At 36.4% G+C, this 72,089-nt stretch overlaps 5 protein-coding genes and 1 long non-coding RNA gene across 7 annotated transcripts; 4 read left to right on the forward strand and 2 right to left on the reverse strand.

The window, feature by feature from the left end:
• Positions 1–13,827: 13,827 nt before the first annotated feature.
• LOC133795705 (uncharacterized) lies at positions 13,828–16,119 on the forward strand. Its single transcript, XM_062233161.1, has one exon. It carries the CDS (start codon positions 13,828–13,830, stop codon positions 16,117–16,119), a length of 2,292 nt encoding a protein of 763 aa, XP_062089145.1.
• A 109-nt stretch (positions 16,120–16,228) lies between these two features.
• LOC133793923 (uncharacterized) lies at positions 16,229–16,794 on the forward strand. The gene is made up of 3 exons (XR_009875032.1): positions 16,229–16,317; positions 16,403–16,571; positions 16,659–16,794. It is a non-coding gene; the product is annotated as an uncharacterized LOC133793923 (long non-coding RNA).
• A 5,501-nt stretch (positions 16,795–22,295) lies between these two features.
• LOC133797944 (uncharacterized) lies at positions 22,296–25,630 on the forward strand. Of its 2 annotated transcripts, none has more exons than XM_062236079.1 (9): positions 22,296–22,458; positions 22,544–22,684; positions 23,085–23,130; positions 23,256–23,307; positions 23,806–23,901; positions 24,214–24,267; positions 24,330–24,395; positions 25,114–25,192; positions 25,275–25,630. In XM_062236079.1, exons 1-9 carry the CDS (start codon positions 22,405–22,407, stop codon positions 25,350–25,352), a joined length of 666 nt encoding a protein of 221 aa, XP_062092063.1. In that variant the 5' UTR covers positions 22,296–22,404; the 3' UTR covers positions 25,353–25,630. The 2 variants fall into 2 exon arrangements, with proteins under 2 accessions (XP_062092063.1, XP_062092064.1); XM_062236080.1 differs by having other exon boundaries at positions 22,298–22,458; positions 22,547–22,684.
• Positions 25,631–26,041: 411 nt separating this feature from the next.
• Positions 26,042–29,609, reverse strand: LOC133797945 (SAC3 family protein C). Its single transcript, XM_062236081.1, has 8 exons — positions 29,320–29,609; positions 29,122–29,222; positions 28,206–28,427; positions 27,609–27,830; positions 27,422–27,507; positions 27,150–27,246; positions 26,753–26,845; positions 26,042–26,655 (listed from the first exon to the last, which is right to left on the reverse strand). The coding sequence occupies exons 1-8, from the start codon at positions 29,561–29,563 to the stop codon at positions 26,491–26,493; spliced, it is 1,230 nt and encodes a 409-aa protein (XP_062092065.1). The 5' UTR covers positions 29,564–29,609; the 3' UTR covers positions 26,042–26,490.
• Positions 29,610–46,447: 16,838 nt separating this feature from the next.
• On the reverse strand, positions 46,448–56,651 carry LOC133797946 (protein ZINC INDUCED FACILITATOR-LIKE 1-like). Its single transcript, XM_062236082.1, has 17 exons — positions 56,339–56,651; positions 52,937–52,977; positions 52,005–52,065; positions 51,802–51,904; positions 51,594–51,696; positions 50,421–50,474; positions 50,024–50,086; positions 49,647–49,696; positions 49,170–49,245; positions 48,855–49,076; positions 48,672–48,759; positions 48,509–48,594; positions 48,310–48,417; positions 47,962–48,006; positions 47,742–47,830; positions 46,835–46,878; positions 46,448–46,699 (listed from the first exon to the last, which is right to left on the reverse strand). The coding sequence occupies exons 1-17, from the start codon at positions 56,502–56,504 to the stop codon at positions 46,605–46,607; spliced, it is 1,494 nt and encodes a 497-aa protein (XP_062092066.1). The 5' UTR covers positions 56,505–56,651; the 3' UTR covers positions 46,448–46,604.
• Positions 56,652–62,061: 5,410 nt separating this feature from the next.
• Positions 62,062–63,363, forward strand: LOC133793924 (uncharacterized). Its single transcript, XM_062231153.1, has 2 exons — positions 62,062–62,369; positions 62,821–63,363. Exons 1-2 carry the CDS (start codon positions 62,169–62,171, stop codon positions 63,343–63,345), a joined length of 726 nt encoding a protein of 241 aa, XP_062087137.1. The 5' UTR covers positions 62,062–62,168; the 3' UTR covers positions 63,346–63,363.
• The last annotated feature ends 8,726 nt before the right edge of the window (positions 63,364–72,089 follow it).

Raw genomic sequence — 72,089 nt, forward strand, 5'->3', positions numbered from 1 at the left:
CAGAGATTTTTGGCTGATGGTCAGGCAATGCCGCGGCGCTTGGGAGGCAATGCCACGGCATAGGGTGCAGGAGCTTGAGGCTGGCGCCTCTGTTTGGGAGGTGGGCCGCGGCATGGTGGATGTAGGGCCGCGACCCTTAAGAGCATTTTTGGCCAAAATTGAGTTTTTGGCTTGGGGACTCAAACCTTAGGCCTCGGGATTGTTTCTACTACCCGGTTTAGTAGGATTCGATGTCCCGGAGGCTAGGTCTTGGTCCAAGGAACCTTTTATTGATTGACTTTATTGATGGAATCCCATATTTGGTTAGGATAGGTGACCGTTAAAGAATCAAATGATCGATCGTTCTCAAGGGTCGCTCATTTGCTATTTCTCGCTCGAACTAGAGGTAAGAAAACTTCACCTAGTATGTGATGCATGTGATGCACGAGAAACATGTGAATAGGGTATGCCATGAATGTTGAATATGAGATTGATCAGAGCTTGAGTCTCTATGTTTATGCATGATCATAATTATGCTAGCAACTGTTAAGTAAGCATGTTGAATGCCCTACATTTGGATATTTGACATATGATATATGCTTGGTAGCATTGCTTACTTGTGAGTGGCACTGACTGAATAGTCAAAATTGGTAATGGTGTCAGTATTAACTGTGAAGCTGTGACTCACTAGTCAAGTTCGGCAGTAGTACTGAGCACTGGTCACCTGGTATTGACTAATAAATCAAGAACGATCATAGTGTGTCTAACGCAAGCCGACAAAGATTAGATCTAATCGACATCTGCATTGAATGACTCAAATGAGCATTAATGCCGGACCGACCTCAAGTTCGATGAAAACTAAAAGCGCTTGTCTAGCCTATGTCTAGTCACTTAGAGCCAGGGCTAGATAGCCCAAGTGACTGCTTCGTCACATGGCTATGGGTGCTGGGCCCGTAGTGACTTACCCATCAGTCACTCATCTGATTAGAGCCAGAGCCAGAAGGCTCATGTGACTTTTTCGTCACATGGCTATGGGTGCTGAGCCCGTAGTGACTACCCATCAGTCATTCACTGCGTCGTCACATGGTTGTGGGTGCTGAGCCCCGTAGTGACTCGCTCGTCAGTCACTCATTATGGTTAAACAGAACCTCGAAGTAATATTCACTCATCTGTTCAGGGCTATAAGCTCTGTATGATTATAATGATCATCAGTCACATGGTTGTGGGTGCTGAGCCCCGTAGTGACTTGCTCGTCAGTCACTTGTTATGGTTAATGGAACCAAAAAGTGTTAAATCACCCATCTGATTACCATTGACTTGATAGTCATCCATTCAGGAGGGCAGGATTCCCCATCATGAATCCCCCGTCATTATCTAAATTGTTAGGAGTATGTCCTAAAAGCATGTAAAAGACATTTGTTATTTTTGTGAATAAATAAATACAATGGTTTATTATTATTGTTATATTTAGATTGTTAAATTATTGTTTGAATAAGTTTGTAAATATCAGAAAAATTTCATATTCATTATTGAGGATGTGATCTTGTATTAGTACGAGAGAATTAAGATCACATGAATGAATAAAAATAGTCAAGAACAACAAATTAAAGTTAATGAATTCTTTAATTGGGGTTGTAAGTACGGTTTGCTGAGTATCATGATGATACAAATAATCTAGATTCTGATTATTGATGTGGTAAGACATCTCGGAAAAGGTGCTTTATATAATATGATTATATATGACATGGACCGATATGCATAAAAGTCTTTATCCAAAAATCATTTAACAATAAAGACTTGTAATTCATATCATAACTGATGATCATTTATAGATCAACCTAAATCCTGAGTGTTCATGTACTCATGTTCATGTTTATTAAATCTTTTGATTCATTCGTTAAGGTCTCTTCATAGAATGAGGCTAATGACTTTTGTTTTGGAGATTTAATATCATGGATGGCTGGGAACATGTATCAACAATACGGATTCTAATCTTTCCTAATATATCGTATATTAGTTCCCTTAAGGGTTAATTCTAGAACTGAATGATTTTGAGCTCAAATCTATAATTAGATTATAGATTAATTATTCATTAGTGAATTAATGGTACTTAAGGAATAAGAAGTAAATTAGAAAGGTAAAATGGTAATTCTTCAATTCTAATTTATGAACTAATTAATTAGAGGGTTGAACTATTGTAAGATTGTTATATCAATGGACGACTTAAAATAAGATTTTTGTAAAAGTATATCTATAACATAAAGAGTGCAATTCTGAATTTATAGTGGAGAAATATCAGAATTAATAAATTAACTATTATAATTAAAGAGTTTAATTATTTAGTTTCACTTTATTGGAGCTTAATTTTATAGGTCCATGGTCCCCGAAATGGCTCAAATAAACACTGATAAAGGTAAATACAAAAATGGGCAAAATGACTTATTTTTCTATGCATCAAACATAATTATTGTATAATTATGTGTAATTAATTAATTATTTGATTTAACAAAAATATAATTAATTTTGAATTAATTTATTTTTGGGATTTTTGGTATTTAAATAATAATAAAAATTTGGAAAGATCACATGCCATCCCTGGCATGTGGTACACGTGTAGCACAGTGCACAGTCACTATGCTACACGCATAAGAGACTCTGAGTAGTTTCTTGGTTCCACAATTTTAGTTATTTAAATATTAAATAAATAATGAGATATTGTAATATGATTAAAATATTATTATTTAAACATAATCTGATAACTGATTAGTTATTTTCAAATTGTTTAAAATAACTAATATTTTATTTTTAATATATTGGATATATTAAATATAGGATATCAGTTTTTCATAACGTAACTTTTCAGGGATAGAAAAATATCGTGAATCTCTCTGAGAGAAAGAGAATAGTGATACAAGCAAAGGTCATTGTTCTTCACAAACTTAGGTCCAAACTTTATCAGATCTCATGTGTTGAGAACATCTGATAAATAGATTTTGCCTATTATTTTGTATAGCGAGCCGACACTCGCTCTTTGTGTGCTGAGAACATTTTGGAAGATCTTGGTGTGAGATCTCAAGGATTTTTGCCATACAAAAAGATAGCAACAAGGAAGGACCTGAGGTAATTTTCTATTCATGTCTTTGATTCAATATATATTTATGCATGTGAAGAAGTAGATCTAGAAATCTTGTGGGATTAAATTAACAATTTTGATTGTTGTCCTGCTGCGTATAATCTCTTATTTGATCTATAAAAACCATCATAAACTTGTTTGCATGCTTGAATAGGGCTATAATTGCTAGGCATGCACATTATGACTTGATGACATGTTATTATTGTTCATGAGCATATTGAGTTTTCTTGCTGGGCTTCGGCTCACGGGTGCTACGTGGTGCAGGTAAAGGCAAAAGAAAGCTGGATCATCCTTGAGTTGAAGAGCTTAGGTGACGATGTGTACATATGCGGCTGCTCGACCGCCACAGCCGAGGGTTGAAAGAGGAACTAGGGTTAAACCCTATTTTTCCGCTTAGATCGGCTGGTTGTAAATATTTTCTTGTAATTAACCTTTAAATTATATTTTTGGGACCCCAATGTATACAGTAAACATTTTAGTGAAACGTTATATCTTAACCAAAAAATTTAACCCTAAACCGCTAATCATACTTAGATACACGATTATGGCCAAATGACTCAATTAGCGAGTTTAACACTGTTTAAAATGCAAACTATAACGGTCCCTAGAGTTTAGGGTGTTACAACTTGGTATCAAAGTGAGTCAAGGTTAAGGGTTCCTGAAGAAAAGCTGGGCATGTACACTCGTCACTGAAGATATCTTCACTCAGGGAATGGTAACTGTTTCTGTAGTTATGTGTTTAATTGCTTAAATAGAATGTAAATGCTTTACCTGCATATTGTATTAGGGAGCATGATATTCTGATAGAGCCTGACTCTTGACTATATGATTACCTGCTCCATGAATATATGTATATATAATTGTGATATTTGCATGCTGAAGTTGGAGGCATGGTAGGTATGTTGGAAGAGCAGGGCTCATGAGTAATGAATGAATGCCATGGGCATGTTTTTAGCACTGCAGTGATTTGTGCATGTGGTGTGGTAAGATTGATCTCGTGGGGAAAGCTCTTGATATGCTCATCATGTTTAATGGGTCAAGTTATTGATTGCAGATTCAATGTATGTATCCAAGGCAGATAATGAGGCCTGATGGTGGTTATACTGAGGCTGGGAGTTTCAGCCAGGGGTTGAGTTCTTCATGTGCCCCTCAGAATTTGCAGTAGGTGGTTACAGATGTGCAATTAAGATTGCAGAGGCATGAGGAAGAGATTAGGTGTTTGAAGCAATAGCGGAGTTTGTCGGGGAGCACCTCTTTTTTTGCTATGCCAGGAGTGGCACCAATTTCGGCTCAGCCTAGGGTTGAGAACAGATGGAAATTTCTCTGTGGAAGATTCCAGGAGTATTACCCTCCAGTCTTTGAGGGAGGCCTAGATCCATTCAGATCTAAGCAATGGATGGGCATGATCAGTTCCATTCTTGACAATATGGGACTGGTAGGTCACGATAGGGTGATTTGTGCTACATATGTATTGCGGGATGATGCCCGAACATGGTGTGAAGTAATATCCCAGACGCGAGATACAGCTGTGATGGATTGGAAAGAATTTAGGCAACTGTTCTATGAGAGATATTACTGTGATGCGGCCTAGACTGCTAAGATGAATGAGTTTCTGAATCTCGTTTAGGGAAATGCATCAGTAACGGAGTATATTAAGAGATTTGATGGGTTGGCCAAGTTCGTTGTTGACTTGGTACCCACAAATGCAGCTCGAAAGAAAAAGTTTATTCAAGGATTGAATCTCGGAATAGCTCATGGCATTAGAGTTGCCCCAGTGCATGAAATCTCTACCTACGCTCAGGTGGTGGGGAAGGCTCTTGCAGTTGAGAGCATAAGAAATCAAATTGAGCAAGGAAGTGTTGGAGAGCACGTAACTCACACAGTGATGCCTCCACTTGTTAGATCAAGCAAGAAGAAGGAGTGGAAGACTGCTATAGAATGCACTCGGTGTAAGAGGCGTCATCTGGGTGAATGTCGAGCAAGGGCATGTTTCTTATGTGACATGGTTGGGCATTTCAAGAAGAATTGCCCAAGGCTAAAAAATGATGAGCAAAAGGAGATGGACAGCTCGACTCCAGCCCGAGTGTTCATTCCGATGCAGCCAGAGACTGAGACTGAGACTAGTTCCTCAGGGGTGGCAGGTCAGCTTTTCAGTTTTGATTTTTGTATTGTGCTGACTGGTTTTGGTGCCATGTTGTTTCCTTGTTTGTTGCATATAGAGAAGCATAAATATGATTTGCAGATCACATGGTTATGTTGTGATGGGAATGCAATACTGTATTGGTGATTTAAGAGATGAGATTGGTTATTGTTGACCATGATTTTGGCCAACGACGAGTAGACGTCAAAACTACAATGAACCTTCAAGAGAAAAATACGACACCCATAATTTTATAGTGGTTCAGCCCCAATTTATTAGTAATAGCCTAATCCACTTGGAGTTGTGATATATATCCTACACTTAAGATTAGATAAACTTGAGCCAACTGAGTTTCTTAAGTGTAAGTAGAAAAATACATAGATTTTCTCTCTAAACTCTCTTAGAAAATGCCCCAAGAATACCCCAAGTAACAATCCCAAAGTCTCCAAACTAGAGAGTTTTTCTTCGTCTAAAAAGATCATATCCCCCCCCCCCCCCCCAAAATGATGCCATGAGCCATTTATTTATAGGCTCATGGATCGTACATAAGATATTCCCTTTGACCGGGTCATTTCTGTTACTCTCACAATATTTAATTAATAATAACATTTAAAATACAACAATATGCGAATTCTTTGGGATAAACTGAGAGATTCCCACGTAGGTACGACTAATTCTAGTCGAAGCCGTTACTGGAACTTCGCTTGCATAACGATGATCTGTCTTGTCGGCCAACTTCACTCCTTGAAGAAAGACTGGTCAGCCAAAACACTCAACTGGTCGGCCAAAACAGCTGACTGGTCGGCCATGCACTCCACCGGTCGGCCAAATACTTCACTGGTCGGCCATGCACTCCACCAGTCGGCCAAACACCTCACCGGTCGGCCATGCACTCCACCGGTCGGCCAAACACATGCACTCCACCGGTCTAGCATGACACATCTCTGGTCTAACATGGCATATCTCTGGTCTAATATGACACATCTCTGGTCTAACATGGCACATCTCTCGTCTAGCATGACACATCTCTGGTCTAGCAAAACACTTGACTGGTCAGTCAAATCTTCACCGGTCGGACAAAAATTCTATCAGATCGGCCAGAACTCCGAAGAGCCAACACATTTATTGACTATTAATGTGCCATTTACTGACCGTGCATTGCCAGTTGTCACTTCTGATTGCCACGTCATCGAACTAAAATTTTGGGGATAACAGTTATGATAAAAAGGACTCATCAGTGGTTTTGATAAGGTTGGTTATGATTGGCTTCAGTTTAATCCTGGATATGGATTGGTTAGCTAAGTGTGAGGCAATGTTAGATTGCAAGGAAAGGATAGTAACTCTCGAGCTTGAGAGTGGAGAAGCCTTGTGGTAGTTGGCACTTTGCATGAATCTTGTATGCTGATGACATCTGTATTGAGAGCTAGAAATCTATTATAGGAGGATGCATAAAACCCTTAGCTAGTGTGGTGGATACCACTTAGATTGTGCCAGTGGGATCAGGACAGACTGGATTAGTCTGTGAGTTTTTGGATGTGCTTCTAGGGGATTTGCTCGGGTTACCTTTATACGAAGAGATAGAATGGTAATTGGATTGGTGCCAGGAATGGAATCAGATGTAGGGCACTGTTTTAAATGGCTCAGCAGAGTTGTAAGAATTAAAAGACTCAGTTATTAGATAAGAGGATATTTTCCAAGGTGTATCTTTGATCTGGTTAGTACCAGTTAGAGATCAGGGAGAAGGATATACAGAAGATTGGTTGTTGTATTAGATATGGGCACTGGGAGTGCTAAGCTATGTTATGAGGATTTGGTTAATGCCAAGTTGTTTTATGAATCAGATGAACAAAGTATTCAAGGATTATTTGAATTGGATTTGTGAAAGTCTTGATTGGCGGTATTATAGTATATTCTCAGTTGAATATTTGCCAAGGTCAAGGAACGCCTTAGAGGGCAGGAGTTTCCTTGGAGGGGCAGGATATTACATGTACTTTGTGGATGAGTTCTGAGTCTTCTTACAGATCAGAATCAGTAAGCAGGTTGTTATGACACCTCAGTGATTGGGAAAATGATTGTTTATGCATCATGTTGGTTAAAGGATCTGACCAGAACTAAAGTAGAGTTACTGGTGGGCCAGGTGGCCATTTTTACATTTGAGATTATTATTTTGGAAAGGATCAAAGGAAAGACATTTAAGTGAACCGCAGATGGCAGAATTGAGGGGAATGTCTTAGCTGGATTAGTTAAGGATTATACAGTGTCAGATATGAGTTTATTATGGTATAAGGATCGGACCATGGATCCGATGGACACTGAGATTAAATAGGGAGATTCTGGATGAATCTCATGCTACTCTCGTATTCTCTTCATTTAGGCATCATGACAATGTATAAGCGTTTGAAAGTTTTATATTGATGGCCTGAGATGGAGAGGGACATAATGGTATACGTGGCAAAGTTCTTAACATGTTAGCAGGTCAAGATAGAGTATCAGAAACTAGTAAGGCTATTGTAGCCTTTGAGTATTTTATAATGGAAATAAGGAGACATCACAATGGGTTTCGCGGTGGGGCTACCCAGGATAGTGGGCCAGTATGAGTTGGAATTGGGTCATTATGGACCAGTATTCCAAATGAGTTCATTTCTATTAGTAAGGACAAGTAACACAGTGATCAATATTCATATCTCTATGTGAGAGAGATAGTGCACCTTCATGGAATTTAAGATCTATCTTATCAGATGAGGACTCAGTTTTTACTTCCAAGTCTTGAGGAAGGTTGCAGAAGGCCGTGAATATATAGTTGGAACTTAGTACAGTTGATTATCCTCTGACTGATGGTAAATCAGAGAGAGTTATGCAGTATGAGAGGGGCACTCTATGAGATGAGGTATGATAGAGAATGCTTATCACCCATTCATTAGAATGAGATGGGTGAGATGTTATGTCTGGATCCTGAGGTAGTTCATGGGCCATTGAGATTATTGGAGGTTAGAGCTTGGATGCTCACTTCTCAGAGTAAATGAAAAAGTTTTATTGAATTAAGAAGCAGGAACATGGAGTTCTAAGTAGAAGATTGTATCTTCCTTAAAGTATCACCACGGAAAGGGGTGAGGAGATAAGGGCAAGTTGAGCCCTAGATTGTTATGACCGTTTGAGTTCTGAATAGGATCAGTCAGGTTGACTTTGGATTGGCCTTATCATTGGCATTGTTAGTTGTATACAGTGTATTTTATATTTTCATGTTGAGGACATGGGTTAAAAGAAACTCATATGTTAAGTTATGAGAATTTGGGGATTGAGGCTAAGTTATCTTGTAAGGAGTAGCCAATTCAGATTTTGACAGAAAGAACAGGGTCCTGAGAAACAAAGTTGTACCTTGAGTCAAGGTAATGTTACAGAAACAGTGAGGTCGAGGGGACGACCTGGGAAACTAGAATCAGTTGTGCGGAATTCTTATTCCGAGCAGTTCAGATAAATTTCGAGGACGAAATTTTTGTAAGGAGGGGATAGTTGTAATGCCCCAAAATTCCTAATAAGGTTTAGGACCTTGATTAGGAGGCCGGGCGGGCCATAATTGATTTATTATGCTATTAAATGATTATATGCATGTTTATGTGAATTATATTATAATATGATGATAAATGCATGCATATGGGTTCATTTTTAATTATAAGGGCATTTTGGTAATTTGGCCTGTTAAGGGCATAATTGTTTCATGCATGTGGGTGAATTATGAATAATACCACCTTATATGTAGATTTGTTCGAGTCATTCGGTATGAGATGATCTTTGAATGCAAGTTATCGATCTAGCATAACGGGGTTAGTTTCGGGGCTCGGGGTGAGTCTTGGGGTAATTTAGTGATTAGAACATTGCCGGGAATTAAAGGGTAATGGGATGTGATTTATTAGTATTTGAGAATATTGGGAATAATGGGAATTGGAGGACGTTAATTATGATTAGCGGGATAAGTGGGGAAAGGACTATTTTTCCCTTAATGGGTTTTGGGAGAGTGTTTTGACCCTAGGGGCATAATGGTCATTTTGGACCAAAATCAGTGACTTAGTCACCTTTTCCCTCAGCTGAAGGTAACCTTAGAAACAGAGCATCATCCTCTCTCTCTCTTCTCGATCATCTCTTCCTCTTCCTTCCCTTTGGAATTTTGAAGCTAAGTTTAAGGATTCAAGTGTGGGAATCAAGGCTTAAGGTTCTAGACTTTAGTTCAACCATTGAAGAGGACTCAATTCAAGCTTGAGGTAAGAATTCAGCCATGAAATTCTGGTTATACCCTGTTTTTCTATTAGTTTTCAGTTGTGAGTTTTGAAGTGATTAGTTGAGAATTCATGGAGGTTTTTGAGAAAGTTAGCTTGGGTTTTGTTGTGGGAATGTTGATTGTGTTGTGGGGATGCTTGGAATGGATTTGGAGATGTTTGAGTAAGTTTTGGAAAAAAATGAGGTTTTGATGGGAGAAAACAGGGGTTTTTGGCTGATGGCCAGGCAATGTTCGCTGGAGTGGGGACCTCCCACTCGTGCTTCAAGAATAAATATCTCAACCCCACCAATAATCGATAGGAGTTGGGGGGAGCTGAAATGGTGCCAACCTCACATAATTGAGGAAGTCCGCGAAATACTGGTCCAGCGGGAGGAATGCCCCCGCCTTGAAATGCTCGCCGCTCCAGGCCGCGAATACCTTGTCGAGTGGCGCACAGCTCCGCTCGCCTTCCGCGGGAGGTCGAGCCACCACAGATGTTCTCCCCAGGGCGATGTTGTGGGAGAGAAAGATTTTGTTGATCTTCGCCTGGTCGGTGACCTTTGAGACGATCCTCTCCGCCTCAAAGAAGGCATCGGGGGCGACCTCGACCTCCTGCTCCACCGCCGGCCCAAAGTTGGGGATTGGGGAGTCCGGCATCACCGCCTTTCCTTTGTCCTGCTGTGAGGCCGAGCTGCTGACGGTCTTATTGGGAGCGTTCCTTTTCGGTGCCATCTGGTTGCCTAACGAACAAAAGAAAACATTTCAAAAAAGGCGACCCAAGTATGAGAAAAAAGCAAAGTGTTATTTGCACGAGCTGAGGTATGCCCAGCCCGTGGAGAGTGGGACCACGCGGTTCAATGAACACGCGCCTATGCTCCCAACAGATCCCCGATTACTCGGAATTCGTGTGTCAGGAGGGTCAGGATAGAATTTTCCTTGGGGGGGAAAGTTTCAGTAGGCAAAAGTTGCAAAACCGCTTGCGAAGCGTGCTCCCTAAGCTACCCGGTTTTGAACCCAAAAGTTCTGAAACTCCTACCCATAAATTTTCCCCAGAAAAAGAATCCTGTGAACCATACTCTTAAGTGATTTCCTACAGCGAAAATACCCTAACCTAAAAAGGCTTTCACCCTCCGTACCCACAAAACCCTTGCATGCGGCCACAGTAAAATATTTACCTAAGCTACAGTGAAATATATTTTCAAAACACACATGGTCAAGAGACTTACAGTGTTTGGCTGGGAGGTGAGTGAAGGTATCGCCTAGGTGAAAGCTTCATTGGGGTATTGGCTTCCAAAGCTTTGAAGAAATCCTTACGTCTGAGCTTCTTGAACGCTGAGTGTAGCAGTCACGGAGAAGAGGGTTTTTTTTTTTTTGTCTTCTGAGATGACACTACAAGAAATTCATCTTTTACCTACCAATATTTATGGGTAGATAAATTATTATTTACCTGCAATTAAATTTTTGTAGCAAATATTCGTAGGAAATTCTCGGTTAAAGTAGGTGGGGTTATAAATTTTATTTTTACCTACCATTACTAATCGTATGTAAAGGCTTTACCTACCATTATGTTTGGAGGGAAATTTTATGTTGATTCCCGCCAATATTTCCCTCCAATAAAGCTGATGTGGACGCTGACCAGACCGCTGACTCACCCCTTAATTAACATGTGGACCATTTATTGTGTCACACGTGTATCATTTTTTTTATTTATATTTTTTTTAAATAAAGGATTTATAAAATCCTTTTTTATATCCTTCACCCTTACCCTAATATAGCCTAACCCTAATTCTCTTCCTCACACCCGATTGAGTTCCTCTCTCCTCTTCCCTCGACCGCCTCTCTGCTTCTCTTTACCCCGACTGTCTCTCTGCTTCTCTCCCCGACCGACTCGCTGCTTCTCTCCTCTTCTTCTTTACCCCGAGCGTCTCTCTGTTTATCTCCTCTTCGTTCGACCGATTGGTTATATGAGCCCTCGCCCTCTGTAATCGATGAGCTGCCGCCCCTCTGTAATCAAAGAGCCGCCGCCCCTCTGTATTTGACGAGCCGCCGACCTCTGTTTGAACTGTGGCCTCCCTTTCTAAACTGTGGCCTTCCTTTCTGAAGTCATTTGATTGTTTAGGTATTGGGTTTTATTTTGTGATAATTTTTTCTGTGAGTTATTTTTGTTGGTTTTTTTGTGATATTCCTGGCTTATGGTTTTTGCTATGTCAGTGGGTTTGTGGGTTTTGGGTCGATCATCAGATTAAGGGCTTTGGATGTTTGAGATTCAAAGAGGCTTGGTGGCTTTGAGATTCACACGGCTTGGGTGACGGCTTTGAGGTATAACATTGTGATTTATTTTGGCTAAATCCCCACTAATCTGAAAGATTAATGATGATCATTATTCTGAGGCCTTCAATATTTTTTTGTGATGTATATTTAATATAATGTGTTTAGTTTAATCTATGATGTATATTTTATAGAATATGTTCACTGTGGTCTGTCTTACCGATTAGGATTCTATACTGTTTTGGGGTTTTTGTTCATGTTTAGTTTTAATCTTGGTTTGAGTTTTAATCTTGTTGGGGTTTTAATATGTTCATGTTCATTGAAATTTGGTTTGGGTTTTAATCTTGTTGAGGTTTTACTGATTTTGTTCACTGTTATAATTTGGTTGTCACTAGTTTGGGGTTTTAATCTTGGTTTAGGTTTTAATCTTGTTGGGGTTTTAATATGTTCATGTTCATTGAAATTTGGTTTGAGTTTTAATCTTGTTGGGGTTTTACTGATTTTGTTCACTATTATAATTTGGTTGTCACTGGTTTGGGGTTTTAATCTTGGTTTAGGTTTTAATCTTGTTGGGGTTTTAATATGTTCATGTTCATTGAAATTTGGTTTGAGTTTTAATCTTGTTGGGGTTTTATTGATTTTGTTCACTGTTATAATATGGTTGTCATTGGTTTGGGGTTTTGTTCTATATAGAAAAGGGACATTTTGGTTGTCACATATAATATGTTTTGTCTTAGTTTTATATATTTTTTTTAGTTTCTTGATTTATATATATAGTTGTTATTTATCTTGTTTTATATATTTTTTTGGCCTATGATGTTCACAAATAATTATGATTGTTATGTTTGGTGATTATGTGGCTTCTTGTGCCCATTTGTTGGTATACCTAGTCATATAAATGCCCATAATAATTCATATTATATAAATTTCTGAAATCTTTATGATGATTAAAGTGGGGATATCTTATTTGTAATCTTCATGTAATATTGTATCAAGTTTGAACAATGACAAGTTTAAATAGGAATTTTTTGTATATTATATTTAGTTTATCATTGTATTAAGTTTGAACAATGAAAAAAAAATTCAATTATTAAGGATAATTTGTGCCACCAACATTATGTATATATATATATATATATTGCTTTTATAGATTTAATTGAGAAAAATATCAATAATCAACTTTTTTCTTTTCAATGAGTATTTTTTTTTTATCAATAATCAACTTAAAAATGATTTTTTTTAATAATGACATTTTATGAATAAATTTAACCAAAAATAGTTTGCCTATAAGAGTAAATTTTAAATAAAGAGATTATACAATAAAATTTTGAAATTGACAGTATTCATAAATTAATTTGGTGATAAAATTTAGAAATTAACAAAAAATAAAATAATGACATTTTATGAATAAATTTAACCAAAAATAGTTTGCCTATAAGAGTAAATGTTAAATAAAGAGATTATACAATAAAATTTTGAAATTGACAGTATTCATAAATTAATTTGGTGATAAAATTTAGAAATTAACAAAAAATAAAATAATGACATTTTATGAATAAATTTAACCAAAAATAGTTTGCCTATAAGAGTAAATTTTAAATAAAGAGATTATACGATGAATTAATTTGGTCATAAAATTTAGAAATTAATAGTTGTCAAATCATTAATTAATTTTAAATTAAACTTAATTTATGATAAAATTTGAATCTATTCATAAGATTTACAAAACTTCATAATTAGTTTATGAAAAGGTGTAATTCATAAGATTAAGAAATTTTTATAATTTCTTAAATAAAACACAAATCATAAATTTGTACTAGTTATATAAATTTTTCATAAAATTTAAACTTAGTAATTTTTTTGTTTCTTGCTAGTTTTTGTTACTAGGAGGAGTGTCAAAATACCAGCAGAGGTTGATTTCTTATGGATCGTAGGTGGATTCACATACTTGATAAGTTATCACCAGAATACGCTGCTAGTATAAACAATTTCATAAGTGTTGCAAGTGAGTTCAAAAACTCTAGTGGAATGGTATTATGCCCGTGTCGGCGATGCATGAATAAACAATCACAATCTTTGAATGTGATCAAGTTACACTTGCTCACTCATGGATTTCTTAGTACTTATACTACTTGGACCCACCATGGTGAGGAAATAGAGGGTGTTGAAGATGAAGTGCTAGCCGATGTTGAGGATGCTGAAGCAACCGATGATTTGTCTGCAGGCTTACAAGATGCTTTTGGTGGTCCATATTTTGATATCGGTCCAACGAGTGATTTCATTGACAATGAATTCCCTCGCAATTCTAATGACAAGTATGATGCCTTGTTAGATTCGGTTCATAATCCTCTGTATGAGAATTGTACAAAGTTTTTTGTCCTAAGTGCTGTCGTAAAGTTAATGAATTTAAAGGTGATTAACAAATGGACAGATAAAGGCTTTGATGACCTTTTGAAGTGTCTTAAAGAAATGTTACCCGATGGTAATCATTGCCTGATAAGTTATTATCAAACGAGGAGGCATCTATCTGAAGTTGGCTTGGGGTACGAGCAAATTGACGTGTGCCAATATGATTGTGCATTGTTTTATGGTGAGAATGCAAATGCTACAATGTGCCCTATATGCAAATCTAGTCGTTATGTGCGAAATAAAATTCCACATAAACGACTTAGATGGTTTCCAATCAAGGCTCGACTGAAACGCTTGTTTAGCTCAAAGCATACTGCCAAGGTTATGCGATGGCATAAAGAGGTGCGCAAAGATGAACCCGGTATATTACGTCATCCAGCTGATGGGGATGCTTGGAAGCACTTTGACAAGACATACCCTGAATTTGCAGTGGATTCGAGGAGTGTGCGAATGGGACTAGCGTCAGATGGGTTTAACCCTTTCTCAAACATGACATCCACGTACAGCTTATGGCCTGTGATATTAATTCCATATAACATGCCGCCTTGGGCTTCTCCGAATGGAACAAATTATCTCATGTCATTATTAATACCAGGGCCTAAATCTCCTGGAAAGGATTATGATGTGTTTTTGAGACCACTGAGTGAAGAACTTAAGGAGTTATGGGAGGGAATTGAGGCGTATGATTCATATGAAGGGTGTATGTTTAAACTTCGAGCCGCTATCTTATGGACAATCAGTGATTTTCCAGCTTATGCCTACTTATCGGGATGGAGCACTGCTGGGAAATTAGCATGCCCTGTTTGTTTGGAAGATACGAGATCTAAAAGAATAACTGACAAACAATGTTTCATGGGGCATCGATGTTATTTGAGAAACAACCATTCTTGGCGAAAGAGTAGAGAGTATGATGGGGCTACTGAGTTTCGTCCCCCACCTAGAACTTTTACTAGTGCTGAAATTTTAAAACAACTTGAACAAGTTCCAACTCGTACAACTGGTAAGGCCCCAAGTAATTCTTCAAGCAAGCGTAAGCGTGGAGAGAATGAATTGAATTGGTGTAAAAAAAGTATTTTATTTGAATTGTCGTATTGGTCACAACTCTTATTGCGTCATAATCTTGATGTGATGCATATAGAGAAAAATGTGTGTGATAACATTATTGGAACCCTTTTAGATATTGAGGGTAAATCAAAGGACACGTTGAAGGCTCGTAAAGATTTAGAAAATTTGAATATTCGCTCTGATCTTTGGTTGAAGAAGTCATCCAACAATAAGATTGAAAAACCCCATGCAAGCTATACTTTGACTAAAGAAGAATGCAAGGAATTTTGTAAATTCATTCGAAGTGTTAGATTACCAGATGGATATGCTTCGAATATAAGTCGATGTGTAACTGATAATGACAAACTAGGAGGCATGAAAAGCCATGATTGTCATATATTACTTCAAAAAATATTACCAGTTGCCCTATTACCTTTTCTGACAAAGGAAATTCGAACAACTTTGATTGAGCTATGTCAATTCTTTCAAAAGATTTATGCCAAAACTATTCAAGTTGATGACATAACAAAATTGAAGGATGGAATTGTTATTATCTTGTGTAAATTAGAGAAAATATTCCCTCCTTCATTTTTTACCGTAATGGTCCATCTTTGTGTCCACCTACCAGATCAAGTATTGTTAGGTGATCCAGTTGCTTCACGATGGATGTTCGGGACTGAACGTCATATGGGGTTGTACAAAAAGTATGTCAGAAACATGTCAAGACCTGATGGTTCAATTGCAGAAGCTTTTGTTATTGATGAAGCTGTAACTTTCCTGTCAAGATATGTTTCTAACATAGAGACGAGATTCACACGTCCCGAGCGTAGATATAAGGAAGAAACTTATTGTGTGTTGTTTGAATTGCTTGATTCTCTATTGACAGATGGTTAGGTCACTATTACAAGGGAAATGTTGCCCAAATTTATCTAGAATTATGTTTTATTTTCTTATATTTAAATTATGTTGTGCTTGCATTGTTCTTGTTTGATTGGGTGCTTTTATAATAATTGATTTTGATCACCAATTGTGCTATTTCCTGGATTCTCTTCACAATTTTCCACCAGATGAAATCAAATCTCTCATTTCTCGGTAAAAATCTAACTAATTATAACTGCATACTCTTTAATTCATTTAAAATTAACAACATCTAAATGTTTATGTTATTATTATTTAGTGTCTTTCAACATTTACGCACAAATAATGCAAAAACTAAGGAAGTCGCATGGAGAACAGTTAAGTGTCCTCGTCAACCATTACAATCAGTACAATGTGGGTTCTATGTTATGAGGATGATGAAGGACTTCGTGACAAATGAGTTTTCAATGCGATGGCTAACTAGTAACGTAAGTGAAAATATTCATTATTAAAGTTCTAGCTTTACCTTAAGATTAAGTATATTAATTCAACTCATGCAATGAATTTTGTTTTAGTGTGGCGGGAAGAACTAATACACAAAGAATGAGATCAATGAAGTACGTGAAGAATGGGCACAATGCGTCATGGATTTGATGAGTACTACATAGGTCCACCCACTTTTGTTAACTTAGACTTTTAATGAGATATACTTACAATGTTAGCTTAAACTTTCTTGAAGATATACACACTTTTGTTGTCCAACAATAGTTTACAATGCTTATATGAGTCATTTTGTAATTAACTTAAGACTCGTTATTTTAGATACTTAGTTCAAATTCTAGTATTTTATATTATTGTGATATATGTTTTGTTTTGTTCAGTTTGTTTGTATAAAAAGCATGATTTGTTTTGGGCGTAATACACTTTTTAAGAAAAAAACACCATAAGTCGGTTCTACTAAAACTGACAATAGATGTCTACACCATAAGTCGGCTGTGAACCGACATATCATGTTTTACACCAGAGGTCGGTGTACAACTGACCTACCATGTCTTACACTAGAGGTTGGTTTGCAACCGACGTACCATGTCTTACACCAGATGTCGGTTTTCCACCGACGTACCATGTCTTACACCAGATGTTGGTTTGGCGCCAACTGATCTACCACGTTTTTACATCATAAGTCATTGCATGGGAAGTCAGTTCCCAACCGACTTATGAACATTCAGATGTCAGTTGTTAACTGACTTATCATGTAATTTTTGTAGTAGTGTGTATTTAATTTTAGATGCATTATAATTTGATGATGACACAGAGTTTTGAAAACATTGTATTTAACTTTAGATGCATTCTAATTTGATGATGAAACAGAATTTTGAAAATATTGTATTTAATTTTAGATGTATTCTAATTTGATGATGACCACTATAAGCAGTTTTATAATTTTCTAATCAACATTTATTTTATGAAATAGTTAGTTATCATGGCACCTGGACGTCGTAAAACTCGTTCTGTACAAATTGACGAGTCTAATAATACCAGTGAACAAGTTAATCGCACTACTCGTTCCACCATTCCTACTGAGCAAGCAAGTCAACAACAAGAATTCTGTATCACTCACTCCACTGTTCATGTTCTACCACCTCGACCAAATTCTCGCACCACCCGCTTTACTATTCATAGAGATCCACCTGCACCACCTGAAGTTAGCATCCCCCCCATTGTTCAGAGTCAACAAGCTGCATCTGCTGTTGACTTTGATGCTGAACATAATGTATCTCAAACACCATCTGGTATGTCTAATGCAGTTTAAATTTTGTAGTTTTGAAAATATGATGAATTTAAACTTACATTTTTTTTTATAGAATCAAGTGGTCCTAGTATTAGCAAAACGCTTGGTGCTACTCGTGGATTACAAAACTGCTAGTGCTGCGAAGGCAACTCAAATTGGGAAGTTGCCTATTGTATTTGAAGCTGAGTGTCGTCAGCCTATTTGTGGAAATGCTAAGAAATTTAATAACGAAATTGGATTTATTGTTCGCAACCACGGAACATTTCATTATAAGGATTGGAGATTTGTCCCCGAGGATGTGAGAGCTCCATTACGACACTTTCTTCTGGTAAGCTTTATATTCAAAATTTTATGTTATAAATTAGAATAATATAAAAATTATATTAATTTATTTTACATAATTGTAGGATTCATTTGATATAGACTTGCATGATGAGACCACTATAAAATGCACTGACGATCAAATGAGAAAAGCTTGGAAGAATTTCAAGTACAAGTTGCATGGATATTTCAAAGATATTGGAGGAGAAGAAGAATTGGAAATGGCAAAAAGGGCACGACACCCTGATTTGAAGGATGATCGCCAACAAGATTGGGAGATGTTGTGTGATCGTTGGTTTTCCGACGAATTTAAGGCAATTATTTATTTTCTTGTAATTATAATTTTATTTGTCTTACTAACTTTTCTTATTCTCTTTTTCAGGAAAGATCATTGAAGAATACTGTTAATCGTTCAAAGAGAAGGTGGGAGTCTAGAAATGGATCAGTTTCAACACCGCGACATCACATTAGAAGAGGAATGGTGTTAACATCTTCCACGGGCCAAATCGAGACTTGGCGTCTAAAACACTATGATGAGAAGAAGGGAACATGGACTGGACCAGATTTAGCAGAAATATATGTAAGTATGAGTCTTTAATTTTTTTTACAACTTATTTATAATTATCATTATACTAATGATACCCTAAAATGAATATATATGATAAAATGATGGAGTTAAGGGCTCAACACACTCCAGAAGAAATGACTGATAAAGATATTATGGAGCGCATTCTTGGACGCTCTTCTGCACACTTGAAAGGTTGGGGTCGATCTAGTTCAAGTACAACTACTTCCCAACCCAATCGAACTCAGTCAACTCAGCCAACATACGAAGAGCTAGCCCAACGCCTTAATGAAGCAAATAATCGACTTGATTCTACAAATGACCAACTAAGTGTTGTTGTGGAAATATTAAGAAAAAACAATATGATGCCACCGCCTCCGTCAGATCAATGTTCCGATGCACATGTCCAAAATTCTCCCGTCCCTTCAATTCAAGATGAACAAGATGATTCGTAGTTTTTTTTTAATGTTTGTAATATTATAATTAATATGACCAATGCACTTTGATGAACGATATTATCTTTTATGTTTATTTGTATGAACTTTTGGTTATATATGTATTTTCTTCTATAAAAGTTGTGTGTTTTTTAATTAATTTATCATTTATAAATAATAAATTCAGCCTAATTTCTAAAATAATATTTCAATATATACATAATAATAAATTACATTATTGCCTACATATAATTAAGTGTAGGTAAAAATAATACCTACCAATAACATAAGCTATTATCTACACATGTATAAGTGTAGGTAAATATCATAGCCACATGGCCCAATCATAAGCCAAATTTATATGTTTTTACCTACTAATACATTATGTTTTTACCTACATATGAAAAAGTGTAGGTAAATGTCAATGCCACGTGGCCCAATATTAAATTGCCACATCATCTGCCACCGTGGCTGCCACATCGTTAAATAATTGCCACATCATGTGGCACGTGGAATGCCATGCCACTTGACACGTAGGATGCCACGTCAAACAGTTGGTAAATGCCGCTGACTCATTTTTTGTGGGTCCACACGATTTTTACCTACCAATATGCTAATCGTAGGTAATAGTACCATTCTCGACTAACTTTTACCTACCAATATGCTATTGGTCAACATTGGTAGGTAAAGGGTTTTACCTACACATGCACGACTTTTACTCACAAATAATATAGGTAGGTAAATGCCTAATTTCTTGTAGTGTGAAGAGAGAAGAAGGAGAGAAGTTCTAAGAAATTTCAAGTGAAAGGGTGGCCCATGCGTAAGGTGGCCACCCCCTTTTATATATACGTGAAGGGTCACATGTAGAGGGCCGTTGGATGGCCCTGATGAGGGATACGAGGCCCTCCACTCGAAATACGAAACGACGGCTGGGCATAGGCTAGGCCATTAAATGCGGTTCTCATAAGACGTACCGTCACCAACCACGATGATCCACGTATCAGGCACCTACGTAAGGGGTGGAATGTGAAGAGTTCGTGGGGAAGCCTAAAAGCCCCTACTGTGGCCTTATTCGACGTGGTATACCACGAATAGGGGTTTGGGGGGAAAATGTACGCCCTGATTTTCCCACGGGCTGATTAGCAAGCCGAGCTGCGGCCTAATCATGATTATCTCGTGGACATCCCCAAGACCGGAGCTTCCGTCATAAGGTCGTACCTCCTTAGCTCGAGGAATCCCGAGGGTTTCCAAGATTGCCCAAGACTTGAGCCTGGACTCTGAAGGTCAAAGGTCGAGTTAAGTATCCAGATCGTGGTACGAGCTGAATACGGAGGCTAGGACCCTTTGTAAAGTCAACACACGCAAGGTAAACGTGCACATATCAGACATCACGTGTCTGATATGCCCCTGACTTCTCGGACACGCAGCAGGAACGTGCGTATTCAGACACCCACGGCTGGGTTGGGCCGTGCGGCCCATTATCTCCTTACCTATCGATTTGACCACACTTATGTGTCAGGTTTAGGAATTAATCATGAATGTCACAGAGTTGATATGATAGGTAAGAAGGTCACGGGATGACCTTCTTACCAACTCTCAGGTGCCTTCTCCTATAAATATGGAGACCCTGGGAGTTGATAGGGGTTGGATGATCTCTTGTAAGAAATATCCTGTAATCATATTCCCATAATAGAGCAATAATATTGACTAGTGGAGTAGAATGATTTTAACCTTTGAACCACTTAAAAACCGTGTCTCAAGTCACCTTTCCATTTCCTAAGATCATATATCTGTTTCGGTTCATTATTAGCACTAATCCATTTCTCTTCCTTTCTTAAATTACCTGTTGGCGAAGAACCGCGTCAACATGCACGTTTAACATAATTAAAGCTTTAAATTTTTATGCAGAATACAAAAATTAATCATGAGTGCACATTAATAAGAGAAGTGTTTATGAAAGGAGTATTTTTTTCTAAAACATGGTCAGAGCATATATAATGGGAGGAGTGTTTAAGTTGGCATATTAAAAAAAATTACTATGTTATGATGCATGGAACCTAGGGCCTGTTTGGCATTGTTTTCTGTTTTTTGTTTTCAAAGTTGTGTTCTCAGAAATGAGAACAGAAAACTGTTTTGTAATTTTCAAAAAACAAGAGGTGTTTGGTTAATGTTTTCTAAAAATGATTTTTTAGTTTTATTTTTTTTAAATCTAAAAGAAAATATTAACAAATATATTTACAAAGAGAAAAATATTTTAAAAGTTTGTAATAAATAATGAGATAAAATAATTTGAAAAAAATGATGAGAAATAAGAAGTGAGAAAGTAAGGAGAGAAAATTTGAAGAAATAGAAATTGAGAAGAGAGAAATTGACCCAAGAAAAAATGAGAGAGAATGTGATGAGAAAGAAAGTAAAGAGAGATAAGTGAGTAGAGAGATAAGTGAGTAGAGAGAAAATAATGAGAGAGAAAATGACAAGAGAGAAAATGAAGATATATTAAGTGATGAGAGAGAAAGTGATGTGAGAGAAACTGAAGAGAGAGAAACTAATGAGAGAGAAAATTATGTGACAATAAATGATGTTAAATAATAATAAATAAATAAATGATATGAGAAAAAAAAATAGACAAAAAATTTTGAGAACAAAAAACAACTTTTTGTTGTTCTCAAAATTTTCTGTTTTTTGTAACTTTATTTTTAAAAATTGTTTTCTGAAAACAACGCCAAACAGCTCAACTTGTTTTCAAAAAATAATTTTTAGCTTTTAAAAACAAAGAAACAATTTTTTAGTTAAGGTGTCAAACACCCTCTAAATTTTTTTTTTGAAAACACAATAAATACAATGGTGAAGATGGGAGATAAAAATAAAATTAAATAAAAAACTTTAAGACAATATTATGTTATTTTGTATATGTTTCGCAGTAGATTAAAAAAATTTGCTTTTTTTCTAAAAATAAAGCATTCAGAAATCATCAAAAAAAATTATTTAAAAAAAAAATAATTGTGATTATATAGATTTACAAATGCATTAGGGAGTGGTAGCACATTAAGCATGATCCAATTATAATGGTAATTAGTTATGATATCACGACCCAAAAGCATGAGTGCCCAGTTTAGCCACCCAGAACCGGGAACATTCTATATATTCATATTTTGGTGAATGAGACCGCTTCTTTCTTTCATTCATTCTTACTCATCTCTCCGTCCGCCATGTCTAATTGTCTGAAGCTGGCCACTGTCCCTTGCTCCTTTTCCTCTCATCGGGTAAAATTTCAATCCCATTACCTCTCTTTCACAATTTTTCTTTTTCTTTTTTTTTTATTTAAATTAATTTTAGTTTTGGCCTCAGCAGGGTAGCAACCACTTCTCCAGCCGGAGAGTCTATATCGGTTCTTCTTTCCCGTTTCGGCCACGGAAGCTGAGCCATTCGGAAATCAATCATACCCAATTTCGGCAGTTTTGCTCAGTTAACGGAGGAGACGACATTGATGTGAGTTCTTACTTGCTTCTCTCTTTACCAATGTCTTATAATTCCTCAAGTATTAAAAGCATTTTCTTCTTATGATGGAGAAGTCTTTTCTGTACTACTGACCCATAACGTAGGACAAGTGTCGAATAGTATATTTCTGGTTTGAAACGAGCCTTCTTGGTGGGTTTGTTCTCAAGTCTTGGATATAGGCTTCTAGCACACTATTTGGTACGCAGTAAATAAGGCTTAAGTGTACAATACTACCATAACAGTAGTATTATGCACTTGATGTAGCTCCATCATCGTGCCTAAATTCTTCGCCCTTATTTTATTTTGAACCTTTGTTTTTTGGGTTATCATAGTACTTGGTGTTTGTTCTCTTATTATTCTTTCTTTATGTTTTTTTATGGTGTGAGATTAGGCTCGTAATTTGTCAGATACCCAAAGTGGCTCCCTTGAACATGAAGGTATGCAGTAATGCCAACTAAATAGCTGGGAATAGGATATATGAAATGATTTTTCTTCTTCTTCTTCTTTCATTTTAACAAAAATTTGAAATATCGAGAAACTAACATGTGCAATTCTGTTTTAGGTTCGCCTGAAAAGGATGCTACTGGCCAAGGAGTACTGCCCAAATCCAACGAGTACTTACTACTTGCCTTACAATGTCATTGGTCAATATTAGAGGCTACTGTTTTTTTCTTAGTGACATGACGAGGGTGAGTTTGTACATTTGCTCCTTCTCACCATATGATCTCCATTTATAATGGGATTGACCACAAGCAAAATTGGCATTGGCAAATCAAAGTCTGACCTGCAGGCCTGTGTGTTGTTAGAATTGTTTTAATTGGATAGGACTTCTGACAATTTTATACCAAGTAAACTAATTGGACTTCTGACAATTTTATACCAAGTAAACTAATTGGAAATATTTGTTACGACCATATTTCTCATTTTTATATATTACTGCTAAGATATGGGGTTTCATATTTGATATTATTATGTATTATCAAAAAGTTATTTTTATTTACTAATGAAATTCTGTCTTTAAAAGAGGAAAGAATGCTCTATACATAGCTTTTGAGGTGTGTACTTTGGTGTTGAGAATGTTCAACCTCATTCGTGCTACCTTAACTTGTCAGGATGATAAAGAAACTGAGGAGATATGGCATTGCTGGAGTATTATCCTATGGGCTACTAAATACTGCTTACTATCTTACAACATTTCTCGTGGTCTGGTAAGTGATGTTTTTGATAATTTTTTTTATAGATAAATATTTCTTTTAAAAATATACTTTTGCTTTTGTGTAATCCTATGTAAGAGTTTATACAAGACGTGGTTGTAATAAGGAACTATATCCTTTTGTTTTCGCTTTTATATGAGGACTCTACCATCGTAGATTCTCTACTCTTTAAAAGATTTCTCTGGGGTTTGAATATGTTTCTGTATAATTTGTCTTCCAGACTTACAATCTGTGTGTCAATGTGTTATGGTATGCTTACTACAGTTGTTTTTTTTTTTTTGTTAATATGTATTTCTTCAATTTTAGGTTTTATGTTGCTCCAGCACCTGGAAAGATGGGTTACCTTGCTGCTGTTGAAAGGTAGGAAATTAAAGTTTAATATAAATGTTTAAATGAGATATTTACATCTTGGTCATTGGCAGGTTTCTCAAAATTTTGGCCATGGTGTGGGCTGGAAGCCAAGTTACTAAGATTTTCAGGGCTGGAGGGTGAGCTTTTCAATTCCAGATTTTACAATCCTGTACTTTTACTATGCAAATTTCATTTGCCTAGATTCTAAGATAAAAGAAGTCTTGGTTTTGTCTATATGCAGACACAGACATACAAAGACAAATATATTCTTTTGTTCTTGTCCAGTGTTGGTCAGGCTTCAGCGTGTCAGAGTAGTTTCAGCATTATGTGATTAAACATAGACTAGAAAACCCTTCAATTTGTATTGTTAGCGCATATAGTATGTGGAGTACGATAAAGTATTTTACCTGAAAACAACTAGATTTTCAGATGGGAAGCCTAATTTTGGTGTTCTTGGCATGGAAAATGTACACGTACACATGTAGTTAAGTACTTTAAAGCTTCTACTGGCAAACTGGTTGTCAATTCTCTCTTTAAAATAGTCAGGAATACAAATGCATTTTGTAAGTCTTGTGCTTTGTTAAGTTTATTGCTCTGATATTAGAGCAACTATCACTTATGTTTGTCAACATTGTCAGTCCAAATAGAGTTGATAGTTTGTATGATTACCAGTTATGTTTTTCAGCATTGTCAGTCCAAATAGAGTTGATAACTTGTATCATGATTCTCATTTCTTATGTTCATGTGGTCGTCTCGATCTGCTGGAGTAAACTTTTGTTTCAAGCACTTCTAATTGTTGCATCTGTAACTGAAGGCTTTTTACCAGTACTATACATAATAAGAACTCTGTGTCAGGGCACTTGCACTTGCTCCATTCGTGGACAGAGGATTAACATGGTTCACCATCAAATTTAAATTTGAGTCTCAGGGCAAGGTAACGAGAAATTTTACCTAGCTCTCTTAAATTGATAATTGGTTGTCTTTCTCCTCTCATTTTCCTTGAAACTTTTTTCCAGGCCTTCATGGTGATTGTTTCGTGCTGTTTAGGACTTGCAGTCTTGTTATTTTTTTCTATCACTTTGCTTTGGGCTTGAAGCTGTATGTTAATTTTTTTTTTGGTCTAAGCAAAGAGGGGATAACAATAAAGGGATCCATATGTAACATTGCCATCATCAAAATTTATTTTAGATGTTGTTAATGCCTAACTCAGTCACAGTGGCACGGCAGGTTGCTGTCTTCTTGGTTAACTGCTTACCTCTATTTGATAATTGTAACACGTATATCTCATGTTTCAAGGGAAAAAAACTTGAATTTACTCATAATGATATCATTTCATCCACAATTTGAAAGATTGTGGTCCAATTTTACACAATACCAGTTAAATGACTGAATTTTTTAATTTTTAAGTGTACCATTCCTAGCAATACACAACTTGGAATACAATAACAATATAGTTTGAGTATAATCTCTTTTAAAGTGTACCTAATATGCAGTAGTATATGTATACTTATGAGCGATGTAAAAATTACATCATTTTATTTATAAAATTAATTATAGTATCAAGGAACCGATTCTAAAAGGATAATTTTGAGGAATTTGTTTATGGGATTGGGAGTACGATCTTTCAAAATATCATAATAAAAAGAGACGAGCTGGGTTGCTACAACAGATTATGACACACTGACGGTGCATAAATGAACTTAGTTTGAGCGTTGTCTACTTCGAACAAATAAATCTTATTAAAAGAAATTAGAAAAAGCTATAAAATGAATAAGACCAATACTGGAGTTCTGATAATCACAACCTAATCTTGAAATATTCTCGAAGAAGAGAAAGATCACACACAATTAAGATAATAAGCAATTGTACAGTGAGAACTATTCAATACTTCATACTGTTTTTGTGGAACTTTACAAGTACAGAGATTACAACTTTCATAAGGAAGGACCAAATTTGGCTAAAAAGGTAAGAGATTTCATAAGATTACGATTGCTGGGCCCTTAGATATAGTTTATTCTATCAAACTTAGGAAAAAGTCAAATGCCTCAGTCTCTCCCGAAGCTGTTGCAGTTGAATAATTTATAGTTCAGCAATTGCACTAGTGGTTTGAATCAGCATGCAATTATTTATTTTATCTCGCGACATAATTTGCATACCATGAAGTAGCAAATTTAGGTATGGAAGCTGGAAAATGGTTGTCTCATACACCTTCCTATATCCACTGCGAACAATTTAGAGTTCCTTCTCAAACCGTCCAAAACCCTTAAAGCTGTAGCGCTGAAACCCTCCCTTGGGACAAGAGAAGGTGGTTTGCTTGGTTGGTAACACATTATTTCCTTGTTCATCTGTGCAAATCTCCAGACCACAAGCTTTGCAAAATGACTCCACATCTGATACCTGGATTACATCAGACAGGTTTTAGAACTCAGAGAACTAGTAAATACTGAATACATCACATAAAGAGATGAAAAAAATAGTCAACGGGAGTCCTCACCTCCATCATCAAAAGTTTTGCTAGGTGTGCCAGAGGATATGGATGAAGCTTGTATGCACCATTATTTATAAAGGAGAGGGCCAATGCTCGGACCTTACAATATCAAGAACCGAAGAAAGGCATTAAATAGAAATGGTTAAGAGATAACCTCTAAACAATTACTATCAAGATAAATCAATATTCAATAGATGTAAAAATGTATATAATTTATGACCAAGAAAAAGACGGAAAAAAAAAGTCCAAGAGCCAGGTCAACGATTGGTAGGCATTCTTGATAGTAGATTATGCCACAATGGTAGAGATAGAGTTGAGCTGTTATCATTTACAAGTACAACCCCACTAAAAGTTGCGATGGCATTGAAACTAAAAGGTGAGAAAATCTTGTGAATCTGATTACCTCATTAACATAAGGTTCAATGATACAATATTGAAGATATGATGCCTCAGCTGCTATAGCAATTAGGAAACGCTTATAATTTCCAATCCTGAAAGATCTGTTGTGAAAAAAAAACCCCAGATTACAGTTCTAAAAAAAATCGTACTAAAGCTAATGCTAGATAACCAAACTAAACGAAATGAAAAAAAAAAAAAAAAAAAAACCTTTATCATCACAACTACAACATACTAACAAGTTACCAAGAAAATTGAATCGGCAATATTCAAAATTACCTTAAGAGATCCCGAGCCAAGTGCATTTCCTTGGAATGAATGATTAAGGAAGGCACATGACGAAACCATAGAGATAATGACTCACCCTGCAGATCAGAAATAACTATATTTCATGTTGTTAGGACTTGGCACAAGGCATCAATTGGACATAGAAAGGGATCAAAATAGAAATGAAATAGAGACTAACCATAGGTTGGCCGTTAGAACCAAGATGAAGAAGCACATAAAAAGAACGGAATTCAGCTTCATTCCCACAAGCAGAATTGGAACTTCGATTGTCTTCGTATAAATTAAATAGTGAAGTCAGAGTCTTAGTGAGCTGCTCCATGTTAAGGTAATGTAGTGAAGAAGCATCTTGTGAATTACTACAACTTCGGAGCTTGTAATGTGATATGACATGGAATTTAACCTGTACATGGACGTCTATATTATATAAAGCAATTTATGCTCCCATGATTATGAACTGCAGACCAATAATTATAAATTTCAAGTTTGTAGTTCTTTACCAAGTGATAAAGTAAAATTAAAGATGCAAAAGACTACTCTTTAATAAAAAAAAGTGGCTAAACTTTTATATGAGTTATATTCAAATGTTAGTCATCAGTAACTAAAAACCGAATCCTATTAAGACCCAAGGGTAACCTTCCCGATACAATAATGCCTCAGCCACACAACATAACCTCTCCTGTACACACTAATAACAACATCAAATACAAACATGTTACTAGGAAAGAATCATTAACATTAAATAGTACCCTTCAAAGTTTGTCCAAGGAAAGCTTACCATTTCCTGATACATATGGATAACTTCGTCATTGACAATATTTTGCATACTTAGATCTTGCCTTATGGACCTTGTCCTATCAAAAACGAAGTCATGAATAACTTCAAAGGAGCGTTCTGAAGAATCTAACAAGTTTAGAAGGTACTTCAGCGTCTCTACTAATACAGGTAGAGGCCGAACATCTGATGTATGCATTTGCTTTGTGGTTATCGTTCTGCAGAACTGTACAGGAAAACATCATATGAAAAACTATATTAAAAACAAGAACCAAACACTTCTTTTTCTTGGAGAGAAATATCCCTTTAAACCAACTAACCAATTATGCATACATAGGATATGTTTTAGTCTTATTTTGAGATTCGTCATACTTGAAAATAAAATGACAATTTTGTACATACAAATGTGATTTTGTAAATGTATATGTAACATTAGTGCGGTGCTAACGATTTTTATCTTTGTAGCTTCAGAATGTTTTATTTATGCTCTATCTATTATCTGGATATGCCAAGAAAGAACACATAATTCATACAATTCTGTATATCTCAATATAATTTCATACACAATTGACGTACTTTTGTACATACTACAACGAGTAAAATAACATACATGTTAGTTGTTATTAATACAATGTAACAACAATTCCCTATTTTTGTTTAAAGGGGGCTGCATCGAACGCTATTAGAGAACTTGAACCAAGAACTTTTACTAGCAAACATGATCCCCAATACTAAATTTTATTTCCCTCTCCATTTCTTTGATGCAAACTTGATCTCTAAAGAACTTAATCTCAAATTTCCTTTGTTTATGCGTGCATAACAAGCTTATATACATATAAATTATTTACCAATTAAAATATATGTTGCATATATAAAAACTTGCGGTGAAGTTACTGGTATATGGGAGTGCAAAAAAAAACCTTTTTGACGGCCAAGCTTGGAGAAGATAGAGCTGGATTTCCATTCAGTCTTTCAAACACAGCCAAATCTCTTAGCCTCTCACGCTGTGCCCTTTCCCCCTCTGCACTTAAATATACATATATAATTAGCTTCATAGATGGAGAGTCGCTGAAAAGGCAAGAAAAGAAGGCATGCCAAATTGGTGATAGAGAAAGCACCTGGACACATAAAAGGGCAACTTCCAACAATGGTGGGAAGAGTGGAGAGGTCATTTGGATCATCTTGTCCTTGTTGGGCAGAGTTTCTAGGTCCGATTCGGCCATGGCGAGTGTTATCGTCGGAATTGGGACCAGATTTACGGGTGGGCGGAGTGAGATCGGAGGATTTGGAGGGAGTGAAGCGGGAACTGTTTGAAGAAGAAGCAGAAGGGTTTCGACGTTGAAAACGCCTACTCCTGTCCATAACAGAATCTCTCTTTGCTACACATATGCTTTTGACTTTTTCTATAAATAATAACAACTTTATACTGCATATTTTACATTTATTTATTTATAAAGAGGATATTTTCAGCGATAATATCTCAATTTTTTTTAAAAGTTACCTGATGAATTTTTTTTTGGGTAATAATAGTTAAATTTATAATTTTGGTGTAACAGAAATAGTAAAATTAGGTATTAAAATATAACTTTATAATTAATTTAGTTATTATAGTCGTCAATGGCCTAAGTTATTTAAATACTATAAAGTTTCTTAAAAATTTTAAAAAATTTAAGAGATTATTAGAAATAACTAATAAAATTAAAATTTTTAAATCTTCCAAAGATCCATATTATTAATTAGTTTTTAATAATTTTTTATATTTTTAACAATTTTAAATAATTTTTATAATATTTAAAGAAATTAAATAATTTAGTCTAAAATCACTCCAAAATCCATGTCACATGGATACTTAAGGGACAGTTAATGGTGAGTACTAACAATTACATTAAAATTGTAGATTTAGGTATCACTACAAAAAAAAATGGGTATTAAAGTATAACTTTTAAAAAGATTTGATATTATCACTTAACGGGTAGTTAACAGTGAGTACTAATGGTTGAACCAAAATTATAAATATAAATATTATTACCGCAAAAAAAAAAATTAGGTACGAAAGTGCAATTTAAAAAAAAAATTAGGTATTATCGTCGCCAATATCTTTTATGAAAATAATTCATATTTGTCATAACTAAAAGTAATATTTGGGGTTTGTAAAAGAAAAGTAATATTTAGGGGTTAAAAAAAAACTAGCAATGTAGAAAATAAATAATAAAAATTAAAATAGACAATAGAAGAACGAAGTAAGTCCTACAAAATAACTAGCAATTGTAAAAAAAAATCAACTACTGATAATCTTAGTTCTAAAAACAAACTTGCTCTTAAATAATGAAAAGATACATTGATTCAAATAATTTATATAAAACATAAATAATTATGGATAAAAACTAGAAAATAATTTATTTTTCAAAATTGTATCACTGCTTAAAAATTATAAATGTTTATTCAAATGTCGCAAAAGTGCAAGAAAACTAACAAAAAAAATATAGAGTATATATAACAAAATTGAACAAGATAATTATAACATCATTCCTAACTTCAACTACAACCAGATTTGTAAATAGTTATTAAGAATAAATAAATATATTGGAAACTATTTATAGATTTTGTTACACCCAAATTTCGACACAGTCGTAAATGAGCCTCGAAATGTAGGCTCGTAAAACGTAAGCTCGAAAATGACAAGCAATGGCTGGACACTTGAACAAATTTGCATGATTCCTGACTTGTTCTTGTTGGCGATCGAGCACAAGTTTAAAAGGCTCAAGCTCAAGCATCAAGTTCGAACGAACGAACGAATCTTCTCTGATGCATATGGGAGTTATTCGAGCCTTAGTTGCAAACTCGAAGATGTTGGTTTCGGAAGATTGAGCTCGACGAAATCACTGGCTAAGGAGGAGGCTGACTAGAATAACGAGCTCGAAGTGTTGGTCGATCTCGAAAGCGCGTTAACCTTGCGTTCGAGGTCAAAAACGCATTTTCCATGCGACAACTGTTAGGAAATCCCTACTCCTTAGGGACTTGTTATTATAAGATATTGAATCCCAATTATTATGGGATATTATGTAATTAATGTATTTATTTGCATTTATTTCAAATTTGAATGATTGATTATAATTTCCCGAAATAAGGGGGATATATTCTGTCAACCAGATCTATAAATAGGCTGGGGAATTTCATTTGTACTCACGCACAATATTGTACTGAGAATACTCTGTTGAATTGCTCTAAGAAAGTTTTGAGAGAGTATTATGAATCAATAATATTGACTTGTGGACTAGACAAATTTTAACTACTAAACCACGTAAAAATTCTACTGTTTTTCTCTTATTTTCTTAACCTTATTTTAGTGCTCTTCAGATTTAAGTTGACGAAAAATAGTGTCAACAGTTTGGTGCTTTCATTGAGAGCATTAAGAAAATCTTTGGATTGTTTAGTCAAAAGCCTCTTGCATTACCAATGGTCATCGCGAACAACCCAGGAGCTGGTGGGCAACCATTGCCCCAAATACCTGAAGAGAAAACTCCTCACACTAAAGATTACCCGCGGAGGCCTGGGAAGCAACCAATGACAGACCACGGCCTAGACGAGGGGAGTGCATCATCTGACTTCCGAGGGCCGCCTACTCCCAGGCCTGACGAGGACCTCTATTATAATCTTGAGAGGTACATTCCCACAGTGGAACTGGCGAATCGCCAATTGCATCAGCAATTGGCATAGGGCACAAGGCGCAATGAAGAATTGGCCAGGTAGGCCGACGAGGTTCAAGTGCCGCCCCAAAGGCCCAGAGGACGTCCCCACGGGATCACGGCCGCCAGGAGGGCAGAGCAAGAGGCCCAACAGGCCAAGCCAAGGCCTAGGGCAAACACTGGCGTTGAACACCCTAGAAGGAATACTCAAGCCAATGTTGCTGGCAACCCGAATGTGGAGGTAACCGCAGGAACAAGGAATAACTGAACTCCCCCAATAGCTCGAAGCTCTAACCTTGAATCTGTCAAGAATAACCCGAAACCAATTCGTGCCAATTTTGGGCCTTCCAAGCCCAACAATGGGAGGCCACCACCATCGCCTATAAGGCATCAACCATCTTCTATTTAACACCCTTCACCACTCCGAGAGGCACCCCAACCAGGACCTCATAAGAACCGGGCAGGGGAGCCTGCACCAAAGAGGCCATCTCGCAGTGGCAGCCGAGACGGGAATCGTTGAACTCAACCAGGACACGGGGGTGAGCGAGAGGTGACCCGAGGGCATAGGACTTCCTAACTAGTAGGAAGCCACGTGTCAAGATAAAAAACAATTGGAGCAAGAGGGCATAGGACCCTGATTAGGAGGCCGGGAGGGCCATAATTGATTTATTGTGTTATTAAATGATAATATGCATGTTTAGGTGTATTAAATATGCATGTGAACCCATTTCTGAGTAATTTGGTGATTTTCATATTTTGCCCATTTTGGGCATATTTGGCATATATGTGATATGTGTGTGGTGCTTTATTATTATTTGGTTATGCCAGGGTTACTCAGCACAAGACGATCCTAGGAGGTAAGCTAGTGGGAAAGCCACAATGGGATTTATTCTTGACTCAGAGTGAGTCAAGGGGTATTTAGAGCATTACCAGGTTATTAGGTAATGGGAATTAATTTTTGGTGATAAATTGGGAGTTAGTAAGATCAGGTGGAAATTCTAGAGGTTTTGACTATTTTGCCCCAGGAGTGTTTTCGGGACCCCGAGCATTAGGATTTGGTTGAGGCTACTTAAGTTTGAAGTAACCTTTTAAAAGAATAAAAGAACGTTCTGTACGTTCTCTCTCCCTCTAAGTTTCCTTTTCGTCTCCCGATCGTATTTTCGAAGGTAACTTGAGTTCTAGGACTCGGATTCAAGCGAGGATCGAGACATATCGATCCTAAGAAAGATTAGAAGCTTATTAGTCGAAGGATTTAATTGGAGGTAATTCAAGTTTTAAGTTTTAAGTTTTTAAAGTTTTTAAGCTTGAATTAGACTTTGTGTTTTTATGAGTTTTTGTTAGATTTGAGTCTTGGCTTTTGTTGATTTTGGATCATGGGGATGTTTGGGAACTTTGATTTTTGAGTTTGGAGAAGTTTGGATATGTTTTTGGGAGGTTTTAAAAGGTTGAAAACGGGGAAAAATGGCTGGTCCAAGGCTGGGACGCGACCCTATTCTTGGGCGCCGCGACCTAGGCTTGAAGAAGTAGGTGGAGGTTTTGTTTAGCCTGAAGGTCGCGGCGCTTGTCGGGAGGGCCGCGGCGCTTGGTGTTGTTTATGGGAAAATTGATGTTTTGGTTAGGGGAACTCAAACCTTAGGCCTCGGAATCGTTCCTACTGCCCAATTTAGTGGGATTTGATGTCTCGAAGGCTAGCTCTTCGTTCCGGGAGTGGTTTTAGAACTTGAACTCATTGGATCACCGTTTATGGTTATGACTAGGTTATCACTAGAGGCTTGAAGTAAGGATCGTGCTTGTGGCTCGTTTATTGGTAACCTATGCTTGGACCAAATGTAAGAAAACTGCACCCTGTGTATATATATGACATGCATGGTTATTCTTGATGCATGTTGGATGTTTAAATGTGACATGCATGGTTATTGTTGAGGCATGTCAAATGATTAAATGTGATGCATGTATTGCACGAGAAACATGTGGTTAGGGCATGTTATGAATATTGAATATGAGCTTGTTCAGAGATTGAGCCTCTATGATTATGCATGGTCCTAATTATGCTAGCAGTTGTTATGTAAGCATGTTGAATGCCCTATATTCGGATATTTGACATATGATATATGTTTGGTAGCATTGCTTGCTTGTGTGTGTGGCACCAACTGTTCAGGATCGGCACTGGTCATGTATTACTGACCTGAGAGTCAGAAACGGCATAAGCGTCGAGGACGCAAGGCCGAATGAAGATTAGATCTAATCGATATCAGTGTTGAATGACTCATATGGGGTATTAATGCTGGACCGACCTAAAGGTCGATGAAAATTATAAGCGCTTGTCTAGACTAAGACTAGTTACTTAGAGTCAGGGCCAAAGGCCTAGGTGACAGTTTGTCATATGGCTAGGAAGCAGTACCCCATGGTTATGACCCTGTGGTCATAAGGAAAGTTATATTGGTGACTAATCATCATGCACCTATCCTGTTTAAGCTAGTGAAAGGATCACTTATTTATATTGGGAAAGGAACCCACCTTAGTGACTTGTACCACTGTTGTAACGCCCTGGCTACCCCAGAACAGTTACGGTGAACGGTGGACCGGAAATTTGACTCATTGCCTGAGTCCTTTGGTCAAAAACGTGCTCTAAGTATGATTAACAGGTTAAGGTACAAAACCAATAAAAAGGAAATGGAGATTTTATTACAAACTGCTCTGCAGAGCTAAACAAAACATTTACAAGAGGTTCTCAGTACAAAATGGTCACTAGTGTTTGAAATTTACAATCCCGCCGACCTAAGCGGCAAAAATAGGGTAAACCCCCTAGTTCCTCTGAGAACGTCTTGGCCGTGGTGGTCAAGCGGCCGCATATGTACACAACACCACATCAGCTCTCCACTCAAGGCTATGTGAGCTTTTCTTTCCCTTTACCTGCACCACATAGCACCCATGAGCCAAAGCCCAGCAAGAAAACATAACATTTCTCATAAACATTATCAAATGATTATCATTATAATCATACTGAACATAAAGCTTTCAAACAAGCAAATGAACATCACATGATTTTAGCGGGAGAGTGGCTGTTGAGTAAGCCACTAGCCTCCAAGCTCTGTTTTCTAGCAAGAGAGTGGCTGATAGGTAAGCCACTAGCCTTCAAGCTCTGTTTTCTAGCAAGAGAGTGGCTGATAGGTAAGCCACTAGCCTTCAAGCTCTGTTTGTTCATCGACCCTCAGGGTCGGTCAGGCATTAATGCTCCTTGAGTCATTCAATGCTAAAGGTCGATTAGATCTAATCTCTGTTGGCTTGCGTGATTCACGCTAAGTCCATCCTTGACTAATAAGTCAGCGCCAAGTGACCAGTGTCCAGTATCACCGCCGAACTTGACTAATAAGTCACAGTTTCTCAGCTGACACTAACACCTTTGCCAATTCTGACTAACAAGTCAGAGCAACGTGACCAGTGCCCAGTACCACTGCCGAACCTGACTAATCAGTCACAGCTTCACAGCTGATACTAGCACCTTTGCCAAACCTGACTAATTAGTCAGTGCTATGCTCAAGTGAACAACATATGCTAAGCATTCCATGTTCAATCCATGTCCATATTACACAATCAACATGCCTCACAAATATCCATGCATGTCTCACTCGGGGTGCAGTTTTCTTACCTTTGATTCGAGCTAGAATGAGCAAAAGAACAACCTCTGAGAACAGTTTAGCTTTTAGTCCTTTAACGGTTACCTAATCACAACACATTTAGGATACCATTAATAATCAAGATAATCAAGGGTCTCAAACCATTATCTAACCTCCAAGAGATCAATCCAAGCTAATCCAAGTAGCAAGGACACTCCCGAGGCCTAAAACTAGGTTTCCGGGGTCAAAACGAGCAAACGGGGCGAAAACAGGGCAAGGGCTGCGGCCCTAGCACCTTGGGCCGCGGCCCCCAGGGTTCCCAGAGGCTAGGGCCGCGGCGCCCTTCATCAAGGGCCGCGGCGCCCAGCAGGCACAAGGCCTCCACCTGCTTCTTCAAAGAAGGGCCGCGGCGCCTCAAGAACAGGGCCGCGGCACTCCACCCTGGGCCATTCCCAACCGCGTTTCTAACACTCCAAGGCCTCCAAAATCATCCCTAAACATTCCCCAATCATCAAGACAAAGTTCCCAAGCTTCCCCATGCATCAAAACCCTCAAAACCCAAGGCTCGAACGAACCGAAAACTCAACAATTCACAAAATCAATTCAAAGCTTAGAAACTCGGAAAAACTCAAAACTTAAACCTCGATTACCTTCAATTGGGTTGTTTTCCGTCGAATCCTTCGGTTAAGAAGCTTCTAATCTTCCCTAGGATCGCTATGCCTCGATCCTCACTCGATTCCGACTCCTAGAACTCAAGATTTCGTCAAAAAGGCTCAAACGGTAAAACGAACTTTGAAAAGGGAGAACGGAAGGTTTTCTATCGTATGTTCTATCTGATAAGCTACTTCAACCTTAAGTAACCTCAAATAAAACCTAATGCTCGGGGTCCCGAAAACACCCCCGGGGACATTATAGTCAAAACCTCCAAAATTCCACCCTGATCTCAAATATTCCCAATTTATCATCAAATGAACATTTCTATTACCCCAAAATTGACCCCATTATGGTAAAACCGCTAATCCACTAAAAGCAACCGTCTCATGTTGCTTAGCTCGAATATATCTCCATAATAATAGAGTCTCATTCACAAACCAAGTTATGCACCCAAATACACAAATTACCCTCAACGGGCCAAATTATCATCATACCCCTGTAATTGTAAATATGGACTCATATGCATGCATTCCACATCATATCATAATATAATCAACATATACATGCATTTAATCGATTAATAACATAATTAAACAAGTATGGCCCTCCCCGCCTACTATTCATGCCGCTAAACTCATCGGAGAATTCGGGGCATTACAACTATCCCCTCCTTACTGAAATTTCGTCCCCGAAATTTACCTGAACAGCTCGGGATACTGACTCTGCATATCCAACTCCAGCTCCCAGGTCGCCTCCTCGACCTTATTGTTCCTCCACAATACCTTAACCAAAGGTATTGTCTTATTCCTGAGGACCTTGTCCTTTCTATCAAGTATCTGAACTGGCTGCTCCTCAAAGGAGAGATCTGGCTCAAGCTCCAGATCTTCATAACTCAGAATATGGCCCACATCAGATACATACCTCCGAAGAGCTGATACATGGAACACATTATGCACGGCAGCAACGCCGGAGGCAAAGCCAATCTGTAAGCCACCTGACCAATCCTCTCCAGGATCTCAAATGGACCTACAAATCTAGGACTCAGCTTGCCTTTCTTCCCAAACCTTCTCACCCCTTTCCATGGCGAGACTCTGAGGAAAACATAGTCTCCTACCTGGAACTCCACGTTCCTGCGCTTGGGATCTGCATAGCTCTTCTGTCTACTTTGAGAAGCAAGCATTCTTGCTCTAATCTTCTCTATAGCCTCACTGGTCCTCTGAACTGCGTCAGGACCTAAGTACCTCCTTTCTCCTGTCTCATCCCAATGAATGGGAGATCTGCACTTCCTACCATATAGCATCTCATAAGGTGCTACTCCAATGGTAGACTGGTAACTGTTGTTGTAGGAGAATTCTATCAAAGGCAGATACTTACTCCAAGAACCACCGAAATCCAGTACGCATGCTCTCAGCATGTCCTCTAAAATCTGAATCGTCCTCTCAGATTGCCCATCTGTCTGAGGATGATAAGCTGTACTGAACTTCAACTTCGTCCCCATGGCTTTCTGCAAACTCCCCCAAAACTTGGAAGTAAAAGTGGGGTTCCGATCCGACACGATCGACCTAGGTGCACCATGGAGCCGCACGATCTCTCTCACATAGAGATCTGCATACTGATCAACTGTATATGTAGTCCTCACTGGCAAAAAGTGAGCTGACTTGGTATAGCGATCCACTATCACCCAAACAGAATCATGCTGACCAGTAGTCCTGGGCAAGCCCACCACAAAATCCATCGTGATGTCTTCCCACTTCCACTCCGGAATATCCAGAGGCTGCAGTGACCCTGCCGGCCTCTGATGCTCAGCCTTGACCTGTTGACATGTCAAGCACTTAGCCACATATTCTACTACATCCCTCTTCATCCCCGGCCACTAATATAACGATCTCACATCCTGGTACATCTTCGTGGTGCCTGGATGCAAAGAGTAAGGTGTAGTATGAGATTCATCCAGAATCTCTCGCCTCAATGCAGTGTCTAACGGAACACATATCCGCCCCTTGTATCTCAACAAACCTACCTCAGACACTGTATAATCTCTGGATGCTCCAGCCAGAACATCATCTCTAATCTTGATCAGTTGAGGATCACTCAACTGACCTTCTTTGATCCTATCTAACAATGTAGACTGTAGCGTAATGTTAGCCAACTGGCCCACCAGTAACTCTATACCAGCCCTGGTCATATCATCTGCTAACTCTCTGGCTAACAGCCTCATACCATGAATCTGCCCCGGACCCTTCCGGCTCAAAGCATCAGCTACTACGTTGGCTTTCCCTGGATGATACAAGATCTCACAATCGTAGTCTTTCACTAACTCCAGCCAACGCCTTTGCCTCATATTCAGGTCTTTCTGGGTGAAGAAGTATTTCAGGCTCTTGTGGTCTGTATAGATCTCGCACTTCTCTCCATAGAGATAATGCCTCCATATCTTCAAAGCAAAAACCACAGCCGCCAACTCTAGATCATGAGTAGGATACCTCCTTTCATACTCCTTTAATTGACGAGAAGCATAGGCAATAACCCTCTCTGATTGCATCAAAACACAACCCAAACCCTGATGAGAAGCATCACAGTAAATCACAAACTTCTCCTGGTCTGTAGGAAGACTCAGAATCGGAGCTGTAATCAACCTCTGCTTCAGTTCCTGGAAGCTGTTCTCACACTTATCTGACCGCACAAACTTCTGGCTCTTGCGTGTCAGCTCAGTCAAAGCACTTGCAATCTTTGAGAACCCTTCCACGAACCGCCTGTAATAACCTGCCAATCCAAGGAAACTTCTAACCTCAGAAGCATTCTTTGGCCTTGGCCAATCTCTGACCGCTTCGATCTTTGCTGGATCTACCTTAATCCCCTCCTTACTGACAATGTGTCCAAGAAAGGATACCTGAGACAACCAGAACTCACACTTCTTGAATTTTGCAAACAATCTGTGTTCTCTCAGTCTCTGCAGAACTAACCTCAGATGCTGCTCATGTTCCAACTCAGTCTGAGAATACACCAGAATATCATCAATGAAGACGATCACAAACTGGTCTAAGTAATCCTTGAACACTCTGTTCATCAAATCCATGAAAGCAGCAGGGGCATTAGTTAATCCAAATGACATAACCATAAACTCATAATGCCCATACCTGGTACGAAAAGCAGTCTTCGGTATATCTCCCTCCTTGACCCTCAACTGATGATAACCAGAACGAAGGTCGATCTTAGAGAATACCTTCATACTTTGCAACTGATCGAACAGATCATCTATCCTTGGCAAAGGATACTTATTCTTAATTGTCAACTTATTCAGTTCCCTGTAATCTATACACATTCTCAGAGAACCATCTTTCTTCTTTACAAACAGAACTGGCGCACCCCAGGGTGAGAAACTAGGTCTAATGAAACTCATATCCAGCAGCTCTTGCAACTGCACTTTCAATTCTTTCAACTCGGCTGGGGCCATTCTATATGGTGCTCTGGACACTGGCTCCGTCCCTGGTGCCAATTCTATAACAAACTCAATCTCCCTGTGTGGTGGCAATCCTGGCAAATCTTCTGGAAACACATCCAGAAACTCACATACAAGTCTAGTATCCTCTGGTCTCACTGGCATGACCTGAGTGGTGTCAACCACACTGGCTAAGAATCCAATGCATCCTCTCTGCAAAAGATCCCTGGCCCTCAACACAGAAATCATAGGAACACGGGGTCCATGCACAGTACCAACAAATACAAAAGGATCCTCACCTTCAGGCTCAAAGGTGACCATCTTCCTTCTGCAGTCAATAGTTGCCCCATACTTTTCCAACCAATCCATACCCAGTATCATATCAAAGTCAGTCATAACTAACTCTATCAAGTCCACTGACAACTCTCTGCCCTCCACTGTCACTGGCAAAGATCTGACCCACCTTCTGGACACCACTATCTCTCCAGTGGGTAACAAAGTACCAAACCCCACAGCATAAAAATCACAAGGTCTACACAACCTATCAATAATGCTACTAGCAACAAAGGAATGCGTAGCACCAGAATCAATTAACACATGATAAGGGGTTCCTGCACTAAGAAGCTGACCTGTAACAACTGAGGGAGAAGCCTCAGCTTCTGCTTGAGTCAACGTGAACACTCGAGCTGGGGTCGAGCTGTCCACCTTTCTGGGCTCTTCTTTCCCTAACTGAGGGCAATCTTTCTTAAGGTGACCCACTACTCCGCACAGAAAGCAGGCCTTTTCCCTACACTCTCCCAAATGGCGCCTCTTACACCTAGGGCATTCAGGACGAGCCTTCCAGGCTTCATTGCTCCCAGGACGACCTATTGTAATACCACGAGGTCTCCTGTCAGGACCTGGAACTGGGAAGGTATCAGGAACCTTCCTCTTCTGATCACTGGGGCCAACACCCCTACCAGAACCAACAAATGGAGGAACTGTCCTCCTGAAATCCTTTCTGGCTGCATTGTCACGCCAGATCTTAATCTCTGCACTCTCAGCTGTGAGTGCCTTTTCCACCACCTATGCATAAGTAGTGACTCCTGCCACAGTGGTGATGCGAACATCACGAGCTAACCTGGGCTGTAGCCCCTGGAGGAATCTCTCTCTCCTGGTCCCATCAGTGGGCACCAGCTCTTTGGCAAACTTTGCCAAACGGTCAAACCTTAAGGCATACTCAGTAACTGATAAGCTTCCCTGAAGTAGCCTCATAAACTCATCGGCCTTCGCCGCTCTTATAGCATCATTATAGTATTTCTCATTAAACAAGGTCTGAAACTCCTCCCAGCTCAGAAGATTAACATCTTTAGTCTGACCAACCACTTCCCACCATATCCGGGCATCTTCCCGAAACATATAGGCAGCACAGGCCACCCTCTCACTACCCACTACCTTCATAAAGTCAAGGATAGTGTTAAGCATGCTCATCCATTGCTCAGCTTTAATAGGATCAGCGCTGCCTTCAAAAACAGGAGGTTGTTGTTTCCTGAACCGCTTATAAAGAGGTTCCAATCTGTTTTCAACCCCAGGCTGTTGCCCAATAACTGGCACTGACACAGAAGGTGCCTCTGGTACATTAACCACTGCAGGCACTTGTTGCTGCCTCAGGAGACGAAGCTCCTCTCCCTGTTTCAGTACTATAGCCTGCAAATCATTAAACAACTGCTGCCAGTTTGCAGGTGCTGGCTGTGGAATCTGGGATTGGTCATTCTCTTGACCCTGACTGTTATCATTATTCTGACCACTCTGGCCAGCTGTAGTGTCTGTCTGTTCTGGGTTCATCCTGTCACTGATACCTTACTGAAACAATAATAACCAATACGGCCAGTCAGGTAGTAATAACTAAACCTCTTGCCGCCTCACGGTCCAAGAACAAGCAGACAATTATCATATTCCACAGTCATTCAATATGCACAAGCAGATACATGTTTATGGCACTCAGCACTCAGCATGTATCACATAACAGTTCCTAATATCTCATGCATACAGGTAAAGCATTTGCACCACATTTAGGCAGTTATGCACATAACTACATAAAGGGTTACCAAACCAAGAGTCGAGCTTGACTTCAGTGATGTGTGTACATGCCCAGCCAGTCTACAGGAACCTTAACCTTGGCATTGCTCTGATACCAAGTTGTAACGCCCTGGCTACCCCAGAACAGTTACGGTGAACGGTGGACCGGAAATTTGACTCATTGCCTGAGTCCTTTGGTCAAAAACGTGCTCTAAGTATGATTAACAGGTTAAGGTACAAAACCAATAAAAAGGAAATGGAGATTTTATTACAAACTGCTCTGCAGAGCTAAACAAAACATTTACAAGAGGTTCTCAGTACAAAATGGTCACTAGTGTTTGAAATTTACAATCCCGCCGACCTAAGCGGCAAAAATAGGGTAAACCCCCTAGTTCCTCTGAGAACGTCTTGGCCGTGGTGGTCAAGCGGCCGCATATGTACACAACACCACATCAGCTCTCCACTCAAGGCTATGTGAGCTTTTCTTTCCCTTTACCTGCACCACATAGCACCCATGAGCCAAAGCCCAGCAAGAAAACATAACATTTCTCATAAACATTATCAAATGATTATCATTATAATCATACTGAACATAAAGCTTTCAAACAAGCAAATGAACATCACATGATTTTAGCGGGAGAGTGGCTGTTGAGTAAGCCACTAGCCTCCAAGCTCTGTTTTCTAGCAAGAGAGTGGCTGATAGGTAAGCCACTAGCCTTCAAGCTCTGTTTTCTAGCAAGAGAGTAGCTGATAGGTAAGCCACTAGCCTTCAAGCTCTGTTTGTTCATCGACCCTCAGGGTCGGTCAGGCATTAATGCTCCTTGAGTCATTCAATGCTAAAGGTCGATTAGATCTAATCTCTGTTGGCTTGCGTGATTCACGCTAAGTCCATCCTTGACTAATAAGTCAGCGCCAAGTGACCAGTGTCCAGTATCACCGCCGAACTTGACTAATAAGTCACAGTTTCTCAGCTGACACTAACACCTTTGCCAATTCTGACTAACAAGTCAGAGCAACGTGACCAGTGCCCAGTACCACTGCCGAACCTGACTAATCAGTCACAGCTTCACAGCTGATACTAGCACCTTTGCCAAACCTGACTAATTAGTCAGTGCTATGCTCAAGTGAACAACATATGCTAAGCATTCCATGTTCAATCCATGTCCATATTACACAATCAACATGCCTCACAAATATCCATGCATGTCTCACTCGGGGTGCAGTTTTCTTACCTTTGATTCGAGCTAGAATGAGCAAAAGAACAACCTCTGAGAACAGTTTAGCTTTTAGTCCTTTAACGGTTACCTAATCACAACACATTTAGGATACCATTAATAATCAAGATAATCAAGGGTCTCAAACCATTATCTAACCTCCAAGAGATCAATCCAAGCTAATCCAAGTAGCAAGGACACTCCCGAGGCCTAAAACTAGGTTTCCGGGGTCAAAACGAGCAAACGGGGCGAAAACAGGGCAAGGGCTGCGGCCCTAGCACCTTGGGCCGCGGTCCCCAGGGTTCCCAGAGGCTAGGGCCGCGGCGCCCTTCATCAAGGGCCGCGGCGCCCAGCAGGCACAAGGCCTCCACCTGCTTCTTCAAAGAAGGGCCGCGGCGCCTCAAGAACAGGGCCGCGGCACTCCACCCTGGGCCATTCCCAACCGCGTTTCTAACACTCCAAGGCCTCCAAAATCATCCCTAAACATTCCCCAATCATCAAGACAAAGTTCCCAAGCTTCCCCATGCATCAAAACCCTCAAAACCCAAGGCTCGAACGAACCGAAAACTCAACAATTCACAAAATCAATTCAAAGCTTAGAAACTCGGAAAAACTCAAAACTTAAACCTCGATTACCTTCAATTGGGTTGTTTTCCGTCGAATCCTTCGGTTAAGAAGCTTCTAATCTTCCCTAGGATCGCTATGCCTCGATCCTCACTCGATTCCGACTCCTAGAACTCAAGATTTCGTCAAAAAGGCTCAAACGGTAAAACGAACTTTGAAAAGGGAGAACGGAAGGTTTTCTATCGTATGTTCTATCTGATAAGCTACTTCAACCTTAAGTAACCTCAAATAAAACCTAATGCTCGGGGTCCCGAAAACACCCCCGGGGACATTATAGTCAAAACCTCCAAAATTCCACCCTGATCTCAAATATTCCCAATTTATCATCAAATGAACATTTCTATTACCCCAAAATTGACCCCATTATGGTAAAACCGCTAATCCACTAAAAGCAACCGTCTCATGTTGCTTAGCTCGAATATATCTCCATAATAATAGAGTCTCATTCACAAACCAAGTTATGCACCCAAATACACAAATTACCCTCAACGGGCCAAATTATCATCATACCCCTGTAATTGTAAATATGGACTCATATGCATGCATTCCACATCATATCATAATATAATCAACATATAAATGCATTTAATCGATTAATAACATAATTAAACAAGTATGGCCCTCCCCGCCTACTATTCATGCCGCTAAACTCATCGGAGAATTCGGGGCATTACAACTGTCACTCTTTTAGTCAGGGCTATCAGCCCGGTATGGTTACCGGAACCACCAGTGATAAACCACTTATCTGATTGTGATTGACTTGATAGTCATCCAACTAGGAGGGCAGGATTCCTTATCCTGGATACCCATCATTACGTGGATTTGTTTGCCTACTTGATTAGGGCTATATTTGCTAGGCGTGTGCCTTATGATTTGATGACATGTTATAACTGTTCATGAGCATATTGAGTTTTCTTGCTGGGCTTCGGCTCTCGGGTGCTATGTGGTGCAGGTAAAGGCAAAAGAAAGCTGGACCATCCTTAAGCTGGAGAGCTTAGGTGACGATGTGTACATATGCAGCTGCTCGACTGCCACGACCGAGGTTTGAAGGAGAGGAGCTAGGGTTTTGCCTTGTTTTGCCGCTTAGATCGATCTGTTGTAAATATTTTCCTGTAATAGACCTTTAAATTGTATTTTTTTTTTGGATCCCAATGTATATAATAAACGTTCTAATAAAATATTATATCTTAACCAAAAATTTTAATCCCTAAACTGCTAACCGCTAATCATACTTAGTTTTGGCCAAATGACTCGATTAACAAGTTTAGCACTGTTTATAAGGTACACTGTAACAGTCCCTGGAGTTAGGGCGTTACATAGTTCATGCAAATAAATGCATAATCCATATCTGTCATAAAGTTAAATATTTAAATTAACAAATATAAAATAAAAATAACATTTCAATTAGATTATAATTACTTTAAAGCCATACAAGTTCATTTTAAAACATACCAAACGACCCTAAGAGACCCCATGTGACCCTATGAATCAAATATGGTCGCTTAGTCTAATTTGGTCACTGCAGAAAATTGCATTAAGAGACCCTGTGAGACCTATATGGTCTTACATGGTCGTTTAGTGCAAGTTGGTCACTGCTGAAAATTGCACTAAGAGATTCTGTGAGACCCACATGGGTCGCGCAGGGTCGCATATTGCCAAGTCGTCTTCAACCTCGAGTTGGACCTATTTTTACACTAGAATTTCATTTTTTTCAACAGAAAAAGGTATATTTATGCTAAATATAGTTATATAACTTGAAATAATGAATACCTAATTGTAAAAACTGAGATTCAAGTAAAGTACTAACATTTACAATAAATGAGGAAAGGAGAATCAGACCACTCACGTTCAAGAGTGCATGAGGATTTCTCTTTCCTAGGGTTTCTTTTTTATTTTCAATCTAATTCAAAAGGATTCAGCCAAAAAATATACATTAATGTTATTTAAATGAGTTTTAATTAAGATTTTTTGTTAATTAAAAAAAAAGGTCATTTTGCTAATAATTTTTTTTGAAAAGCTAATTGCCTAATAAAAGTTTCCATTTAGGTCATTTTTACAAAACACTCTTTGGATACTGTATCTTTTATGTTGTTTTTAAATTCTTTTACTGCTTTGTTTTTAGATTCATGGCAAAGAATTCTAAAATTGAAAAGATAGTCTGGGTTTCATAAACATCATGAACAAATTTAATATTTTTTTTGAAGAATAAATACTGATGCATCAAAAAGAAGAAGAAGAATGACCGGGAAGAAGAAAGGAGAAATTTTTTTTTTGATAATTTTTATTTTTTTTACAATTTATAATATTTTATTATTTAAAATATATTTTTAATTATTTCTTAAATCAATTAATAAGACTTAAAAAAAATTATGATGTTGACAAATAATAGAGTGACATGTGTCATCTCATTCAATCTCATGTGTATTTAACGGAGTTGATAGTTACGGAAGTGGGGAAAACATAACGTTTGATATTTTTGCCGTAAAAAAAAATATTGGGTATATAAGTGTATAAAGTCAAAAATATTAAGTATTTATGCCGCAAATACCACAAATAAATATTACAGAAAGTAACATTAAACAATTAGCTTAACTAGCAACCATCAGATAAAAAAGTCATACAAATGGAGAGCACATATTAAATGTGACACTAGTTCTACTAAAAAAAACAAGCGTGAGATTAACAAGTGCCTATATATATATTTTTGGGAGCAATGCCATAATTAAGTACAAAATAAAATATTGTGTATTTATATTACATACAATACATTAACATAATTCCATATAATTTATTGCTTTTTTTATTATTATTTTTTATTTTGGTGCTATTCTTCTTTTTGTGTGATTTGTAGTGTAAGATAGAGGTCATTTTCATACGGCTAATATTGATTGTAAAATTTTGTGCTGAATGAAACATCCATTTTGTCTCAAACTTAATTTCACTGGCTCCACTAAATATATAAATATAAATATAAATATAAATATAAATTTACATCATCTTCATGATCATGAAGAATAGAAGTATTCAATCATAACTCAGGCATATCGATCGAGTATTTCATTTATTTGACCTTTAATTTTGCATATAATGAAATTTAATAAAAAATACATTTAATTAAGCAACTGAAGGTGCTATTAAAAATGGTTTAAATGTCAATAGCACTCCGATGGCCTCAACCAAATTGAGGATGAAGAAAACCATCTGCATACCTGCATTAAAATAGAGCACCAGTATTACTATTTAGTAGAGATTCTCACAACTTTTGTTGAAATATTAATATTAACAATAAAAAAAGGACAATTCTATATGAACAAGAATATATGATATATACATATATATATTACCTGGTAGGATGGGTGCGTTCAAACGCTTTTCTGCCCAAGAGAATCTGTAGAATACAAATAATTAACAAAGGGAGTGATTTTTATATGCAAGATAAATCATAAGTTCATAACTTAGAATTGTTAGGAAAAAAACATAAGGATTTTTAATTTAGGAAGCCAATCATAACCCCTTTTTTTTAAGGAAAGACTTGGCCTCGTTAAAACCTGGAAAGCAAAACTTTTTTGGGAAAAAAGCTCAAGATGAAAAAGAGTATCATTGATAATAACCATCGGCTTAAATACAAGAGTTAATACAATAAATGCATAAGATGCCATAACATATGCTCCTCCTTAGATAGAGCTAACTTAGCTAAGGAGTCAATTTAACCTATCAAAGGTCTAACAATATGCATATTAAAAGCTGTCTTGGATACATGTACTTTTTTTTAATAATTGAAATGAGGGGTAAGATATATATGGTATATTTTTACACATGTAACGCTAATTATTTTTATACCATAGTATTCATTTTATAGTCACAACAAAGCTCTTGCAAGTTTTAAAAAAATCTGAATAATTTATAATACCGAAAATAGAATCTAAACTAATATTTACGCTCGTGACAAAACTAAAAGTTTGGACTAAAAGTTTGGAACCTGTTTCGGTACACTATATTATTCAGATTTTCTTGAAAATTTAGAGTATATTCGTTGTGACTACAATAAACACTGTCATAAAAAATTAGAACCATAACTTATACATGTGTTTAAAAATATACGATTTACTATAGTAATGCATAAAAATCGCACACTACTATAATCGTGCCATAAATATATATGTTATTAATATGGTGTTTGAGAAATCTTCATCATTTCTCTCTCAAATCTATTATTGATTAGGAAAATAAAAAAGATTGATTATTACTTACATTGCACCACCAGCAGCAGGACCGACAGCTTTAAATAAAGACATTGCAGTCATAGCAATGCCATTAGCAGCACCTCTTTGATCTTGATCCTGTTGTTACATTAATTTTATGACACCTAATTAACCATTGATCTTAATAATTTATTTACTACCTAAATCAGATCCAATTCATGATTTTAAAATAAATAAATAAAAGAGAGAGAGAGAAAAGAACAAAATACCACTGCTCTGTTTTGCAGAATGAACATGCCAGTGACAATGGAGATCTGGTCACATAAAAATGTTAGTCCAAGCAAGTAATAAGAGGGTTACAAGAAAACACCAAAGTTGAATACCTTAACTTTCCTATGGTAATTTCTGTTTTTATGACCATTGAAATTAACTAATAAACCTCTTTAATTTAGACATTAATATAGATAGCAATATTAATGTACCTTCTACATTAGAAATTTGAAGCTTGACAATGACATTTTGCTAACAATTTAACTCTATTCCTCATTCCTTTTTGAGCCCATTTATAATCAAATTAAAAGTTTAATTTATGAGATTTATATATAATATTAACTTACACATAAGACATTCTTTATCAGTGATGCAATGTTTATCAAGATCCAAACGGTGAAGCCTGACAGCAAAGCTATGAATGGGTAACATGCCAATAGAGGTATTGATATGATCTGTTTATAGAGGACAAAATATGATACAAAATTAGTACAAAATCGAAGAATATGTTATAAAGAAATAGTTGCCTTTTCCAAAGAACATTACCCCTCCAATACGAGAGACCATTATTGGGCCAATTAGATTTTCCACGTACGGGTATAATAGCGTTTGGAAGACCATTAGACCACAACCTAGAATGAAACATTGCATGAGTTTATAGATATGTAAAAGTATATCAAATATTAACCAATAATGATCAAATGCACACCTGAGAAAGCAAGAACTTCACCAACATTCTGAGTTGAGTAACTCAAGCCCCCAAACTTTTTGGGACTCACAGCCCATAATGAGAAAATCTAAATAAATAAATAAAAGCTTAATTATTGTCACTTAAACCTCACGTAATATGAGAACATGTAATAAATTGTACGATTAATAATAGTATTATTACCTCTGAGTATGCCATGTCATGAAGTGAGAAAACTGAATAAACAATTATAGATGACATTAAGGGCCAATTTTTCAAAAGGCTTTTCTTGGAATGAGTTTGCTTCTGATGATCCTCAGCTTTATAATTCTCAGTCTCAAAAGTGAAAGAATGTGCTGCTTCCAACCCTTCAATCAGGTTACTGCTTGACGATCTGTTATTTCCACTGTGATTGTGTAATGTTTCCTGTAATAGTTGTAAGTAAAAAATAAATAATATAAATTATGATTGTGAAAATTAATATGCAAATAAAAAAAAAATATGGATAAAAATACTAACCGGAAGCCAAAAACAAGGAATAGCTACTCCAAGAGCAAAAATTGATATACAAAAGCAAGGTAAGAAATATGGAAACCTGCATAAAAGAAAATACTATCATTAGAGGGGTGCTAGAATTACCCACCTATTTCAACCTCTTAGTCAACTTTTGTTTCTAAAAACATATATCAGAGTATTTTTATTTCCAATTTTTTGTCACGGTAGTGTTCGTTGTAGTTACAACATCCTTTCTGTAAATTTTCGAAAAATTTCGAATAGTTTACATTGTCGAAAACAGAGTTACTGATATTCCAGTTTACCACGCATATTCAAATACTCTAATATGTAATTTTAGGAATGGATATTGACTAAGAGATTAAAATTAGAGGTTTAATGTATTATTATTATTTATTTTGTGCCCAAGATTAGATGTACATAAATTATTGTTCATTCTCCTTATTGGTGAAATTAAATTGAATAAATAAATAAATAGAGTACCTCCCAAGGAATGAATTTTGTGAAATAATATTTGGATATTTGTCTGCTGGCTGAATAAAAAAATGAAGAAAAATATTAGAAATTATTAAAGATGGTTAAATGGTCTAGTATTATGCCATCAAAGGATTAATTATTCACACAATATTTGGAAATAAAAAGTTGGTTCTTGAATCAACATCTTCAATCCAATTTTAATATTATCATGTTCAACCAATATATACAAAAACAAATCATTTAAAGCATTTAAACAGTTCGAAAATTAAATTACAAATTTTAAATGATTTATTATGAATTATGACATTAATATTAAGCTCATGATAAACCCTAATATTTAGAATAAAATTAAAAAGAAACGAACAATAATTATTTAGAAGTACCTGAGCTAAAAAGCCTCCCAAAGCCGGGCCTATGATCAACCCTATGCCCCATGCCGTACTAACCTGATATCAAAATATTATTTATTGCAAATAATTAAAATCATATTAATGTATAATTAGTCACTATCAAATAATTTTTGTTTTATAGCTTTTTTGATCATTTAGTTCTAAAATTTTATAACTAGGAGATCTTTCAGGAATGAAACAAATATAAAAATATTATGTCATCAAGTCATTTATAAAATATAAATAACTCCGTTAATCTTTGATTAATGAAAAATCATAATTCATATCAATTCTATTGCAAAATCTTTAAATATTCATTTAGTTTTGTTATGTATCATTTAACTTTCATTTTTATCATATGTATTTAATTAGTACACTTGTGTGATCTCACCGTTGAGATTCCTATAGCTTGGTATTCTTCGCGGAATAATTCACTTGCATAAGCCTGCCAATTAATACAATTAAAAAGTTTAATATATTAATTGACAAGTAATTAGGTAAAAGTTTACTATAATCAAGCTAATATTATAATGGTTAGGAGTAAAATCACCTTGACCAAATAAGAAAGACCCAACAATAAATAATCAGTATTTTCTCAAAAAAAAAAACTAAAGAATAAGTGGTGCGTGTATAGAAAAACTATTATCCGACTCGGAATAGTTTAAACTATTATAAAACACTAAACAACATCCCAAAAATCGAGAGCTTCTTTGGGTGACAATCTTGTTTTTCCATGAAAGGACTCTCTATTTTTGGTCCATAAAAACCTAAGTATTTTTATACGACGGTAAGTATCCCCCAGTTTTTGGGATTTATGGTATCCAAATTGAGGTGGAAACAGTAAATTAAATATTAAATAATTTACGGTGTCAAAATCAATATTGAAACAATCAGTTGCACACTTTAACTTACTGTTTCAAACTTGATTTCAGCAATTAAAATCTCGAAAACTGGTGAAATACCTGCTATAACTACAACTAACACCGTTATATATATAAAAAATTGAGTTATAATTTCTCCACGTACCAAAAATAGAGGTATTCCTACGGGTAGAAGAAAAATGACACCCATAAAACAAAAGACGTCACTACAAAGAATTTTCATTTAACTAATATGTTTATAAGATAATTATATGGTGTATACCTAAAAGGTATGCACTTTTTGTGTTTCCCAGCTCGTGATCATTTTTTGTGCAATTTTTTTTATGACCGTGTATATTGTATTTATTTAGAGCATCATGTAAATTTCAAGAAATTCCGAATACTTTACCATGCCGAAAACTAGGTTCAAACAAATTTTTCATGCTTATAAAAAAAATTAATCACGCATCCAACAACCTATTTGAACTTAATTTTTAACACTGTAAATTATTTAGAATTTATAAGTTACTTTAAATAATTAAAATAAATACAATCATAAAAAAATCGTGCTAAAAACTATTAACGAGCCACAAATACAATAAATATACACCATAAAAGTATCCTATGTATATAATTGGTGGAAATTTTCATCTTTATCTGAGTGGTAAACTCAAGGCATAGGAAAACGAGTACTATGGTGGTACCTTTATTGGGCCAAGTAAACCATTCAAACATCCAAGAAGAAACCGGGTAGCTAGGGCCATCCAAAAGTTCACACTAAGTCCAAACAAAGTGTTGAAAATAACCCTGAGGTAAATAAAAAAAAAAAAAGAACACCGTCAAAACACAATAATAATAACATAGTATACACTTTGAGATAAATCAGTACAACGAAATCATTAAGTTACTAACACTGTGAAAGTTCCTATTATTATGACTGGTTTTCTACCATAGCGATCGGCCACATATCCCCATAAAACAGATGTCAGTGCTCTGCCCAACATATACGAAGATCCTTCACATATTTTCAAGTAATTTTGTCAGTTATTTTTAATTAAAAATTTAATTATAAATAAGAAAATAATTATATAATTATACTGAATAAATAAACTCACCAACATAACCAGCATAGAATCCAATATCCTCCTCTCGTTTAGCAACATTTAAATCCCTAATCTGCAAATGCAAATGACATTGACACAATCAATTAACAAATTAGAAATATTTTAATTTTAGACATGGTCACGATTTGTAGAAAAAAATGTAACTAAATAAATATATCATCTTTATAATATTGTAGCTAAAAGATTTGATCATAAAAATAATGTAACTAAATGTACTTTTATTAGGGACAAAATATAATAAAATATTACCTTTAAGTTATGACTAAACGCTACATGTAATAAAATAAATAAAAAATTACCAGCAACTACTTGTTTTTAGTGAACTATACTTTATAAACTTAATTAGCACTAAATTAAGTGGCATCATTCGTGTTTGACTTTTGAAATTAAAGTTAGTAATTGGCATCATTTGAGTTACACTGTAAAATATTAGATATATATAAAAATCTTTAGTTGTAATTAAAAATGGAGTTCACTTTTCATTATTTAGAAACTTTAGCATAATATAATAAGGTGGGTGGAACATATATAATACATATCATGTGTATTGTAATCATGCATATAACATTATTAGAGTTTTCTTTTCTTAAAAAAAATATTTCACATATTAGTGTTTATAATCCAAAAAATTTAGTTCACTACCTTTATTAGTCACGTGCCAATTAATTTGTGGTTCAAAGATTTTACAAAACATTTATCAAGTAGGGGACATATGAATGGCCAAATTAGTAGTACTGCTTTATGTGAAAAGACAATCCAACGGCTATTATTACTCGACAATTATGGATGAGGAAAATTCATGGCTAATGATATTGATTGGTAACCTTTTAATTATGAAGATAAAAACAGAACAAATAAATAAATACATAAATTCTTAGAAAGGTAGGAAGAGAATTCTGATACAAATTAATAGTAAGACTCACCATGAAATAGAGGAATGGAAAGAGAGACGATATTGGCAAAGCTGAAAAATTAAGCAAAAATCAAAAGGAAAGATATTAATTAGGGTTACGTAAGGCATGATGAAACAAAATATTATGTTACTATAAATCACATTATCAAAGTCCATTAAATATTGAGTCGTACTACACAGCTTACTCTTCTATTCCGATATTAAAAATAAGGTGTGAACATAAATGATAAAAAATATTATAATAATTTTTATTAATTCTATAGCTAGACATCCAGATCTATAATAAGACCCACATATCCATGACTTTAGAGCCAACGACAGCATTATTTTTTATAAAGTTTTAAGGGTTATTTGGTAAAATATTATTTTTTAAAGTTATTTTACAATTTATTTAGTTTTGATAATTTTTTTGAGAGATTATTTTACTAATTAACTCAATTTACAATGTGATATTTTGAAAAGGTACGTTGCACTGAGACACCATTATTAGAAACATAGGAAAAAAAATGTGATACATATCTTATTTGGTTTGGTGAGGATAAACTTGTAAATATACACTCACATATTATTTGAGAACTGTTCAATAGGGCTCTTATACATGTGCGGCCCACTATAATAAATATATCCCTTATTCAATGTAATGTAAAAAGTAAGTTGTACAATAATAGTGTTTGAGAAATAGTTAGAAACACAAAAATTACAGCTAAAAACTAAACTCTATAAAACTTAACTTTTAACTTTTTCAAAAATAATTTTTTGAAATTTTTTTGCAATAAACTTATTTATTATATATTACTTAAAATAAATTAATATTATAATAAAATATCAATATTTAGTTCTTAAAATTTTTTTGTCCAAAAAATATTTTTATAATTTATATTTATTAGATATTATTTAATTTTAGTAAGTTTAAATTAACAAATCAAGTTTATTATACACTATAACATTATTTTTTTGTTTCTCATAGTATTTTTAAATTATAGTTTATAACTTAATTTTATATATTTGTGATGATATCATGACCAAAAATATAATATCATTATTATTATAATTCTAATCTTAGCTACATCTGATTTTATAATATATACTAGATACAAGCAATATGCAATATGCATGTTTGCTTAGTTTTATTTATTAATTATTTTTATTAAATTTATATTAATGTCATATAAATTTTAAATAAATATCCTATTTTAATTAAATAAATTATTTATTTTTGTTTAAGTTTATGTTTGTTTTAGTTTTTTGAATTTAGGAGTAACAACAATAGATTCTATATTATATGTTTAATGTAATATTAAATATTATACGTAGATTTTAAATTTAAGTTTCTTGCTAGTTTTTTTTAAAAAATAATTTGTTGTTAATTCAAAGTAGATTATATTATGTGTTGATATGATATTATTCTAATAAGTGAGTTTAAGTTTAATTAAATTTTATTTAAGTTATAAAACGTTTGATTTTATTATTTTTAAATAATTATCATTATAAAATATCTCAAAAATATCATATTTTAATTTGTTTAATTATTTATTATTCTAAAATAATTATTATTGTAAAATATCTTATTTTAATTTATTTAATTATTTATTATTTTTAAATAATTATCATTGTAAAATATCTAAAAAATATCATATTTTAATTGTTTTTAATTATTTATTTTATTTTATTTAAGTTTAAATATTTATAAACTACCGTTAAATATAAGAATATTCTGTTAAAGTTAACATTAAAAAAATAAAAAACCCAAGAATTTCCGTTATCTACACACTTATTATATATAAGAGATATATAATAATATATATTATATAGTATAATATTTTTGTTTATGATCATTTTAATAGTTTCTTATAAAAAATATTTAATTTAAATATGTGAATTTGTTTTAATAAAACAAATATAACATAATGATACTACTTTTTCAATTCGCATTTTTTAAAATTTATAATTTACCAAACACTTAATAACTTTTTCCTACAACACAACTGCAGCTGTTGCTTTTTACCACAACCGTTTTTTTGCCACAACTGCTTTCAGCTGTACCAAACTAATCCTATGTCATTTTTTTTATATATAATATTATTTATTTATTTAAAATTTATATTACAATTATACCAATTTTTTAATAATAATAATAATTAATAAATACATCCTGACAAATGAATAAATTTCACAATTTATGGTTACCTCTTCCTATTCATTATAATCAATTTTAAACAACAAGCCAAACTGGTTTCACAAAAGATGAAACACCACCAAATTACTACACAAGCATATAAGCAGGAATATAATTTTCAGCTTGTAACAAGAAAATCTTTAGTACAACAGAGAGAAATGCATAATATCAATTAATAAGGAGAGAATCCTAGTTTTATATGCTAACTATATTGAATCTATATAATATGTATTTATATATATATCTACACGTATTACTTCCGTGATAGGATGATAACGACAAAGACAAGTTGTTTATCACAACTAAACCAATATGGGTCCACATATGTATGGCCCAACTTCAGAGGAGCTAGCTAGAAGGAGTTGCTTTTTTTTCTTTCCTTTCCTTACCATCGTCAAAAAATATATATATTAAACACCTACCAAATATGTAAATCATTTGGCAAAGTACAAGCTTGGACGTGTTATGTTTGTACACTCAACTCCATCAACCAAATATGCACTTGGACTCTCAATAAGTTTTCTTCTAATCACCTTATTAGTTAAAATAAGGTCATAAATTTTTAAGTAATATTTTTTTTGTTTGCTGATCAAATTATTGGGCGGAAAAATAAAACTTTCCCAAAGTTGTCGAGTAACTATAGTATTGAGATATGAGAGATTTCAAACAAAACAATGGTACTAGGTGGTTGAAGGAAAGAGAGCAGGATAGTTAGAATGATTATAGGAATGATCTTAAACAAAAATAGAAAAAAAAAAGAATGGAGAGGATAATATAATGTGAAGTTATTTTGATGAAAAAGATATTAATTATTAAAATTACTATATTATCTTTTTTTGAAAAAGGATATTTTGTATATTCTGTTTTGTTTTTTTGTTATGGATTCCTCCATTTTTGGAGGGATTGAAATTTATGGGTTTGAATCTCTCATCTCGCTTACTCTTTCTCTTTCTCTCTTTATCTCTCCCCTTACACCCCTCTTCGTCCACCTTTCTCATCTCTCCCAAACATGGTGTAAAAATGTAAAGGAATCTAATTTTTTTGTTAGGTTTTTGAATCCCCAGGTAAAACCATACAGATTTTGAATTTCTGATAGACTTTTTTTTTATATATATTTATAAAAGAAATGGTTATAAAAATTCCACCAAGATTGTAATCCTCCTCTGGATCTTCCCTCCACCCAGAAAAAAAAAGAAAAGAAAACAGAGAGAGAATAAGATTATTATTATTACGTACCACTAGCGATGACGATAGCCCATATGCGAAAGAGGTCTCGAAAAGGGAAACCTTGTTGCAAATTTTTATATTGCTCAACCTTGCAGCCTGGGCAGTCGGGGTGGTAGTAGTACTCCTTCAAAAGCAACCCCTCTCTACACTCATCTTTATCATTATTTCCTTCCATTTTTGTTGGTTTCACAAAGCCAAAACACACACACACAGAGACTATCCTTTAATTATGAGAAACCAATAAATCTCTCTCTCTCGTTTACATAATATATTTATATGATATGATAAAGTACGTTGCCTCTAGCTGTAGCAAGCAGCCGTAGCTGTAGCAAGCAGCCGTAGGAGATTTGAAGTCAGTCAAAAAGGGCGGTTTTAATATATATATTTGAAGACAAAGAAAGGGAGAGAGAGATGGGTTTGCAACAGTGAATACAAAGGCAGCCAGCTGGAGTAAGAAACACCACGTAATATTACCCTCTATATCTACGCCAATCAAATCCTACCCCTACATATAGAATATAATTATTAGTATTTCTTCAAATAAAATTATACATATAAAAATAAAGAGATAAATTAAGTATTTATTGTGCTGGCAATAATTTATTCTGTCAATGTTGGAAATGTATGTTTCATTTTTTCACTGTTGATGGTTGTCGTTATTCATGCGAGAATGAGAGCAACAATAAAATTCAAATTCTATTTCGCTTTTTATTCGTCTGAATAGATTTGGGCTTGTGTGTCCTGATGTGACCCTTACTCTTGACAAGGGACTATTCACAATTCATCACATGGCCAGATGATTTTTTTTGGAAGTGCATTATTATTATTATTATTTGACAATCTTGATAGCTCACGGTCTCTCACTCCCTTTTCTTTCGTTTTCTTCATCACCGGCACCCCAGACCCAGCCCTTTGCAGACATGGCCGCAACCACCCCAGGGCCACGCCATCAACGAACTACCCCATCACCACCTCCTCCCTTTGTTGCAATGTCTCTCTCGCGCACGATGGAGTAGATCTGAGTTTTGGGTCTAGCCTCAGAGATAGCAACCCAAATCTGAGTTTTTGGCCACCGCTTCTGAGTTTGAAGCTTCACCATTTTTGAGTTTGGGTCTAGCTCCAAAGATGGCCTCACAGATTTGAATAACTATGCTGAGTGTGTGCACGGTGGAGCCAACAATTCCAATTCGTAGTGTATGTAAGACCACATAATCTAATGGTTGTGTTAGTTAGTTTGTTATGCTTTGTTTTTATGTTTGTTAGAGTTTTGTTTCTATGTTTGGGTACGAGGAATTTGCCAAAATGACTTTATCAGATATTTGCAAAATGGCTTTTTTATTTTAATAAATTTTTATAGTTATTACATTTTTTTTAATCTGATGATATACATATAACAAAACCCTAAATAATAGTCCATCGTCTTCCTCCTTTATTCCTTTCTCTTTCACATACCTCTGTCTCTTCTTTTTCATTGAAGACAGCAACCTCATTCTACCCTAAAAAGTTCGCCGGCGATGAGCTCCAGCCACCCTCAATGGTGACAAGATTTTTCGTGGTATTTATTTTCTTTTACTTATTTCCACAATGTTTCACTTTCACTCATTCCCTTACTCTCTCTCTCTTATGCTCTTTATTTTGAAGAAAATATAATGGAAGCAGCAATGGAGAAATTAACTACATTTTGTTAGTTGTCATCAAATGAACAAGTAAGATTATGATTATAGTTTAATGAATTAGAATGATTAAGATTATGAGTTTAATGGATTAGAATAATTTTGATTTCGAGTAAATTGATGTACAATTTGAAAAAAGTGAAAATTATATAATTTTAAATTTATTTTCATTGTTAGAGTTCATCGCTGTTCCGAAAATTATATGAATATTGAGTTGAAAATTACACTAAAAGACCATATGAAACTCATAGAATCGCCTAGTGAAATTAAGGGTCTTTTAGGGTATCTCGGTGTAATTTTCTTCTTAATGTTAAAATACAATAAGCAACATTCTATGACATAAGGAATAAAATTGAACTAACGGACCCACAGGTCGCTTAATGTATTTTAACATAAAAAATAAAATTGAACTAAGCGACCATGTGATCGCTTAGTGTCTTTTAACATAAAAAATAAAATTAAACTAAGCAACCCAAAGCGACCATAAGCGACCCGCTTAGTTCAATTTTAGTCTTTATGTTGAAATACACTAAGCGACCCTGAGGGTCACTTAGTTCAATTTTATTCTTTATATTAAAATACACTAAGTGACCATAAGCGACCTTGAGGGTTGCTTTGTTCAATTTTATTAGGGAAATTTGATAAATCATGCTTACATTAGCTTAATAATTAAAATTTGAACCAAAGTTAACCACCCTATGATACAAATGCTTATCTTTCATTTAATACCAAAAATACCCCTCTCATAACAAAATCCCATACCTTTCCTCTCTAAAATCTTGCAAAAAAGATACACATGGGTAAGTAATTTTCTTTGATTCTTGTTGTTGTTGGTTGTTTTTATAATTTAGATTGCTGTTTAGATGTTGGATCTGTAGTTTGTTGGTATTTTTTGCTGTTTTTTTGGTGAAAATCGTGGTCTGTGAAAATCTGCGTTTTTTTGGGTTCCTTGAATTTTTTTCTAAATGCCCGATAGTGTCCGATATAGGCCCGATGCAGGGACGATAGTTGTTGGGTTTCAAGGTTAGTGATGAGGTCCGATGGCCACCCGATGCTTGCCCGATATGTTTTGGTTACCCGATGGTCATTAAGGTTCGATGGCTACCCGATGGTTGCCCGATATTTATTTTCATTCTACAAACCCTTTAAGTACGATAATGGATCGATACGAGTCCGATGCATGTCCGATAGTTGTTATTAAGTTAATGCAGACCTATTAGTACGATTGTACACGATGGTACCCGATAAGTGCCCGATGCTTGCCCAATAGTACGATGGTACACGATTTTACCCGATGGTACACGATAGTGATAAAAAAACTTGATAAAAACCGTACCTTTCGGCTTTTCCCCTGCCCATTTCCCGTTCCCTCCCAAATCCCAACTCTTCACTCCCACAAAACCATCGAGCAACATAAGTACTCACACCCGACGCTTCTCTCTCCCTCACCCACCATCACCCGACGCTGCTCTCTCCCTCACCCGACGGTCGGAAAAACCCCCACCGGAGACGTAGAAAAACCAAGCCCCAACCCCCACTGGAGACGAAGAAAAACCAAGCCCCAACCCCCACCGGAGACGAAGAAAAACCAAGCTCCAACCCCTCACCGGAGAAGAAAAACCGACACCCCATTGCGCAAAAATGTCTAGGGTATGTGTTTTTTTTAATCTCTTCTCCATTAAAAAATGTTATAGTATGTATTGTTGAATTTGACTGTGTTAAATCTGACTGTGTGACATCTGATAAACCGTAAAATTTTGAAAAAAATTTCTGGGTTTTTTAGAGGTACGATAAGGTACGATAGTGGGTCGATATGGGTACGATAGTATTTGTGTTTCTCATAACTTCAGGTTGAAGATGAGTGTACGATAGGGGTACGATAGTGGTTCGATGGTGGTACGATAGGTTGTGTTTTCTGATAACTTGAGGTTGAAGATGGAGGTACGATAGGGTACGATGTTGGGTACGATGTGTGCCCGATAGTGGGAACAAATTGTTGTGTATGTTATAATACGATGGTGTACGATGTGAGGTACGATTGTGCACGATAATGTTATAGTTCCAGTTTTCCATTGGTGTCCGATATGGTGCGATAGATTCCGATAGTTGCTCGATAGTATATTGCAGAATATAAAATTTGATGTTTTTTTTTGTTATTCTATTTAATTGGGTATTTATTTGTTTTATGCAGAACTTAAGATCTCCACAACTGATAGTTCCAGTAGAGGAACATTTTACGGGACGTATCACTTGGCGCGGCAGTTGGTACTTTCCAAAGATTAAAGCAAAATTTATACAGTGTGGTTTATTGGATAGGGTGAAGGAATCCCCTTTCAAACAGTTCTTCATGGCGGAACCATTAAATTTTTCTGGTGCCTTAGTCCATCAATTGTTGTTGCACAAATTCAGAGGGGAGAAGACTGACGAAGTCCAGTTTTATATTGGGAAAAAAAGATGTAGATTTAGCCAATTGGAGTTCGCTTTAGTTACTGGTTTAAATTTTGAGGCCGGACCGTCTGAAGCTGAGATTAAAGCGAAGACCACTTCGGATCGGTTAATTCTTGAGTACTTCAATGGTCATTCCCAAGTGAGCATAGGGCAACTGCGCAGAACTTTTGAGAGTTGTCAAATAGTTGATGATGTGTACAAGATGAGTTTGTGCTTATTAGTTGAGGGTGTTTTGAAAGGTCGTGAGGAGAAGTTGATGGTTTGGACTGACATGTTGAAGATGGTAAACGATGTTGACTTCTTTTTCCAGTACCCGTGGGGGAAGATATCATACCAGAAGTTGTTACAAACTTGTCAAAAAGACTTTGTTGAAATGAAGAAGCATTTACAGAAGAAGATTGAGAAAGGAAAGACTCAAAAGGAGGCCAAGTACTCTATTTATGGGTATGCTGCAGCATTGCAGTATTGGGCTTTTGAGTCCATCATTGAGTTGGGTCAGGATCATGCTGTGAGATTGGGCCAAGGCATACCAAGAATGATCAACTGGCAGAGCAAGGAGAAAGTAGAGATACACAAAGAGCAACTTATTAAGTTGTTTGCCAAAAAGGTGAGCTTTTACTTTACTTTTGAATGTTCTATATTTTTTTCTAGATATGCAATTTTATGGGTACTGCACGATAGGAATACGATAGAGTACGATTTGAGTACGATTATGGGGTTATTTTGTGGTTTTTTGTCAACTGTTTGAAAACTGACTAAGTGATACGATTTGGTACGATGATGGTCCGATGGGGGTACGATATGTATTCTTTGTTAATGTAGTAGTAGTGGTACGATATTGGTACGATGTTGTACGATGATGGTACGATAGTTAGCAAGCAATTCTCACTTACGGGTACGATATTGTTATGTTATGGGTACGATATGGGTACGATAATTGCATGATATGGGTACGATATGGGTACGATTGGGGTACGATAGTTTACCAATTGACATGATATATTGTTTTACTTTCCAATCTAAATATGCATTGTTTTTTGTGGCAGTTGACAGTATACCCCTACCTGTGTGCCCGACCTGCTGAAGAACAGTATGTGAGGACCCTTACAGACAATGAAGCCCCATTGTATGTGGACATGGGGTTAGAGGAACTAGAGGTGGGTCCCGATGGACAGCCTACACAGGAAGCCTTACAGAGCCAGGCTGAAAAGCTTGCTGAGAAGTTAGCTGAGCAAGCAGAAGCAGCAAATATTTTTAAGGAGGTTCCACCAGCTCAACCTGAGGCACCTGAGGTTCCCCCATCAACACCTCATGCCAGCACCTCCTCCCAAGCTGAGCAACCAGACTACTCTATGATTTTGGCCAGGTTGGAAAAGGTTGAAGGGCAACAAAGTGCCCTTATTAAAGGTCAGTCCGAGATCTTGGGTCAATTGCAGAAGCTTATGACAATGATGGAAGATCTTAGTAGGCCAGTTCCAGATCCACACCCTCAGTCCACTGAAGAAGGCCCTCAGTCTCCTGTAGATGAAGACATTCTCCCTAACGATTACAGACCTGATGATGTAGATGATCACATTTTTCGCACACCAGAGGATATGCAAATTACTGTAATCGGAGATACTGAAGATTCTGAAGTACAATTCTTAAACATAGCTCCACCAGCACCGGAGAAGAGGAGAGAAAGAAAGAGGCCTAGGTGGTTCGATGAGTACACTGCAATGAGGAAAAGGAATAAGAAATCGAAGACAGCAGTGAATGTGGATCCATTGAGGGTTGTTGATGGTAAATTACTTATGACCTTTCACAAGTGGTTGCTTGGCACCATTGGGAATAAATATCCGAGGGAATGCTTCTCAGGGACACACGATGCTGCTTGGTTCCTGAAACTGCATACTCCGAGGACATGGCTTTCTGACTCTGTAAGTTTTCTATAACTTCATAATTAAATAATGTTGAAAATTTATTTAAATGTTTCTATATATAGTGGTACGATATGGGTACGATATGGTACGAAAGTAGTACGATAATTATAAGTGTCAAATTATAAACTGTTTATGTCAATGGTACGATGGTGGTACGACATTAGCACGATAGTGGTACGATGGTAGTACGATAATGTACGATGATGGTACGACAGTGGGTACGATGGTGTATAATACTAGTTTTTGCCATAAAGGTACGATGATGGTACGACATTAACACGATATTGGTACGATAGAAGGTTTTATTGTTAATATATTCATGTACGATTGGGGTACGATAATGGTACGATTGGGGTACGATAGTTACTATATTCATGTCTGATAGTTTTTTTGTTTGTTTATTTTGGTACGATATTGTGGTTACTGACTTAATTTTCCTTTAATGTAGCATTTAGATGCAGCATTTCATCTCATGAGGAGGCGTCTAGAATTTTATCCTAACGTGTACCCTCAGAAATGTGTTGTTATGCCTACAATTTTTCCCGAATCATTGAAGGGTCGGTGGGACGCTTTTCCAGGTTCTGACTACTCTAGATTTAGTTGGGATGACAGTATATTGGACCTGGTTAGGGGTGATGCAGTCCAGTTCTTACCGAGTTGGCAGAACAAGGAGTTCATTTATTTTGCCCTCTTCTTGAAAGACCAAATGCATTGGGTAGCTGTAGAGGCAGACCTGAATGGGTGGATGCTCAACATCTTTGACTCCAGTATTGGATCAATTTCCGAAAACGATTTGATCAGCTTGATGGTTGACTGGTGTACCATTTTCCCGTCGGTCTTGCGACAGTCCGGTTTATTTGAGAACCATGACGTTATACTCGCGCCTCAGTTGACAGCATCAGAGAGTCAGGTCAGACCCTTCGATTGGAAACTCATTCCACGTGAATTCGTACCGCAAACAAAATCCAGGTGAACTTTATTAAATATCACATATTAATTATTATTTCTTAATTACAAAACTTTATTAAATTATTGTTTATTTTCTAATGCAGTGGCGATTGCGGATGTTACGTAATTGAGCATATTGAACATAAGCTTCTACAACTACCATTTGATAATGTAACTGACAATAATATGAAACTTTTTAGGCAAAGGTGGTGTGTAGACTTATTCTACCAAAACTTATGTTGAACGGTCTTAATTTTTTTGAATTGTATAATTTTTTTGATTGCTCTTTTTGTAATTACTACATTTTAATGTGTTTAATCTTTGCATCGTACTATCATCGATCACTATCGTACTCTATCGTACCCTCACTTGCCTCACAAATTTCACGAACAGTCCTGAAACCATACCATCGTACCATTATCGGACCAATATCGTACATTATCGTACCCTAATGTCGTACATTAACTATCGTACTACATCGAGCAACGTCGTACCATATTGTAAGATACATTTAAATAATCCTACAACAAACAATATCGTGCATTGTCGTACCGGAATCGTGCACTATCGAACCAACGCTGGATTATTACATATTTAAGAGTTTCATAATGGAGAAAAAAATAGAAAAAAACCTGCAAAATCCAGCACATAACAAATATTACTAGTTCAAGCAGAAATAAAACATAATAGGTCAACTAGAATACAAACAAAACAAGTTAACCTCGGTACTTGCAAGACGCTTTGTTGTGCCCTTTACCACCACACTTGCTACAACATCGTTGTATCACAACCTTGTCTCCATTAGAAGGATATCGATTTTTCCTAATTCGTCCGACCTTTTGCTTCTTCGGTCGGCCTACAGGTTTCTTCTCAATCGGTACTCCAACTTGGATGTTCTTAATGTCTTCAGGCAATTCCCAATCATCCTCATCACCAACTGGCATAATTGTCCCCTCATATGTGCTCTTCCAACTCTCTCTTGTGTAATATTGAGAGCACAATGCGTACATGCTAATATTTCGTTCTTGAGCAGCAGCACATGCATGTGGACAAGGAATCTTCATGATTTGGAATAGGCCGCAACTGCATTGTCGTGCCTCCAAATCAACTATACCACCGCTCTGAACTGTTCCTCCGGGGTGGACATTAAATGTATAAGGTCCAGCTCTGTCGACGCTTAAGAACCGAGATTTCTCAAATTGACATGACAAGTCCCCTTCCATAACTGGTGATAGAGTCGTGCTACACTTTTCAGCGTTTTCCTTTCGAGTAGCAAACCATGTTTGAATAGTAAACCTGATGAATTCAACAAAAGCAGTGATCGGGAAGGCTCTTGCGTCCTTAGTTTTGCTGTTGAAACTTTCAGCCCAATTACTTGTCATTACATTGTAACGGTCCCCTGGAAAGTACGCACGAACCCATCTTTCAAATCCAATGCCCTCAAGATATAGTGCAACTCGAACATCCATTGCTTTTATCTTTTCAAATTCTCTTTCAAAATCTGTCTTCTTATACGAGTATGCACAACTGTAAATATGATCCGTGAAGCAATCAGTCTTGAACTTGCTAGCCACGTTCATAATAATGTGGTGGTAGCATGCGCCATGGGGTGCATCAGGGAAGACAAGTTCCAAAGCATGAACAATGCTTTGATGCCTATCCGATACGAATGCTAAGTTCTCAACATCACCAATCGCTTGTTTCAACTTCCTCATGAAATAGGTCCAAGAGTCGTGGTTCTCACTGTCAACCATTGCGAAAGCAATCGGAAATATGTGGCTGTCTGAATCCAATGCCACGGCACACAACATTTGGCCACCATACCTAGTTTTCAAGAAGGACCCATCAATACATATAACAGGTCGACAAAACTTGAATCCCCGCCTACAAGCACCCAGAGAAAAAAAGCAATACTTGAAGCGACCCTCGTCTACCTTGAAATCAGTAATGGAATCGGGATTGTTCAACCGCAGCATGTGCAAGTACCCAGGTAACTTCGAATATGAAGCTTCAGGCGTACCCCTAACTATGTGGAGTGCTTTCTCTCTGCATCTCCAAGCCTTCTCATAACTCATTTCGATCCCGAAAGAATTCTTCATATCTTCTCTTATTTTGGAGGCTAAATAATCTGAACCGTTAACTGAGAATTTATCCTTGATCAGTTCGGCAACTACCAAAGGTGATGCTTGACGGTTATCTTTTTTTCGAACATCGAGGGAACATGTGTGTACATTTTCAAATGCTGTCACCTCGAACATGTTAGAAAGTTGCTTCTTCTTCCCTCTTAACCTCCACCCACAATCAGGATCCTTGCATGTAATATACCAAACATCAGTACCAGACTTCTTAACTATAAAGTCGAATCCCTTCTTCATTGCAAACAAGCCAGCAACCTTTTTTAAATGTTCCTTGTCTCTGAAAAACTTTCCTAAATGAATCTCCCCGCCCGATGTGCCACCCATAGATATATAGTGACTATTATCCTCAATGTCTTCTCTTGTAAACATCTGAGCTTTGAATTTACTATAATATGTCGAAGAAGAGAGTGGATCACTAAATTCTCTAGCATCATTTGTTCCGTCTGGACGACTACTACTAGTACCAGGTGTTTGGCGATCTTCTCTACGGGGTCTACTTCTACATGTTGTTTGCCTCGGTATTTGGTACGACAGTGGACTCAGGCTCAAAGCTTGAGAAAGGACCTCTGTTTCTTGGTCGTCATTGCCCTCAAAATCATTTTCAGGGTCAGGACAATCAGGAAAATCATCATGAAATGGCATCTGTGCTACATGGTCAACTGTTGGTATGAAAGGGTTTGATTCAGGTATTGCAGTGGCTACCAGCACCTCCGGATTTGTTTCTGGAACATAAGTCCCAACCTCACTACGAGTATCCTTAACAGTACTTGGTGGAGGATTACGATCAACAATGATATTCTTCTCCACCAAAGTCACAAAAAGGGGAACAAATTCATCTGGCTTCTTCAAAAGCATTGACAAATATAAGCTTACACCCTTGTCATTCCTTATAAGTTCAGGCCGATACATTAACCCTTTCATGTACTTATAATTCACTTCTAATTTCAGGTCATACTGCACTTTGTCAACCTCCAGCTCTGAGTACAGAAGTTCAACAAGTTGTGAGTAAGTTATGTCCTTCTCCAACTCGAACGTTAAATTTTCGGCTCCATTAAAAACCCAATCTCTACCTTCACGCTCCCAAACACCATTATACATTAAGTACGCGAACAAAGTTGACCCTATCATGTACAAAGAAAAAAAATCAGTAAATGGCAACAAAATGTCGAAATTTAGTTCAAATGTTTGGGAATCGTACCAGTATCGGGCCATATCGGGCGGTATCGGGCAAAGTTTTATTTATGTTTTTTGATCACTTAAAACACTAATATCGGGCAAGTATCGGGTAACATCGAGTACCATCGTACTATTAGGTCAGCAGTAACTTAATAATAACTATCGGGCATATATCGGACTACTGTCGATCCATTATCGTACTTAAAAGGATGTGTAGATTTAAAATAATAATCGGGGCAACCATCGGGTAGCCATCGTACCCTTATAACCATCGGGTAAACAAACTATCGGGCAACCATCGGGTTGCCATCGGACCTTCATCCCTAACCTTGAAACTCAACAACTATCGTGCCTGTATCGGGTCTCTATCGGACACTATCGGGCATTTAGAAAAAAACTCAGGGAACCCAAGAAAACGCAGATTTTCACATGACACGATTTTCACCCAAAAAAACAGCAAAAAATACCAACAAACTATAGTTCCAACATATAAACAGCATTATGAATCATAAAAGCAACCAACAACAACAAGAATCAAAGAAAATCACTTACCCATTTAATATCTTCACTATGAGCAAAAATAACACAAAGCTTGGTGTTTCTCCTCAAACAATCCACAATGTCCGAATGTGTATCTTTCTTGCAAGATTTTAGTATAAAAATCTTGTGTGTAAAACGTATGGTGAAGAGAGAGTGAGAGAGAATGTATGGTGAAGAGAGGTATGGTGAAGAGAGGTAGAGAGGAAGAGGGAGAATAGAGAGGAAAGGTGTTATGAGAGGGGTATTTTTGGTATTAAATGAAAGATGAGCATTGATATCATATGGTGGTTAACTTTGGTTCAAATTTTAATTATTAAGCTAATGTAAGTATGATTAATCAAATTTCCCTTTTATTATTTATGTTAAAATACACTAAGCGACCCTAAGGGTCGCATAGTTCAATTTTCTTCTTAGTTGTTAAATACACTAAGCGACCTTTGGGTCTCTTAGGGTCGCTCAGTTTAATTTTGTTCTTGATGTTAAAATATAATAAGCGACCTTTGCGACTCAAAGGGTCGCTTAGTTCAATTTTCTTCTTAGATGCTAAAATACACTAAGCGACCCTTTGGGTCTCTTAGGGTCGCTTAGTTCAATTTTCTTGTTGATGTAAATATACACTAAGAGACCTAACCCAACTGAGGGTCGCTTATTTCAATTTTGTAATAAATATTTGCACTTATTATTTACATTATATTTTGTGTGTTTGGCAAATTTCAGATTTCTAGAACTATTTTGACAACAGAGCTTCTTTGTGTCCCGAGTGTTATTATGAATGAAAATGTTCAAACGAAATATAAAGTTACTATTTAGTCTTCGATGCAAATATTTGAAAAATTAAATTCTTGGTTATAAAAAACTGACAAGATTGTTTTTAGAAAATACGGTCAGTTGGGTCATTTGTTGGACCACCCTTGGAAAGGGAAGTTTTGGGGGACATTATCGCACCAGATAATTGCAAGGAGGATAAATTGTCAAAAAAAGCATGAGTTGTGGTTTTTGATAAATGGCAATTCTGTGAGATTCTCTATCCAAGAGTTTGCAATAGTATCTGGATTATACACTGGTGGCGAATTGACACCAGAAAAACTAAATGTGGTTTCATCAAACAACAATTTAAAGAATAAGTACTTCAAGGATAGGTCTATAAAAATAAAGGATGTAGCAAATGTGCTAGATAATATACCAAAAGAGGAGAGAAGGAAAGACAGAGTGAAGTTGTACTTTATCTACCTACTAAGTGCGTTTCTGTTAAATTCAAGTGCCGGTACTACAATAGATTTATTTTGGCTACGACTAGTGGACAATTTGGAAATATTTGATAAATATCCTTGGGGGAGGTTGGTATATGAGAAGATTATAGATCAAATCACTCGTGTAAAGTTCCGGAAAGATCATAATAAAGATATTATCAAGTGGAACTTCATATGTTGTCCTTGGATATTTCAGGTAAAAAAATCTAAAATTTTGTATCTAAATTTTGATAAGTATGGCTTATCACATGTCATGCTTATAGTTTTTGTTTTGATTCTTATAGATATGGATTTGTGTAGCAATGCAAAAATTGGGAGAAATGATTGGAAAAATAATTCCAGGAAATCATATTCCACGATGGATTGGTTGGAAAATAAATGTTAAGGTCAAAAATATCACAGTTGCAAGAATATCCAAAGTAATAGAAGAAGATGATGACGTATTTATCCACTTATAAAAATTGCTTATGAATTTTTTAAAATGCAAATATATTTGGCTATGTTAATTTATTTTACTTTTCTTTATTTGGTTTTCCAGTTCTTTGTGTGACCTACTCTAGTTCCAAGTGCGGAAGAGAATGTACAAATGTTCTATGAAAGACTTTATAGCTATGTAGACAATGCAGATGACATTATAGATCAGATTTCTTCATTTTTAGGCGGCAATGTCATCCTGCGTAATAATCTTCGTATTGTAGAGGCCCACAATAATATGAGTTGTTCTACGCCAGATTCCCCTCCTCCATCTCCTCATCCACCATCCTCAGAGTTTCCTTCAAACCAGATCTTTGTAGATTCTTCTATGCCACCTCCTCAGTTTACTCCTGTTTGTTCTGTGCCATCCTCACAATCTTCCCCAACTGATCATGTTTATAGTGAATTATTGGAATCACTAAAATGTTTCATGGCTGACCAAGAAAAACTACACATAGCGAGATATGGGGAGATAGAACGCTTGAATAAAGAGAGGTATGAGTAGATGGAACGTTTGAATAAAGAGAGACATAACACAATCATGGCAGCCAACTCTGAGAGTGAGTTTCTGAAGAGAGAGAGAAATGTGACATTAATGGAAAAGTTGGATGTTTTGATTGACATCCTTCGACCTGTGCATGCACACTTTTCTGGGTGTGAAGACCTACAGGTAACTTTTCAAGTACTTTAGCTTCTGATTATTCTTTATTTCTTAATTATGAGTTAAATACTTTGTAACTCCATGGTTGTAGGATACACCTTCCAATGCGCATGCAAACTTTGTAGATAGATTCACCACACCTCAAGGAGAGCATAATATAGATAGTGACCCTAAGGTAGCTAATATGGTTGCACAACCTTCCAGAGACGCAATCACCACACCATCTCATTCACCTACACATACCTATGAGACACCACCATCAATTATTTATGAAAGGGTTGGTAACGAAGAACCTGGTGTTGAGGTAGAACAGGTAGTTCGAGATGGGCGACCATTAAGATTAAGAAAACGTGCTCGAAACTTGTTATCACCTTTCATATCATGGCCAAAGAAACGTTGATACTCAAAGTTAGAACCTCCTACTTTCTCGACCCTTTTAGGCTGCCTATTGAAGAGGATGTGCAAGCTTTTTATAGGTGGTACAATGGGGATACATGTGGTAGACCCATCATTCGTTGTGGCCTATTATTTTGAGAAATAAGTTTTTTTGAGACACTATTGGCAAAGCAACAATATATTGATAGAAAGGTAAGCTTTATCATTCAATTATTTCATTATAATTAGTTAATACTAGTTTTATTTTTCAGCTTAACTAATATTGAATAGTTTATGCTTTTGGGCAACATGTGAATGAAATAACCTATATATTTAGAAAATGAATGGAAAAATTTCAAGACATCTTTCCACAAGATAGATGCATTTTGACTAATGAGTTTGGGAAATATGTTCGTGAGTTATATTGCAAGTCTCGAGAGACTAGCACCACTGTATACAAAAAGTCTCCACAACTAATGTCATTTGTTGATGCAATCAGACCTATTAGAGGGAGAGCTTGGTCCAAAGTGAATTACTTCTATGTGCCATGGAACAATAATAACAAACATTGGATGGCATTGATAGTAGACATTAGAATGTGGACAATATGGATTTATAACTTCAATCCAGACTATTGGATCTCCATAGAAGCAATGGAAAGATCAGTGCAACCACTTGCATAATATTTTCCGTTATTACTTCGTGAAAGTGGTCATTTTAATGAATTTTGTGCTCAGTGTATGTACTTCATGAAGATAGACGTTGCCCCCGCAGATACTGTTCCTCAAAGCACTAGAATGTAAGTTTCATTTAAATTTACATGTATGAGTCAACCTTTAAAGATAATACTAATATAGTTAACTTTGTCTTTCATAGGGGAGATTGTGGTATATTCATGTTGAAGACAATAGAAATGCACATTGCTGGTAAGTGCAATGAGTCAGCTAGAACGTTGCTAAATGACGAAAATATAGATACTTTTAGATAGGCATATGCAGTTCAATTATATGTAGGTAGTGCAGATCTCTAGTTAGATATGTTGTTTTTTTTGTTACGAACATCCGCTTTTGGTGTTATGTATTTCTTACTATATTGAAGGACTTATGCATTTACACCTAATTTATAAGAGACCCTCAAATTGCACTAAGAGACCTTGAGGGTTGCATTGAAGCATTTAGACCTAATTTATAAGAGACCTTCAAATTGCACTAAGAGACCCTCAAATTTCACTAAGAGACTCTCAAGGTCTTTTAGTGCAATTTGTGGGTCGCATTGAATCATTTACACCTAATTTATAAGAGACCCTTAAGTTCTTTTAGTGCAATTTGAGGGTCGCATTGAAGCATTTACACCTAATTTATAAGAGACCCTCTGATAAGCGTACAAAATATACGCTTATTTATAACTTTTCCAGTTTGATTTTGGTTGTTTTTCTCAAGAAAAAGTTTGTATTTAATCTGTTTGGTGAACTTGTGCAGTGTGTTGAAAAAATTCTGATTAGTATGAGAATGTTGATAAATATTTGTTTGAGTAGTCAAAATTGGTGAAGATTTGGAAATTAGGTACAGGCGATATATCGCCTGTCTTGGGCGATATATCGCAAAAGGAGTATTTTCAATTTTTTGGCTGAAGCAGAAACGACATCAGAAATTGCGTTTTTATCGAGCACATTCAGTAGGCGATATATCGCAGCATCTTAGGCGATATATCGGCACAAGGGCATTTTTGGAAATTTTTATGGAAATTCGTAGGTTTTTGGATTTTTGTAAAAAGATTAAAAAGAAGATCGAAAGGGACAGAAAGGGGAAGCATTCTGACGGTAAGAGAAAGGACACAGAGAAGAATCTACTTTTATTTTGTTTGTTTTTCTTTATGCTTTTGAATTTTAGATTGTGTGATGAAGTTTAATATTATGAACTAAATTTTTATTTAGAGTATTTTAATGTAGTCACTGGATATTCTATTCGTCTTTAATGCAATTTCTATGACTCTTTGAATTTATGATTATCTATTGTTCTTATGTTTAATGCTTATAATTGATTGTCCATCTTTTGCATGATTATTGGTTTTAATTCAATATCTAAAAAGTGAGAATTGGAATAGATTTAGACAATAGACATAGATTTCAATTTAGAACGAAAGTATCAAATTGGTT

The sequence above is a fragment of the Humulus lupulus genome, chromosome 8 (assembly GCF_963169125.1).
Source record: "Humulus lupulus chromosome 8, drHumLupu1.1, whole genome shotgun sequence".
In the NCBI taxonomy this organism is placed as follows: domain Eukaryota; kingdom Viridiplantae; phylum Streptophyta; class Magnoliopsida; order Rosales; family Cannabaceae; genus Humulus; species Humulus lupulus.

Excerpts from the sequence above, each read along its gene's own strand:
- LOC133797946 (XM_062236082.1), bottom strand. The coding sequence starts at position 56,504 with ATGGAAGGAAATAATGATAAAGATGAGTGTAGAGAGGGGTTGCTTTTG. Across the intron at positions 49,697-50,023 it reads TGGGAGGCTTTTTAGCTCAG|CCAGCAGACAAATATCCAAA; the intron begins GTACTTCTAAAT and ends TTTTTTATTCAG. Across the intron at positions 49,246-49,646 it reads CAAAATTCATTCCTTGGGAG|GTTTCCATATTTCTTACCTT; the intron begins GTACTCTATTTA and ends TCTTTTATGCAG.
- LOC133797945 (XM_062236081.1), bottom strand. The coding sequence starts at position 29,563 with ATGGACAGGAGTAGGCGTTTTCAACGTCGAAACCCTTCTGCTTCTTCT. Across the intron at positions 28,428-29,121 it reads CAAGCTTGGCCGTCAAAAAG|TTCTGCAGAACGATAACCAC; the intron begins GTTTTTTTTTGC and ends TTTCCTGTACAG. Across the intron at positions 27,831-28,205 it reads TCCATATGTATCAGGAAATG|GTTAAATTCCATGTCATATC; the intron begins GTAAGCTTTCCT and ends GTCCATGTACAG.
- LOC133795705 (XM_062233161.1), top strand. The coding sequence starts at position 13,828 with ATGAATAAACAATCACAATCTTTGAATGTGATCAAGTTACACTTGCTC.
- LOC133793924 (XM_062231153.1), top strand. The coding sequence starts at position 62,169 with ATGAGGAAAAGGAATAAGAAATCGAAGACAGCAGTGAATGTGGATCCA. Across the intron at positions 62,370-62,820 it reads GGACATGGCTTTCTGACTCT|CATTTAGATGCAGCATTTCA; the intron begins GTAAGTTTTCTA and ends CCTTTAATGTAG.
- LOC133797944 (XM_062236079.1), top strand. The coding sequence starts at position 22,405 with ATGTCTAATTGTCTGAAGCTGGCCACTGTCCCTTGCTCCTTTTCCTCT. Across the intron at positions 23,902-24,213 it reads ACAACATTTCTCGTGGTCTG|GTTTTATGTTGCTCCAGCAC; the intron begins GTAAGTGATGTT and ends CTTCAATTTTAG. Across the intron at positions 24,268-24,329 it reads TACCTTGCTGCTGTTGAAAG|GTTTCTCAAAATTTTGGCCA; the intron begins GTAGGAAATTAA and ends GGTCATTGGCAG.